At 36.1% G+C, this 60,948-nt stretch overlaps 4 protein-coding genes and 1 long non-coding RNA gene across 5 annotated transcripts in view; 4 read left to right on the forward strand and 1 right to left on the reverse strand.

The window, feature by feature from the left end:
• LOC123655182 overlaps window positions 1-8,948 on the forward strand; it is a 14,642-nt gene extending 5,694 nt beyond the window's left edge. Inside the window, exon 3 of the long non-coding RNA XR_006743322.1 lies at window positions 8,851-8,948. This is a non-coding gene — a long non-coding RNA (uncharacterized LOC123655182). The remainder of the gene's footprint in view (window positions 1-8,850) is intronic.
• Window positions 8,949-19,544: 10,596 nt separating this feature from the next.
• On the forward strand, window positions 19,545-23,186 carry LOC123655147 (NKAP family protein CG6066). The gene is made up of 5 exons (XM_045590984.1): window positions 19,545-20,062; window positions 20,327-20,468; window positions 20,679-20,902; window positions 21,726-21,993; window positions 22,483-23,186. The coding sequence occupies exons 1-5, from the start codon at window positions 19,714-19,716 to the stop codon at window positions 22,655-22,657; spliced, it is 1,158 nt and encodes a 385-aa protein (XP_045446940.1). The 5' UTR covers window positions 19,545-19,713; the 3' UTR covers window positions 22,658-23,186.
• A 5,157-nt stretch (window positions 23,187-28,343) lies between these two features.
• On the reverse strand, window positions 28,344-41,234 carry LOC123655062 (GA-binding protein subunit beta-1). Its single transcript, XM_045590900.1, has 8 exons — window positions 41,172-41,234; window positions 40,015-40,206; window positions 39,547-39,645; window positions 38,676-38,767; window positions 37,630-37,852; window positions 32,220-32,352; window positions 29,734-30,074; window positions 28,344-28,496 (listed from the first exon to the last, which is right to left on the reverse strand). Exons 1-8 carry the CDS (start codon window positions 41,232-41,234, stop codon window positions 28,344-28,346), a joined length of 1,296 nt encoding a protein of 431 aa, XP_045446856.1.
• A 1,009-nt stretch (window positions 41,235-42,243) lies between these two features.
• LOC123654995 (transmembrane protein 138-like) lies at window positions 42,244-43,721 on the forward strand. The gene is made up of 4 exons (XM_045590845.1): window positions 42,244-42,424; window positions 42,496-42,568; window positions 42,643-42,814; window positions 43,557-43,721. The coding sequence occupies exons 1-4, from the start codon at window positions 42,297-42,299 to the stop codon at window positions 43,661-43,663; spliced, it is 480 nt and encodes a 159-aa protein (XP_045446801.1). The 5' UTR covers window positions 42,244-42,296; the 3' UTR covers window positions 43,664-43,721.
• Window positions 43,722-55,094: 11,373 nt separating this feature from the next.
• LOC123655152 lies at window positions 55,095-58,031 on the forward strand. The gene is made up of 3 exons (XM_045590987.1): window positions 55,095-55,106; window positions 55,538-55,984; window positions 57,443-58,031. The coding sequence occupies exons 1-3, from the start codon at window positions 55,095-55,097 to the stop codon at window positions 57,947-57,949; spliced, it is 966 nt and encodes a 321-aa protein (XP_045446943.1). The 3' UTR covers window positions 57,950-58,031.
• The last annotated feature ends 2,917 nt before the right edge of the window (window positions 58,032-60,948 follow it).

Genomic DNA, 60,948 nt, shown 5'->3' on the forward strand with positions numbered 1-60,948 from the left:
TTACTACTACTATTAGTGCCTAACCGTCGATGTATGCGCAAATAACATTTAATTTCCGAAATCGATGATGGCTGCTAGTACAAATAAAATATATAAATATATATATACTATTATATTTATTGTACGATCTTTTGATTCTGTTCTGTTGTTCGATGGAAATCCCATTAAAAACCGAACACAAAACTTTTACCTTCTCGAAACTTCACTCTTTTGTCAGTGAACATTATTATACCGAAATATTTCGTAGTTACAAAAGGTTTTAAAACAATACATTAATCTGGTAAAGCGTCTAAATGTAGGTTAAGCTGTCCGTTGCGCTAGCTATGTAATAAATAGGGCATAGTAACCGAGAAAGTATGGGTGCTCCGTGCCAGAGGCGTGTTCGCAGCGTCACGTAGCCGCATTGACGGCTCTGCGTGATAGCCGTCACTACCACCCCGGTATCGATAACCATCTAACAACCTAAAACTAAAATTATAAATACATTGCTGATTAATTATATGTCACACGTTACTTGAGTCTGTAAAAGCCAGCAATGTATTAAAAAGTGAGGAGCGTATAGGCTCGGTGTAGTGTTTCGTGGTAGACATAGGTGAAGCGAGCTATTTGTCTAGCTCGTCCGGAATGCAGTAAGTGCGGACGGTGAGCTCGCCATCACCACCTCTATTATTTACTCACATGTCCCTAAATACATATAGCACAACGGAATAATAACATTTTGTAACTAAACACATATAAGCAATGTTGTAGGTACCTACTTTATTTACGTCAATTCAAATTAAATTTTGAACATTTATCATGTCATTATAGATTCTATCGAATTATTGAAAAATAAATTTAAAAACATACGTAAACTAGTTCACTATATATGACGATCACGATTCAGCCTGAAACAACCCACTGCTCATACCACTGGCATAGGTCTCTTTCTTCATCTAGGAGAAGGATTGGAACTTAATCCACCACGCTGCTCCACTGCGAGTTGACGGTATCAGGTATTTATGATAATAATAGAAAACGACAGATTAACGCGCTCTTCGAGGCATGTTGAGGAGACGCACAAGTACAGACATTACGTTACATTTATATAACAAATATAAAAGGTAGTAATTTTAAACGTATCAATTTAAGCTGGTAAACAACAAATCACTAAACGATGTAACGTAATCTGTACAACTCACGCACACCTCCAGAGATCCCGGACAATAGAAGAATTAACAAAACAATCCAGGAAACTTCTGTTGAAGGTAATCTGCTTTCAGCGGCGGGCGGTTTATTAACTGAAAAATCAGTTTTGCATTATTGCCTTTTAGCCGTTCTTTACATGCTGACAGCTTCATTTTATTGATTCGTGATTTATTAAACAGTAAAGTGTTTTTTTTTCTGTTGTGTGTTTTTTTATTAGAATATTAAATCTTTATTGACAATATATAAAATATCTCTTAAAATAATTCTTGTCGAATCTTTGAATGACTTCAGATGACAAGACTTAAAACATGAATTCGTTTGTAGTCAAACAAATAATCAGACGTAAATCAAGTAATAAAATGAGAAAATCCTCAAAGTAGTCGAATTTGATTATATGCGTAGGAAACACTCAAAAACTACTCGTCAAAATCGCTAAAACTTTAAAAAAAGTCATATAACAAGCACCAGCTATCGAATACAAATAGAATCATCAAACTCGGTACACGCCGTAAAAAGTGATGAGGTAACACACATAGAAAATATAATCGAATAGAAAACCTCACCTTTTTTAAATAGATTAAAGTATTAGAATATCTATGGACAAAAAACGAATAAACAGAATGTCTATGGAAATAATTGTGTTTGCTCGCAAACGAAAAAAAAAACCGACTTCAATTACATCGACGAGTAATAAAACGTAGATCGACGAAAAAATAGTCACGTAACTACGCGTTACCAAAGATTACTCAAAAATTAGTTATCAGATCTCGATAAAATTTATATATAACCACATGACAAACATCAGCTTTCGATTAAATTAAAAATTATTAAAATCGGTACACCCAGTAAAAAGTTATTGCGGATTTTCAAGAGTTTCCCTCGATTTCTCTGGGATCCCATCATCAGATCCTGGTTTCCTTATCATGGTACTAAACTAGGGATATCTCCTTTCCAACAAAAAAAGAATTATCAAAATCGGTTCATCCAGTAGAAAGATATGCGGTATAATACAACGTAGGTCGACGAAAAAAGCGTCAAGTAAAAACGCATTATTAGATATAGCTCGAAAAGTAGTTGTTAGATCTCAAATTAATTTAAATGGGACCAATTGACACACACCACCTTTCGATTAAAAAAATTGTTGAAATCGGTCCACACCGTCAAAAGTTTTGATGTAACATACATTAAAAAAAATACAGTTGAATTGAGAACCTCCTCCTTTTTTGGAAGTCGGTTAAAAATAAAGGTTGATTCTAGATGGATTTGCCCCAATTCCAAAATAATACTTTCATTGATATCTTGAAGTAGCAATTGCTCTAGTTTCTTCAACGTTAACTTAGGGAACGTACCCATACTACGTGGCCCGTTCAAGAGGGGTCTTTAAAATACAACGCTTGGTCACAGGGAAGGGAGTCGGTCTTGGATTTTCGTCACGTAGTCAATAATCGCTAGAAAAATCTCACGCTTTTTCGAGCTATATTCAACTATTGCACTTTTTAAACTTACAAATGGTAACACTGACAGTATGGTAAAAAAAAATTTAAGCCATACATTTGAATTATAACGTGAAAACTCGAGTGAAAAGGAAGGGTTTTAGCAAATACTCACGGGTTGTCACCAGGGGGGGCTAAAAAATTGTAAAAACGGTTCACGTAGTATGTGTACATTCCTTTAGAAATCTGTAACAGGAAGGAATAAAGCAATATTGGCTACCAACATCTAAAGTATTTTGTACTGTAAATTTTTGTTTCAAGGTGAAATCCGGTACATTCTAAAATGTTAGTGTTCCAGTTTCATGTAGGTCACAAATAAAATGGCACGTTATACCGTGATCTGACCTTCGCTGAATTCTCGGATAGATTTCTTTCTGTTGTTCCTTCCTGCTGCATTAACTAACACTCAAAGATTTAAAGACATTGCTTTAATATTACTTAGATCAAAGAAGTAATTAAATAACGCCTCATACTGAACAGCCCTCACTAGGTTTTACTCCTGTATCGGGAGTCTAGAAACACTATAAACAAGCACAAACATCCAAACTAAAATATTTAATAATAATATAATAATAATAATATTGGCGAACAAGCCTGATATATATTAGTATAATAATTTCATTGATTGATTGATTGGCTTGGCCATTTCACAATTTTTCGCTCTGCAAGTTTAGGTAAATTTGATCGCATCGCGCGAGTCGTATGAGCGCGATCTTTGGGCTAGTTAGTATAGTGTGTCAACCAAAATATCATCTTGATAATTTTCTAATGTATAATAAAAATTAATAACTATGGTATAAAATGTTTTTTACATAATTGATTTGTTAAAAATTTCAAGTATGTTATATAACAACAGTCAATAAATTTAAAATAAAAATAAAAAAAACAATTTTATAAAACAATTTTTTTTTAACTAAATTAGTTTTTTGAGTTTACGAATGAATCTTATATTTACGATATGAATAAAATAGCATTTTATTATGCCCCAGAAAATGTGTGTGTGAATGTGAGTTGTATGGTTTTGGATGAAAGTAGACAATCAAATTTTGCCGTTTTCAATTTTTTTATAAACTCAATGAGACCGACAAACATATTAATTAACAAATAACAAGACAAACAGATTGAAATGCCTATTTGTATTGATAATGTGAGAAAAAAAATTAAATCATACATTTGTTTACAGAATTTATCATTATATTATTTACAGTCATTTTCGTAATGTTTTTATTTTTATGAAAGATGCGGTTAAAGAATATGAAAAATGCGGTTTATCACACTATAACAACAGGCACTTAGCGCGTGTGAGCGAAAGAGACGGCTGCGCAGAATCTGGCGCTCGACTGATTTACTGGGCTTGATGCGTGCTAAGATACCTATACAATCTTTTTATTATTTATTACAAAATGTATTAAAAGTAATTACATTTTTTAATTTTTTTTTTCTTTTTTTTTGTATTTCTTAATGGTATAAGTTTACTTTGATGAAGATAGTTCGTAATCAACTCAAGTGGCTCCCTATCCGCTTTCGCAGGAATACTCACATCCTTTCTTTACTATATTGTGTACTTTTCCATCCAGATACACCGCTTTATCTAAAAAATCGCTTTGATTTTCTCTGTGACACTCATGAACGTTCCCTCAGGTCATCTTCAACCTTAACACTCAAAACTCCTTCTCATACTACTTCTTTTTATTCAAACTCCTTTTCTGTTAAAGCTGTACAACTTTGGAACTCTCTTCCTCTCTCTATAAGAAAAGCTAAATCTCTTGCATGTTTTAAAAAATATCTAAAGGCGCATTTTTTGTCACTAAATACCTCATAAATATCATTATCAGCTCCATAAATATATATATAGTATGTATGTAATATACATACACATAGATATATACAAATAAATATATAGTATGTATATATTTATTTGTATATATCTATGTGTATGTATATTGTGTGTATATGTATGTGTATATGTATATTTACTTCTGTTAATATCATACTGCTTGTTAACTATATGCCAATTCTTTATCAACTGTTTGTACACTTCCCTACAGCTTCTCTTTTTCTTCGCTATGTCCTATGCCCAAAGTTTGTCTGGAAGAAATCGCTCTTAGCGATAAGACCGCCTTTGTACATCTTTCTTTCATGTATCACTTTTGTTGTAATGTTTCTTTGTGGTGTACAATAAAGAGTATTTATTATTACATTATTATTATATTTCTTTAAATTTTCTTAGTTTTCTAAGGAAAATATCGCTTTTAAAATTGTACTTATTTGGAAAATATTCGTAACTTTAATTTTTTTTATCGATTAATAGAGATACAAATGGAATAAAAATCTGTTCTAGTATTCAACAAAATTATATTCCACATATTACGATATTTTTTAAACGGTTTCAACGTATAGGTTATTGAAAAGTAAGACTTCAAAGTATACATTGCGACCGTTTACCCAGGGAGGAGGCTGATGAAAAGGTTAATAATTTTATACACATAATATAAATCAACATTCTGATCTGACTATCGACTACAACAAAGGTTGCTCTATTATATTTAAAAAATATAAATTATATTATTGCATCCAACACTGAGATTAACGACGTCAAAATATTACAATTTCCCGGATTGTTACCGATTTTTGTGAAATGGCTCTTAATGGCGTACAATTTCATAATCCGCCAACCTGTGTGAAAGTGTATCGCCGGAATTAATGCTTGTATATATATATTGTACAATATTCAATTTTTTTTTTACTGTTTTTTTTTACTACACACACATTTAATCATAAAGTTTTATCTAACATGTTTAATATAATTAAACAATTTTAAAGGCAAAACTTAATTAAACTTACAAACTAAAAACTTAAAAATCAATTATGGCAATAATGTTTGTTTGTTTGTAACTAATGTTTGCCATGAGCGTGTATCGAACCAACGACAGGCAACGCAATATCCTGTGTCGATACTAGTTCGTCAATGCGTAGACAAAACGCCATATCATCTTGTTAATGATTCGTGTATAGGTCAAATCTATCCAAACGGTTAACAATATTACTATCTTTAAATAATACTTTTTTTAAATCTTCAAGTGTAGCAAACAAGCATTCGGTCCATCTTATGGTACTCGGTTACCGTAAAAGCATGCAAAATCAGAAATATCGCAAACGCGTTACCGTACCCTTAACTTGTTACTTGGCTGTGATATTCTGTAAGTTTGAGGTACTTCCCCAGTCGAGCTGCTCCAGATTCTGAGCTGAATAAGTATATATACTATACATTTCTACCCGTATATTTTACTATAAATACACACTTATGCAACTGAGCGCTATTGACAAACATAATCATAATTGTGTTGAAGAAAAAACAGACTTGAATTACATCGTCAAGTAATACAACGTAGGTAGACGAAAAAATAGTCGAGTAAATACGCGCTATCAAAGATTACTCAAAAAACAATCATCAGATTTCGATCAAATTTGAATGGGAGCACAAAACAAGTATCAGCTTTCGATTAAAGTAAGAATTATGAAAATTTGTACACCGAGTAAAAGGTTATGCGGTAAAAATAGTCACGTAAATAGTCATTATTAGATATTACTCGAAAAGTACTTGTCAGATCACAATTATATTTAAATGGGACCACATGGCACACACCTCCGTTAGATTTTTAAAAAAAAACATCGAAATCGGTCCACCTAGCAAAATTTCTGAGGTAACATACATAATATATCCGGTAACCCGCATTGGAGCAGCGTAGTGGATTAAGCTCTGATCCTTCTCCTACATGAGGAAAGAGGCCTATACCCAACAGTCGGATATTACAGGCTGAAGCGATACATAACATATATAATTATAATAATATACACACACACAGTTGAATTGACAACGTCCTTTTTTGGAAGTCGGTGAATAAAATGTATCATCAGAAGCCCCAATACTCGTTAGTAGCTTACACACGAATCGTGCACTGAAAGATAAAAATATTTGAAGATTTTTCCATTTATACAAGGCTTAAGTTGGCTCAGAGAGTCTAAAGACCATTATTTATAATGTTTTTATTATTCTTTATCCCTCGCCGAAATGGGAAATGAAAAATAATATAATATTTATGGTAAGTATTTAGCAACAGACTAAAACTTTTTTTTAACCAAGTATTTTTACATTTATATTAATTTACCGACCGTCAAAATAAAAACGGTCTTATACGAGTATATAACAGTTTCAAAATTAAAATCGTCACATATATAATTTTAATAATTAATTAATTTTACAAAAACAAAAACAACAATAATTTTTTAAGTTGTCGATGCCGGTAGAACGAGCAACGTTATCTAAAAAATTATATATAATTTATGTAGAATATTGTGAGGTTTTTTTCTAAAAAGGTAGGCAAACATAACCTTAGCGTATTAATATATACGATTTTGTCAAATAATTTTCACTCCAAGAATATTATAGTCATACACATAAAATACCTATTATTTACAGACCAAAACTATTATAATTTGTAAAAGGACGGTTTAAATAATTCAAAAAGCGTTCTTGATGGCTACTTGAATAGAAGTTTATTTTGAACTGACTTCAAACGGAGGAGGTTACTCAATTCGACCGTGTATATTTTTTATGTATGTTCGTTTATAACTTCGTCGTTTATGAACCGATTTTGATAATTCTTTTTTGTTGGAAAGGAGATATCCTCGATGTGGTACCACGATAACGAAACCAGGATCTGATGATGGGATCCCAGATAAATCGGGGGAAACTCTTGAAAATGTGCATAACTATTTACTGGGTGTACCGATTTTAATGATTTTTAATTTAATCGAAAGCCGATGTATCCGTATATGTAGCCGATGTATCATGAGGTCACATTTAAATTTCATCGAGATTTGATTACAACTTTTGGAGTAATCTTTGATAATGCGTATTTACTTGACTATTTTCTCATCTACCTACGTTGTATTACTTGTCGATATATTTAAAGTCGGTTTTTTTCGTTTGCCTGCAAACACAATTATTTTATTTGTCTTTGCGTAGTGATGTCAAAAATCGGAAAATATAGGATTTCAACGACGATAACTTAAGCTTTCCTACGCGTTGTGCATTTTGTAGTTTGTCAGGTTCTCCAATTTTATCGCGGAAGTGCAACCGCGTCCCCGTAATTCCGCCCAGGCGTGTCGAAGGAACACCCCAGAGGTTTTAGTCCGTGCGAATAGGACATACCCTCCAGCTCCCCCGGGCTGGAGGCAACCGTTAGGGATTTCCTCTGGGTAAAAAAAGGTTCTCCAATTTTCATACGAATTTTATTTCTACTTCAGTCACGTCAAATTACAACGTAGACATACGCTGATCTTATCATAATTCGCAAATTGGTTGAACTTTCTTATGGGGCTAGTTTGATAACCGACAAATTAATATAATACACGTCGACAGTGTCGAACAATAAAACCAAAATAAATTTATTAACGACAAAGTTAAACCAAAATAAATTTAATAACGCCAAAGTTGGAGATGTAAGATAGACGAATTAAAATTGAGTTTTTAATAATTTAATATCTAATAGTGTTGGAATAAAAGATGTAGCTCAGGTTTTAATCACTATATATTTAAATAAAAGAAAAATTAACAACAAAACGCCGGTCGCTTGAGTCGCAAATTATACAGAGAGAGACAACTATATATTAGAAGGCACAGACTGAACAATAAGCGCGAAATTCAAATATAGAACATTGTGTTCAACAAATAGTATATAGAAGAGGTAGTTCTCGGATTTTGAGATTAGTGTATGGTTATAGTAATAATAGGATTAGGGGGATTAGTAAACATAGTCTCCGAGCTCTGCAACTTAAGGGTAAAGTTTATATGATTTTTGTAGTTTTTTAAAGACATATTTATATTCGATGTGATTGAATTGGATACAGAATGAAAGAAAAGGTAGATTGTGTTGCATTTTACCCTCGTTGTTATTGTAATTGTTTGTAATTTTTCTCGATGAGTTGTGATTGTAATATGAAATTAAGTTCTTTAACCATAAGCAATATTGTAGTTAGAAAATAAGTGTACATATATTGTAGTTAGCAAATAAGTGTAAATATAATAAAAATAATTATTATATAAAAATATAATAAAGCAATATGTAGAATAGTATTGATCAGTGGACTCGCGTCGACTTTTTAGAAATTTTAAAACTAGCTATTAAGGCTTCTGGATCCTTAAGTTGCGGTGAAGTACCGATGCATGTTAAAAAAAATAATAATAATAATATATGGAATAACAAAAGCACGGGCATAATAAGTCTGTGGATATACCTATAACATAATTAAAAAAAAAAAAAAAAAAACCATAAGCAATGGAACTAGCTACAAATATTACAAATTAGATTTACCTCAAGATATTACAATTATTATAATTAAACTTTTTTTAATCATACATTGCAAGACAGACGAAATACACAAACATATTTAAAATGGTTACCAACACATCCAAGAAATCCTAAGCTTGACATTTCACAAAAATGCTTTGATGAATTTTGTAGCGGGTTATTATATTTCAAAATCCTTACAATGCCCGCAAGAATTTCATCTCTGGCAGCCCTAGGAGGTAATACGTTGTGGCGCGCCTTTGAAGAATTTGCGGTGAAAGCGCTTTCGACTTTGTATATTCTGACTACACCTTCATTATCTGCTTCCAGAATAGTTTTTACTCTTACTACTGTCTGTATTTGAATTGAGATTTTAAAAAAATTTTGAATATCATATCAAAAATTGACCGCTCCAGCGGGATTCGAACCCGCGTCTCCGACTGACCGTGTCGGCGCTCTAGCCAATTAAGCTATGGAACGATGTACCCGCTAAATCGAAATTTTTTATATGATAATTTTTATATTCGGTTTAAGCGAACCGTGGCGCCGTCTATAGTGAGTTCTTTACAAAAACCCGTAACTATTCAAAGTTTCATATTACAATAAAAATCTTTTTCAGGAGACGACACCATCCTATTTTTAATATGTACGATTTTATTTTTGTGTTACCCACACATTAGGGATTCTAAACATTTTTTAATATCATATCAAAAATTGACCGATCCAGCGGGGATCGAACCCGCGTCTCCGACTGACCGTGTCGGCGCTCTAGCCAATCCAGCTATGGAACGATGTACCCGCTAGATTGAAATTTTTGATATGATTTTTATATTCAGTTTAAGCGAACCGTGGTGAGATTTTTAGTTTATACAACAATAAACACAATAAATAGAGATTATATGGTGTATATGGTGTGTGGTGTACTATGGTGTATGTATATTGTGCTATTGAGAGATGTATACTATACGTGTGATCATATATATCGCACAGATATATATGTTAATAAATTCGTTATGCAAGTAATGATAAATAAATAAATATCTCATAACATGCACACAGTAAGTTGTAGCATATATTTTTAATAGCGCCTGGTTTCGTTCCTGCTGATGTGTAGTAGCACGGTTATGCATTAGCGTTGCTATTTACTTTCTCTAGGCGACTGATTTAATTTTTTTTGGAATACCCTCGTATCGTATTACGTTGCGGTTCACCTTAGGGGGTAGTTGTGTCGCGACACACTGGGTTTGCTGTATATAAGGCTCAGGACGTGTGTTGCGGGGCTCTTTGCTCTTTTCTCTTTTCTTTTTTGGGTTGGATTCTCTCGCCGTCTCAAGATCTGAGTGCAGTTTATTGTGGGTGAGTCATTGTAGTTTCTTATGGTATAAGCTTTGCTTTAGTGAAGTTGGTTTTGTGTGTTTTGAAAAAGAAGATCAAGATTCTGTAGGATTTTTTTTACTCTCTCTCTTGTGTCTCGTGTTAGGAGTTGTGGGTGACTCTCTAACCCAGCAAGCAATTTTTTAACACGTAGCACTGGCGCCCAGCGTAAATTCTATAATATTTAAAATTATTTGTTTGTCGGTGAATTATTTTAATTATTTTATTTTGTAGGGTATCGCATTGGCACTCAATTTTTTTTTTCTTTTTCTTATTCCTAGCAAGTGTTTTCTCTGGGTATGGAAAGGGTCTTCTTGTCCTTGTGTCTTTGTGTGTTTTGTGTTTTGTGAATTGTGTTAAATTATTACTTTTCATTTTTATTAATTAAATTTGATTTCTGTTTCGTTTAGGTTGTGTATTTATATTATTAGTATGTTTAAAATTTTAAAGTTAATATTTAAAAGTTTTTATTTGAATTTAAAAGATTTGTACGAACGTAGTCACGGTTTTTGCATTGTTAATCGTTCCTTGCTAAAAATTTTCAGTTACCTACTTTTTGTATTAATTATTTCTTGCTCAATAATTTTTGCCGTAACTAAATTTTTTTTGACTACCCTCTATTCACGAATATTTTTGCTTACTTTGTACTTTTTTATTACATTTTAACATTAATTTAAATCGAACTTTTTTTGTGCTTTTTGTTTCGTTTAAATTTTATTATTGTGCTACGATGACTCACTTAATAAAATTCGTATCCCTGCCTAAGGCTGAGTTAGAATATGAGGTGGTTGTTCGGAATGAGGAGCCAGTTGCCACGGTTTTAGCTTTACGTAAACAAATATTACAATTATCGGAATTGTTACCGTCAGAGGAGATTTTGGTCAGTCCGTTGGATATTATAACCGATTTGGGCGGTATTAGTGACACTTTGATAAAAGTGAAATCAATTATGAATTCTAATCCGAATTTTAATAGTTTATTGAGGGCAGAGAATTTGTTGGCTCATTTGTATCATAGGATTGGCAGATTGGATGAGAATGAGGTTAAGAAGAATAGGGACACTTACGATTTGTGTGTTGATCAATTTAATAATTATTGTGGGGTAGTTGATAAATTAAAATTGTCTAATAAATCTCCATTTCTTACAGTTTCTTCGTTATCATCTAGTAATCCCTTGAATGTAACGGTTCATTGTGATCATAACAGTTTAGGAGATTTAAGTAAAATTAAATTCGACGGTAAATCTTGCGTACGCTCTTTTATACGCCGGGTTACGGAACATTGTACTATTCATCGCATTGCGGATGACAAAGTTTTATCTTTTGCGTTACAGCTGTTTGTTGGCGATGCTTTAAAATGGTATAGGAGTGTGTGTGCTGGGGTTTCAGATTGGAAAGTAGTTTTAGAGTATTTGCGTAGGGACTTCGATAAACCAGATTTTGATTACAAATTATTAAGGGAAATTCAAAATAGAACTCAGGGGGTGAATGAGTCTATTGTAATTTATTTGGCTGTTATGGATGAAATGTTTAACAGATTGACTACTCCTCCTGAGGAAAAATTTAAATTAGAAATTTTATTACACAACGTTAGACCTTGTTACGCAGGGATGTTAGCGTCATCGGATATAACGTCAATTGATCAGCTTAGGAATGTGTGTCGTAATTATGAGAATGTTCAAAGTAGACTTTTAGATTTTCACGAACCACAGAATGTCTCGGATGATTTAGTTGCACCTGATTTAGCTTATAATACTGGAGTTAAAAACGTTTTTAAAAGTTCATTTAAAAAAATTAATTATTCGAATAATTTTAATAATCAGGGGTATTTTAATAAAAATAATCGTTTTAATTCTAATCGTTTTGTTCCTTCAACGCATAAATTCTCTCGTCAATTTTCGTCTCCTACTAACTCGTCTTACAATAATTCTCATACATCATTGCCGTCTCAGCGTAAACATTCTGTGCCGAGTAATAATAGCAATAGTAAAATTCAGCCGAGCATTAATTCCATCGGTGATCGCGCGTCGAATCGTACTGTTTATTGTCAACGTTGTAAATCGTTTTCTCACTCTTATGCCGATTGTTTTAAGGATCGGAATGTTGTGTTTTGTTTTGGTTGCGGTGAGCCTAATGTTAAGCGTCCCGATTGTGTTAAATGTAAATCGAAATATAATAATGGGGTTAAAGATTTAAAAAAACGAGTAAGTTGGAACCGAGTTAAAACTAGTAATAATATTAATTTTTCTAAATCTGATTGGAATTCTTGGCTTAAAACAATTTCAATTTATTTTTTATCGTATAAATTAAACTCGGTTCTGTGTAATGATAAATGTATTGAAAATAGGCATTATGCTGTTATACATATAGATGACATTAAGTTGTCGGGTCTCTTAGACACTGGTGCGTCTATATCAATTTTGGGGGGTAATTTTTATAAGGATTTCTTACAACGAGGTTATACTCTTTTTAAAGATAATATTATTTCTGCGGTTGTGGCTAACGGGAACAAGTTGTTTTCTCGTGGTTACTTGTGTTTACCGGTTGCGTTCGAAGATCAACTTCATTTTATAAAATTTTTTGTTTTTCCGGAAATTAATTCAGATATCATTTTAGGCATTGACTTTTGGAAAATATTCAAAATTTGTCCGAAATATATTAATTCAGTTAGTTTTAAACAAGAATCTATTTTGTGTAATAATTCGGATGACGTCATTACGGGTTATGAACATTTAAATAGCGATCAGCGTTCAATTGTTGATAGCATTATTAATCAGTTTCGTTCTGTTTCTTTTGAGCGGAAAGGTTTAGGGTTGACTACCGTGGTTACTCATAGAATTGATACTGGGGATGCTGTTCCCATTAAGCAACGATATTATCGGATGTCTCCTGAGAAACAACGAATTCTTTCGGAGGAGGTTGATAAGATGCTTGAGTTGGATGTCATCGAACCCTGTCAGAGTGAGTGGAGTTCTCCGGTACTTTTGGTTCCTAAGGGAAAGGATACGGGTAGCTATCGGTTATGTTTGGATAGTCGGAAACTGAATGCGGTAACCAAAAAGGATGCATATAGTTTGCCTTATATATCAGAAATTTTAGATAATCTTAGGGATGCTCATTATTTGTCAACAATCGATTTTTGTAGTGCCTTTTTTCAAACTCAGATTCAGGAATCGGATAGGGATAAAACGGCTTTTTATATTCCGTCACGTGGTACATTCAGGTTTAAACGTATGGCGTTTGGTTTAACTAACGCACCTGCCACTCAACAGAGATTAGTAGATAAGTTGTTTGGAAACCGTTTCGGGGTTAAAGTTTGTTGTTATGTTGATGATTTAATAATTGCAACCGCGGATTTTAATGAACATGTTTCTATTTTATTACAAATATTGGAAATTTTAAAAGAATGTAATCTTACTATTAATTTTGATAAATGTCGTTTTTTTAGGAGTCAGTTGAAATATTTGGGGTATGTAATCGATAAACACGGGTTGCGTACGGACCCGGATAAGGTTTCTGCAATAGTTAATTTTCCCACTCCAACCAATGTTAAGGGTGTAAAACGTTTTTTAGGGACAGCGTCGTGGTATCGTCGTTTTATTAAGGATTTCAGTTCTTTGGCGGCACCGTTAAATAAATTAACTTCTACTCGTAAGGGTGCACCTCCATTTAAATGGACGGAGGAGGCGGATTGTTCTTTTAGAAAGCTTAAGGAGTGTTTGGTCTCTGCTCCTGTTCTCAGGTGTCCTAATTATAACGAACCTTTTGAAGTTCACACGGATGCGAGTGGTTATGGGATTGGTGCGATGCTCTCTCAGACCTTTGAAGGGAAAGAACATCCTGTTGCATATATGAGTAGGTCACTTACCAAGCCGGAACAAAATTATGGTATTACGGAACGAGAAACATTGGCGGTTTTGGCAGCGGTCGAACATTGGCGTTGTTATCTTGATAATGGTAAAAAATTTACAGTTTACACGGATCATAGTGCCCTTAAGTGGTTTTTATCATTGTCAAACCCGTCGGGGCGTTTGGCTCGGTGGAGTACTAGGTTATCAGAGTTTAACTTCGATATTAAACATCGTAAGGGTTGTGATAATGTCATTCCTGACGCGTTGAGTCGTTCGGTTCCCGTGAGTAGTATATTTTCAATTTCAAATTATAAAGGTAATGATAAATGGTTTCTTAATATTTTCAATGGCTGCGCTAATGAGCCAGCATCGTTTCAAAATTATTGTATTAAAAATGATAAATTATTTAGATTGTCTAAAAATAAAAATTATTTAACATCGGAGTTTGATTGGAAGGAGGTGATTCCTATGGAATATCGTTCGGAAATAATATCAATTAATCATGATGTTCCCACTGCTGGTCATTTGGGTATGTTTAAAACTCTTAAAAGATTAAATTTAAAGTACTTTTGGCCGAAAATGTATAAAGATGTTTTAAATTATGTCAATAATTGTTCTAAGTGTCTAGAATATAAAGCTCAAAATCATTTGACATTAGGTGTCATGGGTCGTCCTAAGAATTGTGTCCGTCCTTGGCAGGTTATTTCAATTGACATTATGGGTCCATTGCCTATTAGTAGAAAACAAAATAATTATATATTGGTTGTAACTTGTTGTTTTTCAAAATTTTGTTTAATTTTCCCTATGAAGCGCGCAACTTCCAAAGTAATAATTAAGTTAATTGAGGATAATGTTTTCTTAGTTCATGGTATTCCACAGTCGGTAATATTGGATAATGGTACGCAATTCATTAGTAATGAGTGTATCAAATTTTTTAAAAGTTACAATGTTCCTAATGTTCATTTTACTCCACGTTATACTCCACAGGTTAATCCGGTCGAGAGATATAATCGTACTATTTTAACTTGTATTGCATCCTTTGTCGATGAGGATCATAGATCGTGGGATAGGTACTTACCTCAAATTCAATTTGCAATTAACAGCGCGGTAAATGAAACTACGGGTTTCACTCCGTCCTTTTTAGTTTTCGGTAGGGAGTTAGTGTCGTGTGGTTCGCATTATTTGGACTCTGATAGTATAGAAAATATGATTTTTACTCCTCGTGACAGTTATGCGGAGAACTTAGGTCAGTTGGCGAGTATTTTCGATAAAGTTCAATTTCGGTTGTATGCCGCTCATTTAAAAAATACTTCAAGTTATAATTTGCGTCGTAGGACTGCGGAATTTAATGTTGGTGATCTTGTTTATAAGAAAACTTACTTCTTGAGTGATAAAGATAAATACTTTTCTAAGAAATTAGCGCCTAAATTTATCAAATGTCGAATTGTTGGTAAAAGATCTCCTCTTGTATACGTATTACAGGATATGAATGGTAAAGATCTTGGGGTCTGGCATATTAAAGATTTGAAGTTAACAGGAAGTTCTGGTAGTAAGGGTAATTGATATTGTGTTTTCTTTTTGTTTTAAATCTATATTACGTATTCCATTTTTGAGACGGGTGATGATCTCATTTTTTTTTTATTTTGTGCTTATACAAGTACATGACTTATGATAGTTGTGTGTTGGGTACGTCTCTAATGTACTTTTGGTGTTTATTTTTGTTGAGTTATTCCACTGAGCAATAACTTAATTTGTGTGTGTTGGGTGCATCTCTAACGTATCTACTCACTCATATCATTTTGTTTAAAGCCTACGCCATAAGTTGTTGTTGTTGTGTTACAACTTAACTCTGGAACGGGTGGCGATTCCACATATTATTTTATTCTATTGAATATATATTCGATTCTAATTGTGTTATGCACATTCTAAAGCCTACATCGGGAATACGGTATTAAATATGGATTAAAAAGAAAAAAAAATTGTTAAATTAAAAATTTTAAGTAGCTGCTGAGTGGTGCTCATTTATAGACCGTCACTCTGAGTGTCAGAGCGTTAATTGTCTAGGTCGGTTAACGCACGTTGATAGTTGAATTTCAGGATGTTGTATGTTAGTGACGTATGTTTGGGTCGTAAGACAGTGTTGCAGTGAATTCAAAATTATATGTGGTGTTTTTGTAATTCGATTATCTCTTATGATTAATCTATCAAATTTTTTTTTTCTCTTAGTTTGGAGTTAAATTTTATAATCCCTTCATGAGCTTACCAGATTCTCTCCTTACATTAGTTTTTTTTTTAGAATTTTGCCAGAGATGCAAAATTCTTCTCTGTCGGGGGGGGTATTGTAGCATATATTTTTAATAGCGCCTGGTTTCGTTCCTGCTGATGTGTAGTGGCACGGTTATGCATTAGCGTTGCTATTTACTTTCTCTAGGCGACTGATTTAATTTTTTTTGGAATACCCTCGTATCGTATTACGTTGCGGTTCACCTTAGGGGGTAGTTGTGTCGCGACACACTGGGTTTGCTGTATATAAGGCTCAGGACGTGTGTTGCGGGGCTCTTTGCTCTTTTCTCTTTTCTTTTTTGGGTTGGATTCTCTCGCCGTCTCAAGATCTGAGTGCAGTTTATTGTGGGTGAGTCATTGTAGTTTCTTATGGTATAAGCTTTGCTTTAGTGAAGTTGGTTTTGTGTGTTTTGAAAAAGAAGATCAAGATTCTGTAGGATTTTTTTTACTCTCTCTCTTGTGTCTCGTGTTAGGAGTTGTGGGTGACTCTCTAACCCAGCAAACAATTTTTTAACACGTAGCAAAGTATGTATTATCGCTATTTGTCGACTGTTATGGCTATTTTTTAGACTTTACGTAGAAATAAAATACAGTATGTATAAATACAAATATTACAACCAGACTCATGCTGAAATCGCACCTAAGACCCGTGAACTGCGCTAAAAGAGGTTGTCAATATCTCTAAAGCAATACATGCTAGGAGCACCTACTACATGTTTGTAATACGTTGAATATTCGACATAAAAAGCATGATTGAGATGATTGCGGAGTGAAAAAAGAGATAAGTAAATACATTTGTCGAATTCAAATTATTTTGAAAATATTCATATGTGATTATATTACTAGTTGATTCTCGAACGTTTGCTTTTTCGAGCGTTCATGGAATTTAAGCTTTCATTTAAAGTATCCCATCCCATTACCGTTACTAACTTGAAATATTTTCACGAAACAAGCAATAATTAATTCGAGGAAAAAATCCGGAAAACGCCAAAAAATTATAATATTGAAATACATAGTTCTAAGTTAATCCAGTTAAATTCCGTTTGTGTACAGTATGAATACAGTTCTTAGAAAAAAAAAAATCACACATGCCATTTTATTCAATAGGCAACATTCAATTTACATATAATCTGATTGATCAATAAATTGATTGATTGGTTTAATGCAGGACTTAGTATAAACGTTAGCAATTACCATTATAAAATACCGGTTAATAAGCGTAATTCTTTTCGATACCATTTATACCTTAAAATTCTTAACGATAATAATAAATTATGTAACGGAAACGTTTTTTAACCTCAAATTTTACCGGTAAAACACCGATATCGTTACCTCTGATGTCACTAAATAACGATATTTTTACCTTTGACGTTACCACTCCGTGCGAAAAGTGTTAGTGCTCCCGCAGATATACAATTGTAAGTTGGCCAACTAAATCGCAGAGTATACTAATAGGTATAGTGACATATGCTAGCCCGCTCATCTTCTCCAACTAAAAATTGTCCAACTAATTAATTGGATACCGATCGCATCAGAATCGAAATTCACTTCCGATCGACGTACAATTAAAAAGTTGTCCAACTGTTCGTTAGCACGGTTACCTTATACAGGCTTGCTGACTATCCAACTAAGTTGGTCAGTCGCACGGCAAGATAGAAGACGACTACACGCGTGCGTGTGATTTCCCTACGCCCGGGTCTTCGTCGACGCGTACGACGTCTGCGTCCCGATCAGTTGTTGCAAACGAAAAAGTAGAAGAACTTATAGATGAACCTTAATTTTAAAAAAATAGCATGTTTTAGAAATAAAAAAAGGACATGGGTTTCAAAAGGCCGTGGATGTATATTAATTATATATAAAAAAAAATACTTTCTTCAACGGCTATAGCGAGTCGGAAAGGTGTGTCCTGTTTGATTATTGTTGGCCCAATTAGATATACGAGCTCTACAAAAGACGAAATACTCATTCTGTAGTATGAAAAAAATTTATCTGGATAACATCTGAGTTTAGGATGCAATGTATGATGCTTCCCATATCCTAATCTATTACATAATATAGGGTCCACCCAAAATTTTCTCTTTTGTTTTTTTTTTTTTTTTGTTTATGTCACTAGGTCGGCAAACAGCGTACGGCTCACCTGATGGTAAGCGATTACCGTAGCTTATAGACACCTGCAACACCAAAAGCATCGCAAGCGCGTTGCCGACCCAATCCCCAATCCCCCCAGGAGCTCTGGTCACCTTACTCACCAACAGGAACACAATACTGCTTGAAAACAGTATTATTTTGCTGTGATCTTCTGTAAGGTCGAGGTACTACCCCAGTCGAGCTGCTCCATATTTTAAGCAGGAAATTCCTGCTGTGCCCTACCTCAGTTAAAAAAAGTTTTCGTCTTCTTTCTATTATTAGAGCAATTAGAGCGTTTTTTTTCCGCATTTTCACGCATACACACCGCGCTAGCAACAATGTCACTGCTCAAATCGAATAGTCTGCGGCTAATCAACCAAAAAAATAAAGTTGATCAACTAAATTGTAAACGTACGCAATTTAGTTGTTCGGTAGTCGGCCAACTTATAATTGTATGTGTGCGGGAGCACTTAAACTTGACGCGCGGGAATCCCCGCGTGGTATGACAAAGTGGGGATTAATAAGAGCGGCCACAACGAGTGGTTTTAGCGTTATGCGATCGAATAAGCATTAATAAAAGTTGTTACGAACTTTAATGTACGTTCAACGTACCCTTAATTCAAACATCAATACTTATAGGGTCTAGCCTAATGGCGAGCTTATAAATATAATGTCCGAGTGACTCTGGTTCAATAGTCATTTTATAATTTTATTAATTATTATTGAAATTCATAAAATTATATAAAATATGTAATACAAGATACTAAAAAAGTATACGACTGTGTCAATTTTGTTAATATTGACGTTACCAAGGCCTAAGTAAAGAACGATTGATTCATATATAATCTGTTTATGAAAACAAGAACCAACGTCTTCCTGTCACAACTCTGAACTCACTGGTGATATTGTCATTTCCATGTTTAATATTGGAACATTTGTACATAGTTTATATTTTAGATTCATTTTCACCAACACATTAAATGAGTTACATTATTTATGAATGTGAAATAACTAGTATTATATAATAAGGACCTAGGATCTAGAAATGGGAGGCGAGCGCGAAAGGAGTAGACATCGTAGTGTAGATCGACACCGAAGTCGTAGTAGAGAGAAAAACAGGAGTCGTGATCGTGAGAAGAGAGGTCGGAGCAGAGACCGTATAAGAGACCACAGCAACGATCGACGTAGAAATGGCAGCAGGGAAAGGAAACACAGCGTCGAACGACATACGGGCAATAAACGTAGGAGTAGCAGTAGCGAGGATAATAAGGACAGGGAGCGAAGGAATCGTCACAGAGATGATAGGGATTTCTCTAGAGATCGTGAAAAAACACAAAATCGTGACCGCGGTCACAGTTCCTATAAAGAATTCAGTGGTGGAGGCTTAGGTGGAGGTATGATTTGTATTTACTGCTTCAGTTGGTATTAATAATGTTTCTTAAAAATTTTACAAATATGAAGTCAAAAATAGACTATATATATATTTAAAAACAACAGTCGTGATTTCGAAACAATACATCAAGAGAAAAAACTAGGAGCATATAAAAATTTTATTTTAAATTTGGTTTAACTATCTTGACAAAATCTCTAACTCAGTGTATTGTAAATTTTTTATTTTATGTAGATCTTATTAATAAAGAATTAAAATATTATTTAAGGGTTAGGTAGCGGCGGCCCTGCTCCACGAGGCCGGTATAAACCACAAGAGGAAGAATTCCTCGATGCAAGAAGAGAGGAGAGGGAAAGAATAGGTGAAGTTGGAGTATCTTCAGTGTGGGGAAAATCACCAACTAGGCCTGAGTGAGTTTTACAGCACTTATTTATTGCTTATATTTGTATTTAATTGGACAATCTTGTAATATTGGTAAATTAAATAAAGTGAAATATGCAAAATTAAATGAAACCTTAATCAATTTTTGGTGTTTTTTTTTTCATTATAATGTTGTTTTTATTCATAAAAACTCATTTATAGTTAACCCTGCCGATATTTCATACTTACAATCCTTTCAGTTCTGAAGAAGAGGAACAAGAAAAAGTCTCTGAGAGCAACAAAGAAAAGAAAAAGAGTAAAAAATCAAAAGACAAAGACGCCACAAAGGAGAAACTCAAAAAGTTAAAGAAAAAGCTTAAGAAAGTAAAGAAGGCTAGGAAAAAGGCTAAAAAGAAAAAATCTAAAAGTTCTAGCAGTGACAGCAGTTCAAGCAGTGAGGAAGAAATTTGGGTTGAAAAAGGAAGTAAGTGTTGTTTGAATGATAATCTTTTAGCAAACCTAAATTATGATGTATGTGTAACAAGGATATTGGATTATTTTTTATGATGATGAGGTTATAAATAACTGTAAAATTACATCTTTAAAAGTTTTCAGCACACTTTTTAGTAGACTAGGTTTCTAACATAATTTAAATGCTAGAGCGCCGACACGGTACGTCGGAGACGCGGATTCGAACCCCGCTGGAGCGGTCAATTTTTGATATGATATTCAAAAATGTTTAGAATTCCTAATGTGGGTAACACAAAAATAAAATCTTAGATATTAAAAATAGCACGGTGTCGTCTCCTGTCAAAGATTTTCATTGTAATATGAAACTTTGAATAGTTACGGGTTTCTGTAAAGAGCTCACTATAGACGGCGCCACGGTTCGCTTAAACCGTAATTTAAAATTATCATATCGAAAATTTCGCTCGAGCGGGTGTATCGTTCCATAGCTTAATTGGCTAGAGCGCCGACACGGTACGTCGGAGACGCGGGTTCGAACCCCGCTGGAGCGGTCAATTTTTGATATGATATTCAAAAATGTTTATAATTTAAATGTTTCGTTTTCTGCCTTTAAAATGTAGCCTATGTCACTCAATGATAATGTTGCATTTCATCATGGGTTCTTGAATTTTACAACAATGCAAATAATTGACTTTAAAACTGCTTGGTAAATTTTTGTTTGTGTTCTTTAATTTGTAAACATTTGTATTACATTTTTTTTAATTTTCAAATTATGAATTATTATTAAGTTATAAAACATACAATGAATATTTTTTAACTTATACTGTTACGTTTTACAGAAGAACACGATATCGAAGCAATAACCAAATCATCAAAATCAAAGAAACAAGATGAAGAGCTGGCATCAGAGGCGTACGGTCCAGTCCCACGCACTGGCCCAGCATTAGGACATAAAGATTTTGGTCGAGCGTTGTTACCAGGAGAGGGGGCCGCTATGGCTGCCTATGTGGCTGAAGGAAAACGTATTCCAAGAAGAGGTGAAATAGGTCTGACGTCAGATGAAATAGCAGCGTATGAATCTGTAGGATATGTTATGAGCGGAAGCAGGTATTGTGGATTTTCTTTTGCTGTTATAAAAGAAAAATTAAATTTTAAGAATCTAGAATGACCGTATTGTTCTCTTTATGTCTTTATAATGACGTTACTTTTCTCCTATAAGGTTTTAAAAAGTTATATGATGCATTATTTATTATTTAAATATTATGTCTTGATTTTAAATGTATTATTATCAGTTATTTGGAGCAATCAATATTTTCCATTTAAGTATAATTTTATCAAAGTACAAATTATATTTGTAAAATTTTTAAATATTTTATTTTAATAATTAATAAATATAAATAAATACATTGAATTATGAAAGAAGTTCTACACAAAAGCAGTCTTGTTCAGTAAAATGTGTTGCTTACAAAAATTTTTTCATAGCATTGGCCATAATAACAATCATGAATGCAAATGGCCATAATAATTTGTATATGTTAGGGTACATAAATTTAGCCACAACTAAACACCAATACTAATCATTTATTCAACTTCCAGGCACCGACGTATGGAGGCTGTACGTATACGTAAGGAAAACCAGATTTATTCAGCGGACGAGAAGAGAGCCTTAGCTGCTTTCAGTAAAGAGGAGAGAGCCAAACGAGAAAATGCTATACTTGCACAGTTCAGAGATGTTTTGCAAGCACGGTCACAACGCAGAGATTCCACTTAATTGATTATTTCAGAGATATATTGTGTCTTTCAGTCAATCAGATGCTTGAATATATAAACAATTACTGCAAAAATCAAGATAATCACAAACAAAATATTGATCTACATGTAAAAGGCGTAGTAAAAAGGAGATCTTGATAAAAACTAGGTCATACATGGTCATTAATGAAGTAATTAATCGACAGATATATTCCTATCTACATTTATTGATGATTAAATGTTCTATCCCAAAGGACAAATTTCAGCTACGTTTTGATAAGGACCATAATAGACATACATTTACATGAAATCTGCTGTTATATATTTATTAACATAACAGTGCACATATTAAAGACTTGAATCCAATTCAATTCAAATGAAGTGGAGTGAATAATGTAAAAAACAACAAAAATGGATGGAGAATGATAGTGTGTTCTACAACTAATTGTCGCCAATTGAAAAACAAATCGAAGCTTGTAAGATAAAAAAAAAGAATAGAATTAGTTTAACTAAACAAAATAAAGATATTTTTAAATTAAACAATTTATTCATATTAAACTGTTTTATTTTACATAACATGTATTTTTAATATTTTAAAGTCGTAAAATTTTAAATAACAGTTAACAGAATGAACTTAAAATAGCATTTGCACCAACTGGGCCATGATATGTTATGTACATTATTTTTAATTAATCAAAAATCAATTGATACAAGGCACGGAGGTAGAGAGTAGAGCCCGTAGCAGAAAGAAGTAGAGAAAATAAGTAGTAAATGCCCCAAAGGTATAGAATTATTGTAATTATCCCGCTGTAGGAGTGAGTTAAACACAATTTAATTAAGTAATTATCAAAATATAAATTACATTATAATATAATATAATATATAATATAATTTAAAATGTATAATATATTTTACATTTTAAAAATTTGTGTGAGTAAAAAAAAGGTTACAAAACCCTTCATAGTTGAATGACCTCGCATTTGGTTTGTTTGCGTTTGGTATCTCGGCTCGTTGAACACACTATAGCAAGTATTACCCCTAGTCTCTAGCCACCATTATTTAAGGTTAAACAAAATATTTAAATTGATATACACATAATGTAATCAATATTTAGATCTTAGAATTTAAGAGTTATAAATCTATATACAGTACAAAAGTAAAAAATTGCAACACGTTTTTCGATGTTGACTAAATCACAGGATTGGTTTCACGCATTGCCAGTACCTTCAGGTTTCAAGGCTTTGAAGTAGAAGTTTTAAAAGTTGCCAAGTTTTTAATGACTTTTTAGAACTTGGTATAATCCAAAATGTTTAAATGTTAAGTAATTAACATAGGTTGTGATTTAGTTTAAGTACACAAACATTTTGACAGATTTCTTAATTATTAAGTGTTTAGATTTTTACACAAATGGTATATAATTGAAACCAAAACTATTCATACTAATACTTTGTGCTACTTTATAGTTTGTCTTCTTGGCAACTTCTAAAGAATGTACAACACATACACATACATGTCTCACTGATAAACTATTACTGGCATGCCAGTTATTTAGCTCTACCTAGATATGATTTACCACGATTGTCATCAATTACCAGCATTAGTATATCAGTGAGACTAGCGGTGACTGAACTAACATTTTAATTAATTACATAGTAATCATATTCCTTAATAGATTTTTGGACATGTTATTTTACATCCCAATATTAATAGTTTTTTATTTACAACGCATTACACTGAAAATAACAATTTTACCGTTTATTGCAAATCACAAGTTTACAGGTTTATTCATTTATATTAACAATTAAAATAATCATACGTTCAAAACGTACGTTAAGATATAACTATCGTTTACCGAAAATCAAACCTCGACAATGTTTGTGTGAGTCTGATGCCTATGCTGTATGTATGGAAATTAAAAGGTAATGGTATATTACAGGTCATCGGGTGATATTTAAATTTAGATAAACACTGGTTTAATTCGAGTTATACGCAATTTTACGTTCCACAATTATGGCTTTAGTAATCAAAGAATAAGGTTTTATTATAATATTTTTTACATTACATTTTAGAAAAAAACTAAATAAAATATATACACATACTTGCAAAAACACTATAGAACTAAATTTAGATTGTGTTTTATTTTCTAAGTGAATAAAATATTCAATAATGTGCGTTTTCCTAATAAACTTATTTTAAGAGAGCTCTGTCTTTACTTAGGTTTATTCTTTGCCGAGTCAAGGTCAAAAACCACTATACAAAGTAGATTAGACAAGTCCTAGGTAAACTAACCAAGTCTAGGACATTTGTAAATGAAAGAGATTTACTGTATTAATGTAAATTGTTATACATTAATTCTTGCATTTATCACTTACATGATTTTGTTTTATATCTGGCAAGTTCTTAAATAATTCTTAAGCTTCTTAAATTTGATTATTTAATAAATGTCAATATCATAAATCTCAATAAATTTTAATAATATTTATTATAGTCATAATAAATAACTGTTGTAATCACTACACTAAGTGTCATGATCATGACAAATTTGTGTATAAATTAAACATTTGTTTGCGGTGTTCTTTAGGTCATAATATATCACTTGAGTTATAGACGATTGTACAGATTTTACAGACGATTTTATAATTATATTACACAGATGGTTGTATAGATAATACACAAATTACTGTGTTGTGTCTCATCCGAGTGCTGGTGTTTGTTTGTTCGGTTCTTCATCAAGGATGCGATAGCAAACTTTAGTCGCCATCTGTTCGCAGCTATAATTTTTCCCGTCTGTACTTAAACATTGTACATTTATCTTTTATTTTATAAATTGGATTAACCATGTCAACTATCACAGACGTTAGTTATTTGAGGCTGGCACTATCACACGGTATGTGAGAATTAAAATGTTCACTATAACGCTTGTAATAACTAAGTATATTCATGTAATATTTACATATACCCTATGTATTTAATTTGAATATAAATGTTACAATTTAGCTGGCTGCTGGTGATTGCGTAACGAGAGCGTTACGAAAACTTCGATCAGGCGAGGCGAACGGAATGATAGATAGAGGTGCGAGGACACATTGATTATCATTTGACGATTGATGTAAAATAAAAACTATATATATTTTTTTTATGTCACTAGGTCGGCAAACAAGCGTACGGCTCACCTGATGGTAAGCGATTTACGTAGCTTATAGACATCTGAAACACCAGAAGCATCGCAAGCGCGTTACCGACCCAATCCCCAATCCCCCCAGGAGCTCCGGTCACCTTACTCACCAACAGGAACACAATACTGCTTGAAAACAGTATTATTTAGCTGTGATCTTCTGTAAGGTCGAGGTACTACCCCAGTCGGGCTGCTCCATATTTTGAGCAGCAAATTTCTGCTGTGCCCTACCTCAGTTAACCTAATTTAATACTCGTGTTATTATAGGTAATACTGTTATAGCAGTATTTAAATAAATATACATAGAAATATATATTCGTATATAAATGGATACATATTGTGCACTCGGGGCATGAGACCGAGGGGGTGCCCTCACAATCAAGACACACACAACACACTACGCCAATGGCCTAGTTGAAAATGCCCTGCCAGTGTATGAGGTAAGCGCGCAGGTCAGCGCGGCCCCTCCAGGCGCGCGAGGCGGGCGCGGCAGGCGCGCAGCTCGGCCGCCATGGTGGCCAGCGCGGCGCGCGCGGCCGCCAGCTGCGAGCGGAGAGATCTCTCCGAGCTCTCCGCGCCCTCCGCGCTCTCCGCACTCTCCGCACACTCCGCACTCTCCGGCTCCGTCTGTCGAACGTTGTGTCATATTGTTATCGGTACTCGTGTCTACTTTTTATTTGACTTTGGACAGTGGTGACACTTAACAAAAAGTAAATTTGCTTTTTCTAAAAATTCTTGTCTACAAGATTAATATTATTTTTATTTGTTTATAATAATCGTTAAGTTATTTTAATGTATCCAAAGTTATTTGAATTGTCATCATTGTTTTAACTGGTTTCCATGTTCAAGATTTTATTAATCGTTATATTATCAATGAATGCCTATAATTTGAGCAGCAATTACTTATGAAACAAATATATGTGTATACAGTAATACCCCGGACTTACGCGATAGGTGGGACTGAGCGCTATCCGCGTAAATCGAATTCGCGTAAGTCGGGGTACAGTTTTGCGGGGTATTTTTCGTAATTGATCTGACTGTCGATTCCCAAAAAACACAAAATCGTAACTTATGTACCTACGCGCCGATTCCGCACTACACGTCTGTGCCTGTTGTAAACTGAACGAATAATAATGCGGGTGGGGGGAGTCAAACAAAAAACGAATAGACGAGAAAATTAAATCGCGTAACTCCGAATTCGCGTAAGTCGGGGTATTACTGTAATTGGATAATTTTACTGTATGCTCTGTTAGAAACCATTGTGTAAATAAATAAAGTTTAATATATTTGAGACATGCAGTGTTTATGTTATGTGCATGTTAGGATTTTGTGTATTACCTGTATAGTTGTCCCAGTCGTGTCCATACTCTCGCTCGGAACTTCTTGTGCGACAGACTGGAACAATAGTTATTTCGAATTATACACAACCATAGCTTTCGTGATTAATTACATTTATGTAATTTTTTATTTTCATATTGACTTTTACTAACTATAAACTTCTGCGATATGTAATATATAAGGTACATAAAAAAATAAAAAAAAGGAAAAAGATATTATTAATCTGTATCTGTAAATTAAAAGTAGTTATAAGGTTTCTTTAAAGATATTATAAAAATGAAGGGTTTGTTTCTTTGATTGAATGCGCTAATCTGAGGAACAACTATATGAATCAAATTATTTTTATATTATGTTATTATATATATCCATTTGGCGAAGGCTATAGGCTATATATTTTAGTAAGTTTTCTCCTCAAATTGACGCTAGTGAAATCACGGGGTATAGCACGTTACATTACATTTTGCAGTACAAACAATCATAGAGGTAGTAGTGAGTACCTAATAGATTGACCTCGATGATACTTTTGTTTAGACCCTTGTCTCTTGTAACCCTTGTCTAGACTCCTTTTATTGATGTCGGTTAAAAACGTACATTTGTTTTGTATACAACTAGGTGGTCGGCAATCAAGCGTACGAGTCACCTGATGGTAAGCGATTGCCGTACCTTATAGACACCAGCAATACAACAAGCATCGCAAGCCCGTTGCCGACACTACCCCAGTCCCCCCAGCAGCTCGGTCACCTTACTCACCACAGGTTATTTAGTTGTGATCGTCAAAATAGAGTGGCCCCTCCACTGACAGTAGTGAGCGGTGACGTCACGTGGTCAGGAGGGTGTAAGATACAATCGGCGGTTGTAACGTTCCTGATGTTGCAGGTGTTCAACTAGTGTTGTGTTTCTGCAGTACAAATCGGAGATAGGGTTATCAATGCGCTTGCAATGTTCCTGATCATCGCATCGTTTACAAGCTACGGTATCCGCTTACCATCAGACTATCCTTGTTTGCTATCTTTTAGGCTTTTATATATAAAAAACGAGTGTACTTTAGACCACAAGACTGAAGTAAAACTTCTTTTACTCCATCTAAATTATATCTCCCTCTCAACTTCCGTTCGTCTCGCCCGATCACACTTTTCGTAACGCTCTCGTCACGTATTCACCGGCACACTCCAAATTAAGCGTGCGTAAAGAAGTTTCATAAAGGTACATGGTGGTCGGTACTGACGGTGGTGAGTGGTGAGGCCACGTCGGTGGTGGGTGCGAGCAGTCGCTGCAGGTTGACTTTGTTGAGCACTAGCTTGAGCGCCGGCCGCTTGGACACGCCCCCCGCCGATACTAGCTTCACCTGCTGGAATTATTTTGTTACATTTTTATTTATTTATTATTTATTTTATACTTTATTGAACACCACAAATATATTACAAACAAAGCATAAAGATAGTTACAGACAGTGAAGTACAATGGGCGGACTTATGGCTATTTAGCCATTTCTTCCAGACAACCCATACATAGAAAGGAAACTTATTATATAAATTGGGTAGGTGGTGTAGATGTATAATAAACTTACATACAAATGTCTACATTCAAATACTTATAATAAAAAAAAAGAATTTACTACTACTTACTTACACTACACTTACTACTTACTTATACTTACTTACTATACACAAAGATTAACAAATCTTATTGAATAATAATCTCTTTGACGCTAGCTGTGCGTCTGTTAGAAAGTTGATTAGCGAGTCATTCTTTATCTATCTTTAATTTTGTTGGTATTGTGATAACAACATTATTATAGATACATTGTGTAACGCCACACCATATTGCCTAGCCGAGCCTTATGACGCCACGCCATAGCCAAACGAAGCCAAGCCAAGCCAAGCCAAAGCCAAAGCCATACAGTTCGATAACGATCTTCTGGTTGTGAGTGACAATACGTTCAACCGCCAAATAAAGAGGGTATAAATGCCCCGATTGTTGATTTATGTGATTATTCTTGTGTTCGCATTCAAATAAGTAGAAACGCTGCCAGTTTGTATAAGTGATTATTAATAAAGTAATAGTTGTATAAAGTGCTTAAGTGTTTGTTATACCTCTGCGTTTTAATTGATATATCTTAGAGATAAAATGTGATATGTGGTTAGTGATGTATTTCTGTGGTAGTTTCTGTTTCCATATGTGGGGAACTATTATTAGCTTTATGTCTCTACGTAAATTTTGTATTTGTGAAAGTATTTTAGCTGTTGTTCCTCCTCAAAATTAAATAAGTAATGATAACATGTACTGCACAATTTCAAATATACTAAGCAAATTAGCACCTTACTGCTTTCTGCTCTTGAAGTTGTGGTTTCGATTATCGTCTAGATTCTGGGCGTAGCATAACTTATATATCTTTATGTATGTATTATTTATATGTACATTTATCAAGTAACAAATGTAACAGTTAGTGTGCTATCATAGGAACAAACAACCACACGAGTGTGTTACATAATTTCCAAATTAATATCTCTGTTTCCAGTAACAGAATACGCAATTTTGTAAGCAATCATTTCAAAACACACACAAATTAAAAAATACTGAATTACCTGCAAATCACTCGGATGTATAACTTTCTTCAGTGGTTGAGATTTACTGAGCGTCACAACTTTGATATTTCGTCCGGGACGCACCGCGCGTACTGTAGAAGTATTCACACCGCGAACAATACCTACATTACCTAAACTACCCACACTGCCTACACTACCCACCCTGCCAATACTTCCCCCACTACCCACACTCCCCACGCTCTTCGTACTAATGTCCATCGTGGTAGCTTCACTGACACTTGCGTTGGCCGTAGATGAGGCAAGTGTATTACTTAAAACGATTTGAGGTTCTGTTTTAGCACTGCCATGACCACTTTCTTTTAGCATCAGCTTGCCGGCATCTATAAAGAGAATATAGTATTATGATGCGATATGATTCAGCCTGTAATGTACTACTACTGTGCATAGGATTCTTTCTCCGTGTAGAAGGATTGGAGCTTAATCCACCATGCTGTTCAACTGCGGGTTGACAGATATATTTTCTACTATGAGTAACAATTGCTAACAGGTGTATATGATAATAATCGAGATCGAAAGCTTGGTAAAGCTTTAGATTAGGAAAAACCGAATTTCAGGACCGTGGGGGGAAGGGGGGGGGACGCTACCCCTGGTACCACTGTCACACCTCAGAACCCCATGGTTATGGAGATATCCATGGTTAAAGTTTTGAGGTTAGAAGAAGAATTTCGTAGCTTTCACACGTTATTTTCGCATTTCACACGTGTTTTTTCCAATTAATTTACCACCTTTAAAGTTAGAGGAACGCTTGGCTCCGGCGCTGCGGGAAGTGCAGCCCTTCCGCCCTTGCGTGCGAAAGCACGCTCACTCATGCTCCGTTCCGCAATTCAAATCCTCCTCCAAAAAAATCCTCCTCTACGCATTCGTTCGCGCGCTTTCGCACGGCGGGCGAGGGCTGCCCTCCCTCCGCGCCTTCGCGGCACAAAAAAAACACTCTAGGGGTAGGACAGACCAAGACCACGTGGACAGTGGGGTGCTCCAATTCGGTTTTGGGTATTTTTCGAATTTCTAAACCTATATTCTAGCACGCAATGTTACTAATTTTATTAAAATATTATGTCTGACGCGTTATTTTGTTTAAAAGTGTCGATTTGTCACACAATGTAAACAGTACGAGCTCAAAGGTATTATAATAGCTTTAAATTCTTCTTCTAACCTCAAAACTTTAACCATGGATATCTCCATAACCATGGGGTTTTGAGGTGTGACAGTGTTACCTTGTATAGATTCCCCTACACCCTCCACCCTCCACACCCAAAAACCCCATAATTCGGTTTTTCTAATTCGGTTTTTCCTAGTCTAGATCTTAGCCGAAAGCTTAACGTGCTCTCCGAGGCACGGTGTTCACAAGGCCAGACATCTAACCCGGAACGAGATATTTGTACAAGTATAAGTATCTATCCCGAGCGGAAATCGAATCCGTAAGTCACCGGTGTTTAGGTACTTATACGACACACGCACCACTCCACTAGAAGGGTTGCTGATCAAGTTTATGTAAGCATACGACGACCGCTCTGCTGTAATGGTGCGTGTGCCGCGTCGCCCCGCTCCCCTGCGATTCCCGCTCGGAGCGGATACTTGTGTGTATACAAACGTCCGCAGTGCGGTACCGGAGAGCACGACGGTGCGGCCGCTGCGCAGCGCGGAGAGCACGGTGCAGCCGCGGTCGGCGGGCAGCAGCGTGATGTGAGTGCGGTGTGTGCGGTGTGTGCGTACCGGAGAGCACGACGGTGCGGCCGCTGCGCAGCGCGGAGAGCACGGTGCAGCCGCGGTCGGCGGGCAGCAGCGTGATGTGAGTGCGGTGTGTGCGGTGTGTGCGTACCGGAGAGCACGACGGTGCGGCCGCTGCGCAGCGCGGAGAGCACGGTGCAGCCGCGGTCGGCGGGCAGCAGCGTGATGTGAGTGCGGTGTGTGCGGTGTGTGCGTACCGGAGAGCACGACGGTGCGGCCGCTGCGCAGCGCGGAGAGCACGGTGCAGCCGCGGTCGGCGGGCAGCAGCGTGATGTGAGTGCGGTGTGTGCGGTGTGTGCGTACCGGAGAGCACGACGGTGCGGCCGCTGCGCAGCGCGGAGAGCACGGTGCAGCCGCGGTCGGCGGGCAGCAGCGTGATGTGAGTGCGGTGTGTGCGGTGTGTGCGTACCGGAGAGCACGACGGTGCGGCCGCTGCGCAGCGCGGAGAGCACGGTGCAGCCGCGGTCGGCGGGCAGCAGCGTGATGTGAGGGCGGTGTGTGCGGTGTGTGCGTACCGGAGAGCACGACGGTGCGGCCGCTGCGCAGCGCGGAGAGCACGGTGCAGCCGCGGTCGGCGGGCAGCAGCGTGATGTGAGTGCGGTGTGTGCGGTGTGTGCGGTGTGTGCGGTACCGGAGAGCACGACGGTGCGGCCGCTGCGCAGCGCGGAGAGCACGGTGCAGCCGCGGTCGGCGGGCAGCAGCGTGATGTGAGTGCGGTGTGTGCGGTGTGTGCGTACCGGAGAGCACGACGGTGCGGCCGCTGCGCAGCGCGGAGAGCACGGTGCAGCCGCGGTCGGCGGGCAGCAGCGTGATGCCGTGCGCGCGCAGCAGCGCCGCCGCCTCGCCCTCCGCGACCGCCGCACTCGCCGCCTGCGGGCCGCTCGCTCGGTTACTGCTACGGCAGTGGCGCCCGGGGTGTTGCTTTACATATCTAATACACACACGCACACACACACACGCATAAACACACAGACAGACAGACAGACAACAGACACACGAACACACAGACAGATAGAAGGACAGACACACGAACACACAGACAGACAGAAAGACAGACACACGAACACAGACAGACAGACAGACACTCGAACACACAGACAGACAGAAAGACAGACACACGAACACACAGACAGACAGACAGACACTCGAACACACAGACAGACACACGAACAGACAGACAGACACACGAACACACAGACAGACAGAAAGACAGACACACGAACACACAGACAGACAGACAGACAGACACTCGAACACACAGACAGACACACGAACAGACAGACAGACACTCGAACACACAGACAGACACACGAACAGACAGACAGACACACGAACACACCGACAGACAGACGGACAGACAGACAGACACACGAACAGACAGACAGACACACGAACACACAGACAGACAGACACACGAACACACAGACAGACAGAAAGACAGACACACGAACAGACAGACAGACACACGAACACACAGACAGACAGACACACGAACACACAGACAGACAGAAAGACAGACACACGAACACACAGACAGGCAGACACACACTCGAACAGACAGACAGACAGACACACGAACACACAGACAGACAGACAGACACACGAACACACAGACAGGCAGACACACGAACACGCAGACAGACAGACGGACAGACAGACAGACACACGAACAGACAGACAGACACACGAACACACAGACAGACAGACAGACACACGAACACAGACAGACAGACAGACAGACACTCGAACACACAGACAGACACACGAACAGACAGACAGACACACGAACACACAGACAGACAGACACACGAACACACAGACAGAGAGAAAGACAGACACACGAACACACAGACAGACAGACAGACAGACAGACAGACAGACACTCGAACACACAGACAGACAGACACTCGAACACACAGACAGACACACGAACAGACAGACAGACACACGAACACACAGACAGACAGACAGACACACGAACAGACAGACAGACGCACGAACACGCAGACAGACAGACGGACAGACAGACAGACACACGAACAGACAGACAGACACACGAACACAGACAGACACACGAACACACAGACAGACAGAAAGACAGACACACGAACACACAGACAGACAGACACTCGAACACACAGACAGACACACGAACAGACAGACAGACACACGAACACACAGACAGACAGACACACGAACACACAGACAGACAGACGGACAGACAGACAGACACACGAACAGACAGACAGGCACACGAACACAGACAGACACACGAACACGCAGACAGACAGACGGACAGACAGACAGACAGACGGACAGACAGACAGACAGACGGACAGACAGACAGACACACGAACAGACAGACAGACACACGAACACAGACAGACACACGAACACACAGACAGACAGAAAGACAGACACACGAACACACAGACAGACAGACACTCGAACACACAGACAGACACACGAACAGACAGACAGACACACGAACACACAGACAGACAGACACTCGAACACACAGACAGACACACGAACAGACAGACAGACACACGAACACACAGACAGACAGACACACGAACACACAGACAGACAGACACACGAACACACAGACAGACAGACACACGAACACACAGACAGACAGAAAGACAGACACACGAACACAGACAGACACACGAACACAGACAGACACACGAACACAGACAGACACACGAACACACAGACGGACAGATACACAGACACACGAACACACAGACAGACAGACGGACAGACGGACAGACAGACAGAAGGACAGACAGACAGAGGGACAGAGGGACAGACAGACAGACAGACAGACGGACACACAGACAGGACGGACGGACGGACGGACGGACGGACGGACGGACGGACGGACGGACGGACGGACGGACGGACGGACGGACGGACGGACGGACGGACGGACGGACGGACGGACGGACGGACGGACGGACGGACGGACGGACGGACGGACGGACGGACGGACGGACGGACGGACGGACGGACGGACGGACACACACACGAATAGACAGACAGACACACGAACAGACAGACAGACACACGAACAGACAGACAGACACACGAACAGACAGACACACACGAACAGACAGACAGACACACACACACACGCACGCAGACACACACACACACGCAGGCAGACACACACTCACGCAGGCAGACACACACACACGCAGACACACACACGCACTCAGACACACACACGCACTCAGACACACACACGCACTCAGACACACACACGCACTCAGACACACACACGCACACAGACACACACATGCACACAGACACACACACGCACGCAGGCACACACACACGCTCGCACGCACGCACGTACGCACGCAGACACACACACGCTCGCACGCACGCACACACGCGCGCACAGACACACACACAAGCAGGTGTGTATATACACATACACGTGGTAGGGAATAGTAAAAAACTAAACAAATATGGCACGTTTTCCACGTAAATGTTAATTTTCAAGTTTTATAATATAATATTAGCTCTTTTTTTATACCATTAAATTAATAATAATTTATTTCTAACGACATAAGTTGTTGTTACATGTAATCAAGGTATACTGGCTTCTTCAACACAGTACTACTAGTGCAGGAGTCAGGATAATCTTAATTATTGTATGTATTATGATTGTTACCAATAAAGATTATTATTATCTGACTGGATGTCTACCGCTAAATAAAAATGATTAATAATTAAGAAAGTTTACCTCAGTTTTCGATTCTATAATTATAGTTTTTTCAGGTTGCGTCCGGAATTTTGCCTCAGGTTTGACGTCTTGAATTTCTGTAAGAGTATACTTTGAATTAATTACTTAATCTATCAATTTCGTTGATAATCAAATCCTTCAAGCAATGTTATATAGCATTAGTAATAATAGTTGTATTTACTTTGAATAGTTTCAAATTCTCTGTCTGCTTTATGTTTTTCTTCTACCAATTGATCTGAAATACAGAATTAGAAAATTAAATTGATAATTTTTTTTTATAGAGATTGTGTTCAAATAGGCTAGTTTGAAATTTCACAATTAGGTTTAGTGGCATTAACATGTTCTGAAACTATAGTATTTGTTTGATTCGTTCGGTACACTGATACTATTAAATTAATATCCAGTTGCTATATTCAGAAAACGTTTTGGTAGTAACGCAAACGAACTGATGAATCTAACACATGTTTGACTTAAAACCCAACGGTTTACAAACGAAATGAACTGTTTCTTAAAAAAAAACACAAGTGAAGTAAAACTTCTTTACTTGCCCCTACAGTAAATATAAACTAAAAAACAAACACCAAACATAACTCTCTCTCTCTTTTTCTTTCTATCTTCACTAACTTATATCTCCCTCTCAACTTCCGTTCGCTATGTATGTATTATTTTTAGGTAAAGCTTTAGATTAAGAACCATCGAATTTCGGTATTTTGGGGGCAATAGGGGGAGGCAGGTTGGGGACGCTACCCCCGACACCACTGCCACACTTCGAAACCCCATGGTTATGGAGATATCCATGGTTAAAGTTTTGAGATAAGAGGAAGAATTTCGCAGCTTTCACACGTTATTTTCACATTTCACAAGCATTTTTTTCACATTTCACACATTATTTACACATTTCACATTTCATGCGTTATTTTCACAAGTTATTTTCGAACAGGAGTATGTAAAAACGATATCGACTCCCAAGATCAACAACGATACAACTTACGTTACTCATGCTCCGTTCCGCAGCTTTCACGTGTTATTTTCACATTTCGCACGTTATTTTCACATTTCACACGTCAATTTAACGTTTTCACGTGGTTTTTTAACAAACGATACAACTAATGTTTAACGACTGAGAGATAGATGCTTAAAAAAAAATGGCGCGCCACTTCATTTCGCTTCAAAGCAAAGTAAGCATAAATTCATTGTTTTTGTCTAAATAACTGTAAAAGGCAATGGTCTAAGCCAATACAGCCTTATTTCATGTTATGTTTTTTACTTAAATATATATATTTTTTACTTATTTTCTGTTATATACGAAGAATATTCAATATTTCAGTTCATTTTAAATAATTGTTAGTGAATATATAACAATAAATAAGTAAAAATAAAAATATATTGAAGTGAAAAACATGACGAATTAAATTTTAAAAAAATTAACCCATCTTATGTAAGCTCAAAATGACAATGACAAAATGAAACAGGAGTACCTGTCCGAAAATAACTTATTAAAGTTGCGAAACGGAACATAAGTGGCACTTCCCGCAGCGCCGGAGCTAAGGTGGAGTCAGACGCGGAGCTCGATAGTATTATAATAGCTTTAAATTCTTCCTCTAATCTCAAAACTTTAAACATGGATATCTCCATAACCATTGGTTTCCGAATGATGGCAGTGTTACCTAGTGTAGCTAATTCTCCACCTTCCGCCCTTCACCCACTGTGGCGACATCTATCGCGCGAAATATAAACGATTACAAACTACGTAATTAGAGAAAACTGACGTATGCTACATCACGCTATCAGAGTTTTCAAAGTGATTAAGTATATATACAAGATCCCGCCAACAACCGTCGGGGCGTAAGCCCACCAGACATAACACCCGTCTGGTTGGAGGATTCTCCCTTTGCGATGGCGAACGAGGAACTGAACATCTTGTTCCTCATACTTCTCCAAACCCACCAAAACCCCATAATTCGATGGTTCTTAATCTAAAGTATAGCCTATTTTTATGTATATTTATCTCAAAAATTAAAACTAATGTGCTTTAGATCACACGGGTGAAGTAAAACTGCATAATAGGCCTGCAGCGTGTCTTTTGTCCGTCAAGCGCGCGTAAAGAAGTTTTATTTATTTATTTGTTATTTATTTATTTATTTATGCATTAACAAAAACTTAGAACTAACATTACAGTTACCCAATGCGTTAGTTAAGTTTATCACAACAATAAATATAACAAACAATTTAAACAATTCAATAAAAAAACAAAATAATCAAAAAATATAAAATAATCAATAAATAATCACACTTAAAAAATTCATAAAATTCATAAAAAAACAAACATAATAATAATACAAATTAGTACATTTATATTAATAAAATTAAAATCAATGTCAAAGTTGTACTCCGACATAGGTAGCGGCCCAGATAGAACAGCGAGGAGCCTCACCGGCCTCGTCCAGCAGCGCCAGCACGTCGCGGCGCGCGCGGCGCGCGGCCAGGCAGCGCGGCGTCTTGCGGAACTTGCAGCGCGCGCGCACGTCGGCGCCGCGCCGCAGCAGCTCGCGCGCCGCGCCCGCGTGCCCGCGCACCGCCGCCCAGTGCAGCGGCGTCATGCGCAGCATGTCGCTGCAACAGCGGCGGGTGAGCGCGGCGGGCGGGTAGTGTGGGTAGTCAGGGCTGCCAGATGGGGCGATTTGTCGCGAATCGGGCGATTTTTTTCATGGATACGCTCCTTTTTTTAAGTTTGGGCGACACGTTGCAAATTAGACTCTTTTTAATCCTCAGCGTCGGCAACAAGTTAAAAGTACAAAAACCGTTACAAAAAATATTGTTTTTTTTTTTTTAATGTCCCAATAAGCTTCCTTTAATTTTGAAATTGAGTCAGTATATTTTATCTGTATCTTTTATTTTATCTTTTGTGTCTTGGAACATCATGTAAGTTAATAATATTTTAAATAAATAATTTTTAATTTCGAGTCTGTTATGATAGACTTTCATAAAAAACTGACAGACAGATCCTAGTGTATATTCAAACTTTCATTGAGCGACTGCTAAGAATATTTTGCGACTTTCCATCATAGATGGGGCGACTTAAATCAAAACTTTCTGGCAAGCCTGTAGGTAGTGTAAGTAGTGCAGGTAAAGCAGGCAGCGTAGGTAGTGCAGGTAGTGTAGGTAGAGCAGGCAGTGTAGGTAGTGCGGGTAGTGTAGGTATGTTTTTTTAATATATATAAAGATATATCCACAGGCTTATAATGCCCGTGCTTTTGTTAATCCAATTTTTATTTTTGTCAGTAATCGTTACTTGGTACGTACTACAGCTTACATTATGAAAACCAATCTATCTTATTGTCCCTATTGCAGACGTGAGTCCACCGACCAAAACTACGCTAACTTAATTGATATTTTACATAGTGTAGATATGTTAGACGTATAGAGATAAACTCACCGGCAGTCAACAGCGGCGCCGTGGTCCAGCAACAGCGCCACGACACGCGCGTGCCCCGCGTGCGCCGCTAAGTGTAGAGCCGTGCGCTCCACCTGCATGCATAAGAAGCCGGATTATAAAAATTTGTATAATTTAAGTAACATAATTATGTATTTATGTTATAAAGCTGAGTTTGTTTGTTTGTTTGTTTGAACGCGCTAATCAAGCGCTGCATCAAATTGAAAAGATTTTTTTTTTGTGTTGAATAGTCCACTGACTGAAGAAGGCTATAATTAATAATATTTTAGAAATTTGGGTATTTTATACACAATCGGGATCTAATTTATGGGGATTTCCGCGACTTTCACACGTTATTTTCATAATATTCTAATAAAAATTAGTAAGATTGTGTGCTAGAATATAGGTATAGAAATTCGAAAAATACCAAAAACCGAATCGGAGCACCCCACTGTCCACGTGGTCTTGGTCTGCCCTACCCCTAAAGTGTTCTTTAGAAGCCGGAGGCGCAGAGAGAGGGCAGCCCTCGCCCGCCGTGCAAAAGCGCGTGAACGAATGCGTAGAGGAGCGGCTGAGCACCCCAAACCTCATAAATTAGATCCCGATAGTCTAACATTTTATTTATTAGATATATTATAGAAATTTATTTATTTTATAACTGCAAACTGAACACTAACTTTTTTGTTAAATTCCATGCCGATGAAGTCGATGAAGATGATGTGAAAGGAAAAGTTGTTTACTAGTGTTTACTCATTGGAATGCTATGATAGCTTTTTTTTGTCTCTATTGGGAGTTCGCTCTTTTGTGGAAGCTCGAGGCTGTAGCTCTGGATGCCCTAAATCCACACCCTATCAGATCAAGCAACAACCCTGACCTTAGTACGAGAGTCCCTACTGACTCCAGCTCGTAACAGCACAGCACAAGTTTCTACATGGTTGTTAGCAGCAGCGAGGTGCAGTGGCGACGTGCCCAGCTACAAGATATAATATTTTCATATTATTATTAGATCTTTTTTTAAGTTAACTATTAAGTTTAAGAAAAAATAAAAAATGTTAGATTGTTTTAATATATTAAGTAATATTAAAATTATTACAAGTATAAATTGGTTTTTCTCAAGGAAAAAAAGCAACTTCAATAACATAGTCCAAGTCAATTAAATATGCACTGTTGGTATAACTCAAACATAAAAAGTTTGATAGAGAACTTCTTCCTTTGTTTGAAGTTGGTTAACAAAATATTAAGTTACATATTGTAGACTTTAATAACTGAACCAAACTTATTCAATTAATCCTTTTCACCCATAGTTTTCATCAACAATAAATTTTTAAATACAACAAGGCACCCAGTCTGTAGTAAACGGAGCTCCTTTAGCCATAAGATCCAGTACTGCAGCAGTGTCTCCGGCTCTGGCAGCTAATAACAACCGGCGACCAAGCTCCACACCGCCCGCCTGCATTCGGGCCCCCGATATGGTTGCCACATTTCCAGACCCGCTGACATTGTTTTGTGACGAAGCTGCTACTATGGTCTCTGTCTGAAGTATATATTACACATATTTACATATTTTTATGGATTCAAAGTTAGTAATATAGTTCGAATTGAGAATCAAACCAGATTTTTAATTTTAATGAGTTAAAACCTGGCATTTAACCCTTGCTGGTAACTTTTAGAAATGAGGCTGTGAATTTGTGCTCTGTTTACGAAAGTCATTTGGATTTTAATTGAAAACCATCCCCTGTTACCATTTTCAATAAAAAATTTAATATAATTTTTATTATATATATTATATATTTTATTTTATAATTTTTTTTTTATTAAACAAAATAAAATCATCTTTTAAATTAGTCTTATTATTTGTTTATATATATTTATAAATTCATTAAAAAAAATACTTCTTCTTCTTTGGCTTTAGCACCCTTGCGGAATTGCCAGTATCAAGAGTAGATGCTTCAATGTTCGGTGAGTGTCTGTTGTTGAGTTAGGACATTGAAAGACTGACTTTGCTATTTATCAATAATTGTGGAAGTACAAGTTAAATAAAAAGAAAAAAGTTTTTTTTTTACTGATATTGAAAGAAACTGTTGCTCTACCTAAAACAAAACACTTATACAAACCTACCTACCTAACTACTACTAACCTACCTAAAACAAAATACTTAGTTCAGTAAAGATTCAAATGATTTATAGTTGACTTAGTCAAGGAATATTTTGATTTTAATGTTATAAAAACACAGTAAATTTGAAGCACATGATTTACAAGTAATTTTTTTTCTTACCACGTTATGGAAAACTACTTCTTTTATTTTATTAACATTATATACACACCTACGAGTAGGAGGATGAGTAAGAAAATAATGTTTCAATGTATGCAAACATTTTAAAATAGAACTTCAAAATCTTACACAATGAAAAACTAAGGAAATTAAACTTAAATGTTGTCATTGAAATTAAACTGAGGCTTTTGCCTTGACCTCGTTGAATTTTGTACAAATATACTTACAGATATAATTTGAGGTGATGATAAGCGGACAATAACGTCTTCGCCGCAGATATCTGTTGTCATGTTTAAACATCTACAAAATTTATACAATTATCATTAGAAATCATTATCATTTAAAGAATATTTCAGTAAATAATAGTGGTTCGTGTCTTTACCCTAACTTTTTTGCTACTATTTATTAATTTGTAACCAATAGGACATATATATATATAGATGCTTATAATGAGAAGTCTACGATTCATGTTTTCCTTTTTAGGATATACAACAATTCAAGTCATATTAGAATACATCGTAGAAAAAGCTCAGACATTTATGTTTTCAATTCGCGGCTTCAACTTGACAACTTTTCCGACTTTGTTATGAAAAACAGAAACAGGATAAGGATGTTGAAATTAAAACGCTTCTACAATGGGTTTTCAATTACTAAGACTCACACTTCCTTTTCCTGTCTCGACGGAAGTTCTATAAATAATGGTAAATAAGCATCTATGTAGACAAATCAGAATACTTACTTGTTAATAACGATAAAACATTTCAGTAATATAAATATCTGAATGATATTTCACTATTTATTTGTAGACGTCAACACATTTTCTGAGTTTTACTTGTAAAAACCTAATTTTATACCGCGAAAAGAAATGTCAAAATGTGTTTTGTTTTATTTTTCGATAATTGTAATAGTATGTACCAATATTTTTACTGTAAGTTATAAAATGAGTGATAAATTGGGAAAGAATTAACAAAAATGTATCTTATATTAGATTTCTTTCGTATAAACTTATAGGTTATTTTTTATATTTAAAGTTTGTATATTGGTACTGCTGATTGTAGAATAGTCAATGTCTATGACTGACTGGATACAAACGATTACTACCTATTGATATTTATGCTAACATTGTTAATGATATTATTTTATTGTTAAGTATTACACACTTTTAATATCATAAAATAATTTGTAATCGTCTACTGCATTTATTGCTTAATTATGTTGGTACTTCGCATTATTATTGACGTTTTTTGATCAGTGACGTAAATTACGCAAATGACGTCATAAACGGATGTCAACAGAATGTTTTGCTTTAAAATAAGTTTTATGTGTTTGTGATTTTAATTTTATAAACAAAAATGAAATTATCCACACCAAGATACACATTTTGCGTAGCTAGTCAACTTACTTTTATGTTTTGTGATCTTGTTTTTAATTGTGTTAGTTTATTTCCAAAAAGCCGCGATGGTTTGCTCGTTTTGTTTATGTAAGTAATACTGCATGAAATCAAAATAATTCAATTAAAATTTACTGTTTTTTAATAATTCAATAATTTAGATTTCAGGATTTGTTTCTTGTTCTCTCCGTCACGACGATGCTTATGACATTTTTCTCGACATACTTATTTCAAGTAAGTTACTTCTTGCACTTTTAAATATTTAATAGTCAACAAATATCTTAAAAACATTAAAGTATTATTTTAAGGCAGGTCTGGTAGAAGTGCTGATACGCAAGTTTCGCGCCGCAGGTTCTGTTATAATGGCATATGTGGTAGCCAGTGTAATTCTGCATGCCGTCTGGCTTCTAGAAAAGTGGAATGATCCTGAATCCATTTCTACGCCAATGCTCATTGTTCTGTTTACGTTACAGAGATGTTGTAAGTAATGTGACTCTTGAAAGTCTAATGTACTCACCATTTTATCTATATTTTAAATATTAATTTTTGAGTTTTCCAAATATTGTTAAAATTAACTATAGCTTCATCAGTCATCATCATCAGTTCAGCCTATCGCAGTCCACTGCTGGACATAGGCCACCACAAGTTCGAGCCAAAAATGGTGTGAACTCGTGTGTTTTCCCCATAGTCACCACGCTGGGCAGGCGGGTTGGTGATCGCAGGGCTGGCTTTGTCGCACTGAAGACGCTGCTGCCCGTTTTCGGCATGTGTATTTCAAAGCCATCAGTTGGATGGTTATCCTGCCATCGGTCGGCTTTTTAGGTTTTAAGGTGGTTGTAGAACTGTGTTATCCTTTAGTCGCCTCTTACGTCACCCATGGGAAGAGGGGGAGACTATAGCTTAACTTATACATATATTAGCAAATCAGTCCATCATTCTTAAGCTATATTATTTATTGAATAAGTTGAAAAATGTTATCTTATATTTCCTACAAAATTAGAATTTACATTCATAGATGAATGGGTATAAATATATGGTATGGCCTTTAAATAAATTTTATAATATTCATCAATGAATCATTTCTGTTTCTTAGATACAGTGAGAATCAGGGTATGATGGGGCTGAAACGTCTGTAAAGACAAGCTCAAAGAAAGAATAAGATAAAAAAATACCTTTTTTTCAATAGATGTAATTTTATTCTAAAGAATTAATAATCTTTCAGTATCACCATGGTATTACTTCTTCTACAAGCGAGCAGCTCTGAGAGTCAGCGACCCACGTTTCTATGAGGACATAGACTGGATCAATCAGCAACTGCAGTCACATTAAAATAGTTATATATATTTAAGGTTAAATAGTCATGAAAAATAAATCTAGTCAACATTGAGACTTAATTCTAATTTAAGCAGCTCCTTTGCAATACAGTTACTTATAATGTTATTGTAATGTTATAATTATTAATATCATTATAATATAATTATTATAAAATATTATTATAATGTTATTTATGACAAATATAAATTGAAAGAAATAATAGTACCTAATTATAATTTTTAAAGAATCTTCTAACTTTATTTTATTTTACTCATTGTACAACATTCCTTTGATTGCCGACCCCCAGAAGCTCTCCTTACTTACCATAGGGACATAACATTGCTTGAAAGCTGTAGTATTAGGCTCGATTCACATTACAGTGTTGATCTCAGTTCATTCTCGGTCTGATCTCGATCCGATATCTAGTCTTAAGCTGTTATCTTTTGTAAGGTATTTCCCCAATCGGGTTGCCCCAGACTAAGCGGGATATTCCCTGCTGTATACCTCGATGTACTACACCTAAGTACTATACCCAATCTAACTTTGCATAAATTGTCACGCTCTCTAAAAAACTGTGTAACTGAAAAGCAATTTAGACTGATATCTACAGTATTATGAAATTAAATATGCAAGTTACATTAAGTCTAACTATTTCGTTAAGATTATAATCATCCTACACAAATTGAAGTTATATCTGAGGAGCTATCGCCAAATAAAATAATAAATGTGTTTGCAGGCAAACGAAAATAAACCGACTTCAATTATATCGACAAGTAATAAACGTAGGTAGACGAAAAAATAGTCAAGTAAATACGCGTTATCAAAGATTACTCCAAAAGTTGTTATCAAATCTCGATGAAATTTAAATTGACCACATGATAAACATTGGCTTTAGCGATGAAATAAAAAATAATCAAAATCGGTACACACAGTAAAAAGTTATGCGGATTTTCTCGTTTCCCTCGATTTCTCTGGGATCCCATCATCAGATCCTGGTTTCTTTATCATGGTACCACACCAGGGGATATCTCCTTTCCAACAAAAAAAGAATTATCAAAATCGGTTTATAAACGACGATGTTATCCCCGAACATATATAAATATATATGTATATATACGATCGAATTGAGTAACCTCCTCCTTTTTGAAATCGGTTAAAAAATTTCTGTACTCATAAATTATCATACTCTATCATAATTGTATTGGTTACAGACACTAATTGACAACCTTGGTGTTTGCTATTGTTAGGGTTGAGAATAAAGATTAAAATAATATTAATAATTTCTAAAGCAGTCAATGACACTTGCCTGTATAGGTCTCATAGCTGTGATGCTGAAGTCGATCGTCTCTTCAGGCACGTCGACAGGAAAGCACAATATGTGTTACGTCGGTACTCCTGCGCGGAGGTGGTGATCCTGGGTGATTTTAATGCGCACGACGTTGGCTTGCTAGGTTCACGCACCACAGATCACGCAGGGAGAACCGTATACAACTTTGCCCATGCGTATGGTTTCTCTCAACTGGTGTCAGGTATTACCAGAATTTCTGATAGAGGAGGTCACACGCCTTCTCTGTTGGATCTTCTGCTGACCTGCCCGGAGGGTTACCGGGTGACTGTTGGTGCGTCGTTAGGTTCATCCGACCATTGCCTGGTGCTCACCGAGGTACCTGTAGTGCGTACCGGTCATTTCGCACTACCAAAAAAAGCTCGGGGTTGTGAACAGGGTGGGCCGGTACTTCACATCGGGACATCGGCTACTGCTTTATAGGCTCAGGTCCGTCACCATGTAGAGTATTCTAATAATCGCACCTTTGGGCAGGTACCAACTCCACCCTTTGACTGCATCCAACGCCGGGCAGGTCGCATTGTCAACGATCCTAAGCTTGCGGACAGCTTAGAACCTCTAAGTATAATGAGAGACGTTGGCTCCCTCCGTGTTTTTTACCGTCTGTACAACGGTGAGTGTTCTGAAGAATTGATTGATTGGTGCCGCCGTCACGCTTTTACCATCGCACTCTTCGTCGAAGGACTAAGTTTCATTGACACCACTTGGATGCATGGTTTGCAACCAATATGCGAGCTTCGCGCGCATTATTTTCGCGTACATGCAAGCTATGGAATTACCTTCCTCCTGAGGTTTTCCCTCAGCGCTATAATCTGGGGGTTTTCAAGCGCCGAGTGTACAGACATCTTTTCCCTAAAGGCCGGAAACGCACCCGCAACTCATCTTATGTTGCAGATGTCCATGGGCGTCGGTAGCTATAGCGATTCGACAATTTTTTTTTAATCGAAAGGTGGTGTGTGTCAATTGGTCCCATTTAAATTTATTTGAGATCTAACAACTACTTTTCGAGTTCTAATAATGCGTTTTTACTTGACGCTTTTTTCGTCGACCTACGTTGTATTATACCGCATAACTTTCTACTGGATGTACCAATTTTAATAATTCTTTTTTTGTTTGAAAGGGGATATCCCTAGTTTGGTACCATGATAAGAAACCAGGATCTGATGATGGGATCCTAGAGAAATCGAGGGAAACTCGAAAATCCGCAATAACTTTTCCCCGGTGTACCGATTTTGATAATTTTTAATTTAATCGAAAGCTGATGTTTATCATGTGGCACATATAAATTTTATCGAGATCTGATAACTACTTTTTGAGTAATCTTTGATAACGCGTAGTTACTTGACTATTTTTTTATCGATCTACGTTGTAGATATTACTCTTCAATGTAATTGAAGTCGGTTTTTTTTCGTTTGCGAGCAAACACAATTATTAATCAGTAGCCCATCTGGTAATCGCTTACTGCTTAGGTAACTTAATACGTGTATTTTTAGAAAAAGCCAACTAGAGATTTTAAAAAATCGCGTAGGTACCTAACGACGTAATATACTTACTTAGATATATACCTATGTGTCATAAAATAAAACTTGCACATAATTACACCTAGGCAGAGTCACGTGGATAATTAATTATTTCATAATCAGTCAATCCTAAGTATACATTTATTATGACAGGGATGTATTATTATACAATTATTTATTGTAGAACAGAAACAAATTTGATAATCATAATGAACGCAAACTATTTTGGGACAGCTTTGTAAGAACATAATTTTTATCAGTTTACATACGTAGTAGGTACCTACACGTAAAGAAGGCAATATTACTAAAATGTTTTATGGCAAATTAAAAAAAAGGTCTAGTCCGATTCTGTATTTCTTATCGACTAAGACAACCTCACATACCTATAATTATTTAACAAATACCTATATTATTTTAATTCTAATGCATTCTTGTTATTTATTGTGTCCTTGTTCCCATACACGTCGTTCCGTCTTTTCCCTTAGTGCAAATGAGTCCTTTGCACAACAGTGGACATTTAAAGGCTTCATAAAGCACATACCCATCCCGTTCCCGAATACTGACATTCTTAATTAAAACGGAATTTTAAAAATGTCTTCATCGAATTATACTCCAAGTAAAACAACAGAATTTTTTACCAAAATAAACAAAATATGGTCTATCGCCGGATTGTATAATTTGTGGATTATTGACGAATACAACAACAAAACTTTAAAGTTCATTCATAAAATGATAACTTTCTCTATTTATATTTTTATTTTCCTGGAATACTTGGCGTTATTCACACAGCCTCACTTAACGGAAAAACAATCGAAAGACTTACTTCTCTTCGTATTTTCGCATCCTATCATCATGTCTTATTATATAGGATTAGTATATAATAAGAAAAAAGTCAAAGACCTGCTAATAATGCTTAATGTAACATTAAAAGAAATATACAACGATCCTGACGTAGAAAAGCGAATGATCAGAAAAGCAACTATCTTCTCTATTACCTATGAACTTTTCATCTGCGTGTCAGTTTTTTCGTACGGATTCGACGGATTAATGCAAGTCTTACGAGCAGGTCATTGCCAAATAGTTATAGTTATTTGTTTTGTGATAAAAATTGCTTACCTTAATTTAATTATCTCCTTAAATTATCTATTTTATTAAAATTTAATCACATTATAATGCTTTTTAACCGACTTCCAAAAAAGGAGGAGGTTCTCAATTCGACTGTATTTTTTTTTTTTTTTTTTTTTTTATGTATGTTACATCAGAACTTTTGACTGGGTGGAGCGATTTCGACAAATTATCTTTTAATCGAAAGGTGGTGTGTGCCAATTGGTCCCATTTAAGTTTATTTGAGATCTAACAACTACTTTTCGAGCTATATCTAATAATGCGTTTTTACTTGACGCTTTTTTCGTCGACCTACGTTGTATTATACCGCATAACTTTCTACTGGATGTACCGATTTTGATAATTCTTTTTTTGTTGGAAAGGAGATATCCCTAGTTTAGTACCATGATAAGGAAACCAGGATCTGATGATGGGATCCCAGAGAAATCGAGGGAAACTCTCGAAAATCCGCAATAACTTTTTACTGGGTATACCGATTTTGATAATTTTTAATTTAATCAAAAGCTGATGTTTATTATGTGGTCACATTTAAATTTTATCGAGATCTGATAACTACTTTTTGAGTAATCTTTGATAATGCGTATTTACTTGACTATTTTTTCGTCGATCTACGTTGAATTACTTGTCGATGTAATTGAAGTCGGTTTTTTTTTCGTTTGCGAGCAAACACAATTATTTTGGTAACATTTGCTTTTTTCTTAATTGTGTATTAGTTACGGGTTGAATGCGAATATTCAACAAATAGTATACTTCGTTTTTAATAATAATTGTGTTTGCTTGCAAACGAAAAAAAACGACTTCAATTACATCGACAAGTAATACAACGTAGCTATAGACGAAAAAATAGTCAAGTAAATATGCATTATCAAAGATTACTCCAAAAGTTGTTATCTCGATGAAATTTAAATGTGACCACATGATAAACATCCGCTTTCGATTAAATTATGAATCATCAAAATCGGTACACCCAGTAAAAGTTATTGCTGATTTTCGAGGGTTTCCCTCGATTTCTCTGGAATCCCATCATCAGATCCTAGTTTCCTTATCATGGTAGGAACTTAGGATATCTCCTTTTAAACAAAAAAAAAAAAAAAAATTATCAAAATCGGTTCATAAACGACAAATTTATCCCCGAACATAAATAATATATAGATATATATACACGGCTGAATTGAGAAACCTCCTCCTTTTTTGAAGTCGGTTAACAAAAAAATCTATTCTTTTCTCAAAAATACTTCCAAAAATCTTTAAACTTTCGACTTTGGTTGTTTTTTTTTTTTTTTGCTTGCACAGCTCTTAGCATAGTTCACATCAAAATGAGACAGAAGTTGCCGTGCATCATAACCAACTTCTTTCCAGAAGATAGCTAGACCCGATTACTTTACTTGTATATAGGTACCTATATCGAATCTTTGTTATATTCAATAATTTAACATTCGATTACAGTTAGGTTAACTTACAATACCCAAGATACGAATCGGTCAAGTCAAACTATAATAATACGACAAATACTTTTTTATAGACGGTACGTTCGTAACTGTGGTCACGGTGTGGCCCGATGTCACAGATAAAAGCTCGCTAGCAAACATTGTACGTGTACTTATATATTTATTTTGGTGGATATTCGTGATACGAATCTCAGCTGTATCAGTATTGACGATTATGACGTCAATAGCTCTAAGTCACCAATACAGGAACATACAAAGCTACTTTCACAGTCTAAATGACTTATTCAAAGAAGATGCTGATGAGAATAGTCACAAAGATAGTGAGATCAAGTATCTGAAGGCGGTAAAAGTTGGTATTAAGCAACATTCCGTTACTCTGTGGTAAGTAGATCGAATGTAATGTGTAAAATACATATTTTATAAGTTGCTCATTCAAATAATTCTTTGTAATAGAAGAATGACGTTTATCAAAATATTCTTGAACATTTTTTATTTTAAAATTCGAATCTCGTTTTAGGTGTACCCAACAATGTCAAGAGACCGGCACCATAGTTGTTAGCGGTCAAATAATTATAAATGTGTCCGTTTTGTGTCTACTGATGTCGCAAATGGTGGTATGTTTATAGGATTAAGCTCATATACTACAGAGAATTTAATTTTTCGAATAAATCTGTAAATGCAATTTGCAGCGGACAGAACGTACGCTCGAGAACGCGTTAGCAATAATGTGCACAATCATTGCCGTCCTTGGGGGTACTGGGATGTTCATGTTAAACACCGGAGATATAACTATTGAAGTAAGTATCGTACCTGTAATTATAGATATGCTATACCCCATGTCATGTCAATAGGTCCGAAATATAATTCGACAATGGTCGTGCTAATACTCTCCGTAGGGCAAAGGTCTCTTCATGAAAGAGAAGATTGAACCTAACTCCGCTGCACTACAGCCTATGGTTTGGTATTATAATAATTTGTAGCCCATAAGTAACAATCCCTATCAAGTTTAACTGAGGTAGGGCACAGCAGGAATTTCCTGCTCAAAATATGGAGCAGCTCGACTGGGGTAGTACCTCGACCTTACAGAAGACCACACCTAAATAATATTGCTTTCAAGCAGTATTGTGTTCCTGTTGGTGAGTAAGGTGACCAGAGCTCCTGGGGGGATTGGGGATTGGGTCGGCAACGCGCTTGCGATGCTTCTGGTGTTGCAGGCGTCTATAAGTTACGGTATTCGCTTACCATCAGGTGAGCCGTACGCTTGTTTGCCGACCTAGTGACATCAAAAAAAAGCATCTATGATAATTATCGAATACATGTTTTCATCGTTAAGGTTACTTTACTATAATGTCTTTTGGATTTTCATCTTTTATTTGATTAACTTTAATGCTTGGAATCGTATATTATTCTGACAGGCGGCGCTTGTCCCTACCGCCATGTATTCGTCCGGTTGGCAAAATTGTAGGAATGCAGCATCAGCACAAGCTAGGAGAATGCTCGTCTTGGCCATGATGCAAGGACAGGTGAGGGAGTGTACTGGTTGTACCTAATGTATAACTGTTGACAGTAAACACATAGGTACTAAATTCAATTATGCTGTGATATAATAAAGTCGAAATGTTCGAAATGAAAAGTTATTTTTGTTTTGGATAGTCAATTTACAGAGGAAGCATATAAGAGGTTGTATTATTTATACATTAAAAAAAATATGCAAAAAAATACAAATTAACGCTAGGAAAACATAGAGTATGAAAAATAATTTACCTATATCATTTCAGAGACACGTTGCTTTACGAAGCTTTGGAATTGTCGAGATTTCGTACGAATCATTTGTATCGGTAAGTAAAAATCATAATTGAATCGATTAACCGAAGCGGAGACACTTAAAAATCTTAAAATTAATTAAAAAAAAATAAACACTATCGGCAGCTGTTGATGGATTAAACTTATTTAAGACATAAATTTTTTAGTTAATGATACAACTTTTTTGAATATTATCGCGGTTTTTTAGGTTTTTTACATGTCCGACACTTTAGATTCTTACGGAAAGACTCTTGTGACCATGGTTGCAGTAATGTATCTGTAACGTCGGGTATGTAAAAAACCTAATAAACCGCGATAAAATCGCAAAAAAAAGGTGTTTCATTATAATGAGTGAAATTCGCGTATACATTAGAAAACAATTCTTATTTAATTTTTGCCTAATAACTTTGCATAATGAATTGTAAAATATTTTTAGTTATTTTTTTTTTACGTTTCTTCAAACGCTTAATATTAGTAAGTAACTAATTCAGTCGGTTAAAAATATAAACTTTAACATTTTTTTTTTTTTTTTTAGATTGTGAAGTCCTCCTACTCGATATTTTCTCTTCTGTATTAAGCGCACACAACGCCGCCGGAACGGGATTTTACCATTTTTTTGTATTTATTTTTCGAAGCGCGATATTTCGGCATTAAATACGAATGTCTTGTTCACGAGTTCCGCAAAATAAAAATAAAAACACCGTAAATATTCTGTTTTAATTAATTTCATTAATAAATTAAGAGTTTAATAATTAATAAGATAATTAATGTGCTAAGTAAAACACGATGATTATTTTTTTTAGTGAATTACGAATAAAGAATGCTTATAAGTTACGCTTCAAATGTTTTATTTTATCTAAAACCAGTTTTTATGAAGGATTATTTTATTTCAGTTTCAGTGCATTCAAAGTTTTTGTTATTTAGACATGAGCGGGACTTTAGACCAAGGGGAAAGATGTATGAACTTAAATAGATGTACTTACAGTTCTTTTCGGATACCATAAATAATACTTACTTAAAAATGTAACATACCCTACTACCTACTCCTACTACACATGAGTTCCGAAAACGATTTTCAAATTGTCCAAACTACTTGGCAACATTGGGGGTCGTATGGATGCAAGTTCGACCAATCAGCGGCTTTCGCAATGACTGTTGTCATACCCGTTCAAAAATTTAAAATTTTGAATCTGCTCCTCGAATCGTTAATATAGTTTATGTAATTTCAAAAATTGTTTAAAACCGCTAATATAGTCTTAAAAGCGCACAAGTTTATTTTTTTAAACCCAGTATCTAACATAAACTGGTCCTTCGAGCCGGATCAATTCGAAAACGAATAAACCAGCGGCAGCGATCGGAAAAACACGCAAGTCTGGGAGCAGTCATCCAAGTCCATAGCAGCTTATGCAGTAAGAGGAGAAGCCAAGGGGTAGTCGTTGGAATAATCAATCCTGAAGGAAGCTAGTTTGGTATCTGAAAACGCGCAAATAGTAATTACTAGTCAACTAATACCAGCCGTGCGTCTTCAACTACTTCGCATCTCATTTAAAAACCTCAATACTGTAAGTACCCCCTTTTGTCGCTTTCCACTAAAATGATTGAGCCAGGTCATGATACTTTAGCACCTAAATCTCGCGATAATTCTCCGTATAGACAAAGTGATACCAGTCTAGTAAAAGACCTTATTAAAAAACGCAGTATACTCAAAGGCAGGTTAACTAGATTTGCGAATTATGTAAGTAATTTAAAAAACGAAACTATCTGTAGTACAAAACAAATAGATTTAAAGTTGCGTATTCAAGGAGCTTGTACTATGTTCGGTGAATTTAATAATATACAAACCAAGCTAGAAGAATCTGTATCCGATATTGATGATCAATTAACACAGCGAGAGCTGTTTGAGAGCAGCTATTATAATGCAATCTCTGAAGCTGAATATTTGTTAAGCTTATGTAAGGACACTGACACTTTAAATCCATCCGCACAAAAGCCAACTATTAAATTACCTGTCATATCCTTACCTATATTTGATGGTTCAATTGGGAATTGGTTACAGTTTAGAGATAGTTACATAAGTCTTGTACATAACTCCAGTGAAATAAGCGACATTGAAAAATTTCATTACTTAAAATCATCACTAAAGGGTAGTGCAGAATTAGTTATAAACTCGGTGGAATTTTCGGCAAGTAATTACCTAATTGCTTGGGAATTGCTTCAAACTCGTTTCAACAACCAAAGATTACTTGTTCAAAATCATGTAAAAGCATTATTTACTATGAATAGTATCAGCAAGGAGTCACATATTCAGATACGCAATTTAATAGACACAGTTTTAAAGAATATACGCGCTTTATCAAACCTTAATGAACCCGTGGAATATTGGGATACTTTACTCATATATTTAATTGTTTCTAAATTAGACCCCAGCACGGAACGTGAGTGGGAGCAACATAAAGGTACGCTATGCTCAAAAAATGATAACTCCTCGACATCTTTAAAACTTGATAGCCTAATGAAGTTCCTTACTGACCGGGCTGATATGTTAGAAACATTGCAATTATCTCACAGCAAACAAAATCATAATTTTAAAAAACTTAGCAATCAAAATTCAATTAAAGTTCACTGCAATGTTTCCACAAATAAGCCGAAGGAACGTCAACTATATAATAATACTAAAAAGCGCTGTTTGTTGTGTAACGCAAGTCATCCACTGTACGCTTGTCAAACATTTCTCGATTATAACTTAGAAACAAAACTTAAATTCATTAATGATAAAAAACTATGCATAAATTGTTTACGTTTAGGCCACACAGTAAGCGATTGTCGGTTTGGACCGTGCCGTAGATGTAATCAGAAACACAATTCGTTAGTGCATCCCGATAATAATTATTATAATATTAATACAACATTCACAAGTCATGCGGGTAATGCCACTGAGGTGAGTGATGGTCGCGTACTGTCAGTGCCGCCTGCGGCGCCCGAGACAGTCAGAGCGACCGCACCCGCGCCCTCGGCCGCCTCCCCGTTCACACCTTACTCGTCAACACACGCATCTAGTATTAATGCAAATAATGCACACCTCGATACTAACTGTGTTCATTCGGCCAATTTAAAACCGGTATTATTGTCAACCGCTCTAATACTAATAACGGACAACTTAAATAAGTTACATGTAGTTCGCGCCCTTCTGGACAATGGATCAGAAAGATGTTTTATTACGAAATCATTATGCGATTTATTACACATTAATGTTATACAGTCCACGTTCGAAATACGAGGTGTTGGTAACTCTGTCACAAAATCAACGCAAATATGTGACATTGAAATCGTATCGACGACCAACACTTATAAAACACAATTACAATGTTTTGTTTTGCCAAACATTACTTCAGCCATACCTGCGATGCCACTACAATACACGCAATTTAATATACCTGATTACATTCAATTAGCAGATCCGCAATTCTATAAAACTAGTAATATTGATATTTTAATAGGAGCTGATAAGTTTTGGGATTTAATAAAAACAGATAAAATTAAATTACCGAATGGACCTTTCTTATTAGACACAGAGTTAGGGTGGATTATTTCTGGGCCTATTTTTTCTATTTCACGCGATAAAGGGTATGGAATTCAATGTAATTTTTCGGATGCGATTGATACTCAGTTACGACAGTTCTGGGAACTAGAAGAAACGTTTGCGCCTCAGGATACGCACAGTGAGGATGAACGTGCTTGCGAACAACATTTCGTTAATAATACTACGCGCACGATTGACGGAAGGTTCGTTGTACGTATTCCTTTCAAAATTTCACCCGATAAATTAGGCGAGACATATTCGCAAGCGGAACGAAGGTTTTTAGCTCTCGAGAAACGCTTAGTACGTAATCCGGAGTATAAAAAACTTTACTGCGATTTTATTCACGAGTACATACGCTTGGGTCATATGAAACTAGCTGATAACTACGGAAAACCTCATTATATAATGCCGCATCACGGTGTACTCCGCGAGCATAGCACGACTACAAAACTGCGAGTGGTGTTCGACGGCAGTGCAAAGTCCAGCACGGGTAGTTCATTGAATGACCTCCAAATGATCGGTCCACCGATACAGGGCGATCTCATTGCTATATCGTTACGATTTAGGCAGCACAAGTACACAGCTTGTGCTGATGTTGAAAAAATGTTTCGCCAGTGCTTAATTCATGAGGATCAACGTGACCTTCAATTGATCTTGTGGCGGGACGACCCGTCAGAACCTATTCGCGTTTATAAACTTTGTACTGTAACGTACGGAACCGCGTCCGCTCCGTTTTTGAGTTGTCGATGTCTCAAGCAATTGGCAGTTGAGAGTACTGATCCGGATGTCACTAGAATTATCAGCAACGATTTTTACGTCGACGACTTGTTAACGACGCACGATGACAAAAATCAATTACTAAAGTTTTGTCAAAATGTGTCTAGTCACTTACTATCGGGTGGTTTTCCGCTACGCAAGTGGATGTTTAATTTTAATTTAGATGAAGTCGAAAACGGAGTATGCGAATTATCTAAAGAATTATCATTAGGTAATAATGTCCACGCTAAAACATTAGGATTAGGTTGGTTTCACATTAGTGACGAATTTCATTTTAACACAAATTATGAGATTGACAGTAAAATTATTACAAAACGATACATTTTATCAAAGATTAGTCAGATTTATGACCCCTTGGGATTGTTAAGTTGTACGGTGATTATAATTAAAATTTTACTACAAAAATTATGGCTATTGAAAATAGGTTTTGACGATGTCGTTCCCGCTGACGTCTCACGGATTTGGGACCGTTTCGCGACTTCTCTGCTTATGCTCAAAGATATACGCGTGCCGCGTCACGTTGTAGGTACCAACCCCGCGTGCATCGAACTGCACATATTCTGTGACGCTTCGTCTGTCGCGTACGGGACTTGTGTATTTGTGCGCACCATAAATCATGACTCATCGGTAACCGTACGATTGTATTGTTCTAAAGGAAAGGTTGCGCCTCTAAAGCCGGTAAGCATCCCGAGATTGGAACTTTGTGGCGCTTTACTGGGTGCTAGGCTTTATAATAAAATCCGCGAATCAATAAACTGTCAGTTCGATAACGTTACTTTCTGGTGTGACTCCACCATAGTATTGGGATGGCTGCGCATGTCTCCTAATCTATTGAAAACCTTTGTTCAAAACCGAGTATCTGAGATTCACGAGCTCACTGAAACGTTGAGATGGCGTCATGTTAGCGGCAAGGAAAATCCAGCAGACTTAGTATCCCGCGGTGTCGGACTGGAAGACCTCAAAAATTGTGTTATGTGGTGGGAGGGATCACCGTTTCTTCATGACCCTGCATTTGATTGCAGTCAGTCACATGACGAACAAGTAGATATTTCTTGTTTACCTGAAATCAAATCTAAACCTATTAATTCTTTAGTCAGCTCGTCAGAAATTTCATTATTCCCATTTAAAAGATTTTCACAATTTAATCGTATGAAGCGGACTTGTGCATACGTATTGCGTTTTATACACAATATACGCTATAAAAATAATATTCGTCAGGGCTCTCTTACTGTTGATGAGTTACAAAGTGCTAATGAGACTTTGGTAAAACTGGCACAATTAGAAACATTCGCAGATGAATATAGATTACTTTCTTGTAATAAAAAACTAAAATTAAAACACAATTTTAACAATTTAAATATATTTATGGGAGATGATAAAATATTACGAGTAGGGGGGAGAATTAAGCAATCTTTATTATTTAACTTTGACAAAAAACATCCGATGTTAATATCTTGTAAACATTGGTTTGCAGTGTTGTTATTTCGTTACGAACATAAAATTCTACATCATGCCGGGCCACAAGCCCTATTATATAATATACGCGAATCTTATTGGCCTATTGGAGGTAGGAATCTTGCAAGGCGCACGGTCCACGGCTGCGTCACCTGTACCATACTGTCAGGTAAATCGTTCTCCCCTATTATGGGTAATTTACCACCAGAACGAATTACACCCACCTTTCCATTTAATCAGTGTGGTGTTGACTACGCTGGACCAATGCTCATATTGAACCATAAGGGTAGGGGCTCTAAGATAACAAAGAGTTACGTATGTTTGTTTGTTTGTTTCGTAACTCGCGCGGTGCATTTAGAACTAGTCAGTGACCTGTCTTCGGATTCTTATTTGCTTGCTTTGAAGCGTTTTATTGCTAGGCGAGGTAAACCTTATCAGATATTATCCGATAATGGTCGAAACTTTGTCGGAGCTGCTAATGAGTTCAAAAACGTCTTAAAAAGGAGTTCAAATGATATAATTGAATACGCAACTAGTCAAAATATTAAATTCTCCTTTATCCCAGCGTATGCGGCTCATTTTGGTGGATTGTGGGAAAGTGGCATAAAATCTTGTAAGCATCATTTGCTGCGAGTGGTTGGAAACGCACGCCTAACTTTTGAAGAGTATGCCACGGTACTGTCACAGATTGAAGCTATATTGAATTCCCGACCTATTAGTCCCTTGTCTACCAATCCCACTGACTTTTTGCCACTGACTCCTGCTCACTTTCTGGTTGGACGTGCCTTGACAGCTCCTGTAGCAGAACCACTGGCTGAAGTTCCGGTTCACCGGCTTACACGCTATCAACACCTAGAGCAAATCAGGCAACATTTTTGGAACCGATGGAGCAAAGAATATATCTCCGAATTGCAAATTAGGACCAAATGGAAGCACCATAAGGCTGACCTACAACCTAACACCATGGTCGTCATCAAAGACGACAATACTCATCCATTAAAATGGAGCTTAGGACGAATAATATCCACCAAACCAGGAAAAGATGGAATATCCAGAGTCGCAGATATCCAAACCTGTGCAGGAATCATAAGACGTACATTTCCTCGAATATGTCCTCTGTTCTATGAAGACTCAGAAGAGAGAACGTTGGATGCCAGTGCTTCCAAGGCCGGGGGCATGTCCAAACTACTTGGCAACATTGGGGGTCGTATGGATGCAAGTTCGACCAATCAGCGGCTTTCGCAATGACTGTTGTCATACCCGTTCAAAAATTTAAAATTTTGAATCTGCTCCTCGAATCGTTAATATAGTTTATGTAATTTCAAAAATTGTTTAAAACCGCTAATATAGTCTTAAAAGCGCATAAGTTTATTTTTTTAAACCCAGTATCTAACACAAATTTCCAGAAAATAAAGTTTTACGTAACCATTATATATACCCTACCATTACCTTTGTATTGAATTGTTAAATCATATTAATCGGTTTCAGATTCATTTATCTAATGGCAAAGATGCGGGTTTAGCAGTGCTGTATTTGCAATGAAATTAAAAAAATAATAATTAATTTATGAAATGGTCTCTCAGCTGGATTGCAAGACAATGCGATTTGACATCTTTCGATTATTTCCTTTGAGGCTACGTGAAGTCAATCATTTAAAGTTATAAACCAGAAAGAATTTACGCGACGGTAGTCAGTAATTTTCATGTTATCTGTGACATGAGCTAAACTTGAAAAAGTGGTCCAAAAATTGATATCCACTAGCTTCGTAAAGAAGCAACGGCGGTCATATGCCCGAAATTGAAACCTTATTACCATATATTGGATGACTCGAATAAAAAATCAGAATTAATTTTTTAATGTTATTTTTTACAATTTTAATCTCTATCGGGCTTACAATCTTAAGAGAAAAAAAAAACACTTTTTAATTTCAATATACTGAATTAAATCCTTTAGAGTTTCATCGAAAGTGTGAGGATGTCAACGTAATTAAACACTAAGTATTCGTTAATCATGTGTAAAGTAAAGATGGGCAACCAATTATTTCATAATTAAGACAATTAAGTAATTAACTAATTATCCCGGGACGGCTGTGATTTCATGACAATTTCTATAAATTGACCGTTATTAATGTTATTATTGTAGACAGAGAGGTAGTAAAATTATATTGAGGAGATTATATTAAATTTAACCTTTCTTTAATTGGGTTGCCGGGAAGAAATGGCTAAATAGTCATGAGTCCGCCCATTGTACTTCACAGTCTGTAAATGTTTTTAAATCTGTCTAATGTTTAAAAGGTAGTTATGCAATAAATTATAAGTAAATAAATAAATAAAATTTATCTTCTGATTAAGGTAGACGTTCGCAACACCAACAGCGTCGCAAGCGCGATGCTGACCTTACTCCTGACTCAATCTAGGAACTCTGGTGGCTACCTTACTCACAACAAGAAAACAATATTACTTGAGCACTACTACTACAACTACTAGTTTCTCAAACGGACTGCTCCAAATTTTCTGTGATTCAATGAAAAGAGAAAAAGTAGGGAATAATAAAAAATAAGTTAATTTAAAGTACTGAACTTTCCCCATTATGAAATATTGTGAAGTACGTTTCTGTACTTTTCAATTAAGTTGTTAGTATATAACACGAATTTTCATTAAAATCTTTTTAGCTTTTCGTGGTAAATAGGAAATCGTTGTTACTCTCAAAAATGTCTGTTACTGAACTGAGCTACGTCCCAAATAGAACAATAGCTTGTTTTTCTGCCCTAAATAAAATTTGGTCGATCATCGGTTTGCCTAATTTATGGTTAATTGATCGAAACGACAAAAAAATATTAAAATATTTTCATATAATTGTAACAATGTTCCTTTACGTACTCGTTTCTTTACAATTCGGTTCATTTTTCACTCAGCACCATTTAACAGACAAACAAAAAAGTAACCGAGCAATATTTAACTTTGCTCATCCAATACTATTGATTGATGATATAAACTTAAAACGCCATAAGACAGGAATAAAAAATATACTAATGACGTTATGTATTACACTTAAGAATGTCCACAACGACCCTGATGTAGAATCGCAAATGATCAGGAAAGGGGCTATCTACTCTGTATTTTTTTTACTTTCCATCGTTGGAATGGTATTCTTGTATGGATTCGAAGGGTTAATGCTAGTCATAGATTCAGGTTATTATGTTAATCAAAATTTAACAAACTATTTTCTATTAATATTTTATGTCAGCGAAAATAATGTAAAACACACACTTAAATTTTACTATTTTAATACTATATATATTGTCAGGTGGATCATTCACAACAGTAATCACAGCATGGCCTGATGTTGAAGATAAAAGCGTACAAGCAAGTGTTTTCCGCGTAATTATTTACGTAGCCTGGTTGCTTTTTATGTCACGTGTTGCAGCGTCGCGCATATTATTAATAATGACGACTGTACTTCTCAGCCATCAGTACAAGAACTTACGAAGCTACTACAACAGTCTTGACAACATATTCCAAGCTGATACTGTTGGTACAAGTCACAAAGAAAAAGAGTTGAAGTACGTACAAGCGCTAAAAGTTGGATTTAAATTACATTCGGATACACTATGGTAAGAAACTTACATTTTACTATTACTATTTCGATCTCGACAAATATTTGTACTGTTGTTAATGCCTCATCCCCCAATCTAACAATTACAAAGTATTATAACTAAGAACTAGTATGCAGTAAGCTTTTTCTTTTATTTTATATTATTTTGTATAATTGTGTTTGCTCGCAAACGAAAAAAAACTGACGTTAATTACATCGACGAGTAATACAACGTAGATCGACGAAAAAATAGTCAAGTAACTACGCGTTATCAAAGATTACTCAAAAAGTGGTTATCAGATCTCGATAAAATTTATATGTGACCACATGATAAACATCAGCTTTTGATTAAATCAAAAATTATTAAAATCGGTACACCCAGTAAAAAGTTATTGCAAATTTTCGAGAGTTTCCCTCGATTTCTCTGGGATCCCATGATCAGATCCTGGTTTCCTTATCATGGTACCAAACTAGGGATATCCTCTTTCTAACAAAAAAAGAATTATCAAAATCGGTACATCTAGTAGAAAGTTATGCGGTATAATACAACGTAGGTCGACGAAAAAAGCGTCAAGTAAAAATGCATTATTAGATATAACTCGAAAAGTAGTTGTTAGATCTCAAATAAATTTAAATGGGACCAATTGACACAC

The sequence above is a fragment of the Melitaea cinxia genome, chromosome 7, assembly GCF_905220565.1.
Source record: "Melitaea cinxia chromosome 7, ilMelCinx1.1, whole genome shotgun sequence".
In the NCBI taxonomy this organism is placed as follows: Eukaryota; Metazoa; Arthropoda; class Insecta; order Lepidoptera; family Nymphalidae; genus Melitaea; species Melitaea cinxia.

Bases quoted from the DNA above. Each gene is read 5' to 3' on its own strand.
- LOC123655147 (XM_045590984.1), top strand. From the start codon at position 19,714: ATGGGAGGCGAGCGCGAAAGGAGTAGACATCGTAGTGTAGATCGACAC. The intron at 20,063-20,326 runs GTATGATTTGTA...ATATTATTTAAG, and splicing joins TGGTGGAGGCTTAGGTGGAG to GGTTAGGTAGCGGCGGCCCT. The intron at 20,469-20,678 runs GTGAGTTTTACA...CAATCCTTTCAG, and splicing joins AAATCACCAACTAGGCCTGA to TTCTGAAGAAGAGGAACAAG.
- LOC123655062 (XM_045590900.1), bottom strand. From the start codon at position 41,234: ATGACAACAGATATCTGCGGCGAAGACGTTATTGTCCGCTTATCATCA. The intron at 39,646-40,014 runs GTGCCTTGTTGT...TATATCTTGTAG, and splicing joins CTCCGTTTACTACAGACTGG to CTGGGCACGTCGCCACTGCA. The intron at 38,768-39,546 runs GTCAGGGTTGTT...TTATGCATGCAG, and splicing joins GTAGGGACTCTCGTACTAAG to GTGGAGCGCACGGCTCTACA.
- LOC123654995 (XM_045590845.1), top strand. From the start codon at position 42,297: ATGAAATTATCCACACCAAGATACACATTTTGCGTAGCTAGTCAACTT. The intron at 42,425-42,495 runs GTAAGTAATACT...TCAATAATTTAG, and splicing joins GGTTTGCTCGTTTTGTTTAT to ATTTCAGGATTTGTTTCTTG. The intron at 42,815-43,556 runs GTAAGTAATGTG...ATAATCTTTCAG, and splicing joins GTTTACGTTACAGAGATGTT to TATCACCATGGTATTACTTC.
- LOC123655152 (XM_045590987.1), top strand. The intron at 55,985-57,442 runs ATCCGCGAATCA...ACCAATCCCACT, and splicing joins GTGCTAGGCTTTATAATAAA to GACTTTTTGCCACTGACTCC.